Raw genomic sequence first — 72,089 nt, forward strand, 5'->3', positions numbered from 1 at the left:
TAAACTCTAGCAAAACTGAACCAAAATGAATGTACAATGGAAAAAGAGTTGTTTATTCATGTACATGAGGTGCCTTTATGGAGGCTTACAAAAGTAGGTGGTTTAGGGTAGTGGTTTAGAGTGGTGGATTTGGTAGGTAGCTTTTGGTTTAGTGGTTTCTAGGTGGATAAGGTAGGTGGCTAAAGTGCATTCACATAGTGTAAGGTGGGTGTAGGGAAACTCTCCCTTTATTGAGGGATACAACCATATGATAAATCAAATTAAACTAGGTAGTGTGACCCTTGTATAGTTTCCCAAATACATATAATGTGTTTGTGATTTTAACACTTTTGACTTGTTTCATTTCTTGCTAAGATTTCCTAGGCAACAAGGCAGCTCTTCAAAAAAATTTGATTGAATTGTTTATGATGAGGGTACTTCTATTGTCTTGTGAGATTAGCCTAGATGTTAGCTAATTGGCTAGTATAGATCTCTTGCTTAAGTTTCACGAGGAGGATGGTTGAGCTAAAATGTTTGTGAGTTCAATGATGATAGTAAATATGTAAGTATAGTATGATTTGTCAAGAAAAGAAAAACAACCAAAACAGTTTAAACACAAGACTTTTTTAACAAAATACATGGCTTGAAATTAAAAGAAAAAAAAACTCTCAAAACCAGATATCCATCACCTTTGAGGTCCTTGTAGGTTGTAGGAATTTCCTTGATGTGGGTACCATGCATTCAATGCCTTATATCTATTTGGGGTGGGACCTTTTGAATATAACTGCCTTTGATAAAAGGAGATAGAGGTGAAATAATATATGTATTACATATTGTAATCACTTACTAGTTAGACACATTGTTCCTTATTTCATGGCAGGTTAGCTGTTTTGCCCTAGAGACTTTATTTTGTCATGCATCCTAGATCAGTTTTGTTGAGATCTAGTGTTGGTTTTGCAAGAGTAAGTAGATATCTTGGAGGAGAGTAGCATAGCAATTTTTCTTTGAGGTTTTTTTGTTACCTAGCACCTCTTATGGTTTTTCCCCTAGAGACTTTATTTTTCGTGCATCCTAGATTAGTTTTGTTGAGATGTAGTGTTGGTTTTGCAAGAGTAACCATATATCTTGCAAGAGAGTAGCATAGCATTTTTTTATTTGAGGTTTTTTTGTTACCTAGCACCTCTTATGATTTTCTCTTTAGTTGGATTCTTACTAGGCATGTCTCAAGTCATGTACGTGCATGGAAAGGGTAGTTAATATCCTCATTTACTTGCCAAATTTCATTAATCTTAACCGTAGAAGGAAGCGACTATTATTTTTTAGAATATAATCATTTTTTAAATGTACCTTGCAAGCTGGATGATGATGTTGATGTGCTCATGGGGATGGTTGCGACTTGAAGGGGGAGAGTATGATTATTTTTTCACCTTTCAAAAATCACTGGATATGATGACTTGATGGATGCTGAAGTTGTTCCTGATGGAAGAAGAAGTTTTCTACTTGCTAGTTCATAAGACCTCACTAAATTATTGAAGAAGAAATGAGAGCTACTAATTTTTGAGCTATTTTTGTAAGTTTTTCATGTAAAGCAGATGTTTTTGGTTATGTATTCCACAATATTTCTCATAAAATTTAATAAAATTAAGTTGCAAATCTGTATTTGATGATGCAATGATAGTGTAGAAGTAGAGATGTTTGGGATATTTTAGATGAGAATTTTTGGAGATAAAAAAATAGTAAGTAGTAAAAGATGAATATGGGATGTGATTTTGAGTGGAAGTGGTAGAGATTTTGAGATGGAAGAAAATGCGTATAGAATTTAGTGTGTATGCATTGATTTTAGACCAAAGAACTATGGGTGGGGTAAAAAATAGGCTACAGATGTGGAAGGGCATAAGAGGAAATTGGTTCGAATATGAAAGCTAAAATTTTGAACAAGTGGGCAATCAAGAAGTTGTAGATGGGGCTGTCTTATGAAGAGTTGGTGTTCAAGAGAGAGAAAGAGAGCAAGAATGTGGGTTCCAACATGGAGGAGGATTGTTGATAATTTATTGCACCATTCTCAATCTTTTTCAGCATCTATTGGTTGCAAATTATGTTCTCTTCCATCTCCTTTTGCATCATTCCATTCATGAAGGCCATTTCATTGCATAGAAGGAAGAAAATTACAGTAAGATTAAGGGCATATTCAAAGATAGTAGTGTGAAGCGAAGGAGATTAGAAGATATCAAGATGATAGGCATAAAGGGAGAGGAGAAGCAACTATCAACATTATCAAAATACAACTAAGGGCTTGGCTTTCTTTAATTAAATGGGTACTTTCTTTTGTAGTTAAAATTAAAGTAGAATAAAAAGTTTGAATGAAAAATGGTGTTGAAAAGATTGTTCTTTTGATTTTTGGTATCAAACTAGTAGAATCAAGTTAAATTATTGCATTTATGGAATAAAAAGATGAGAAAATGGTAGAAAATAGTCTAAAAACTAAACCTTTAGGCCCTAAGTAGAGAATATTAATAAATTTGAGCATTATTGATAAGAAGTAAATTAAAAAGGAGTTGAAACACATATTTAAAAGATTAAAAAATGAAATATCACCTTTCCATGATGAATATAATGAGATATATGAGCATTTTAGTAACTAAAATGAGATTTTCAAATCATAATTAGGGATATTTGAGAATATTAATGAAAAATTAAGTAAAATATATTTAAAAACGTTGAACCATGGTTAGAGGGATCTATTTATGAAATTTCAACCATTCTAAAGCTTTGAATATAAAGATACATGATTGTTAATGGTAAAAATGACAGTTTTTAGGTATTTTTAGGGAGTGATTAGTGAATGTTAACAAACAATGATAACATTAGTTGATGATACTTTGCATGCAATATGTATTGGATATGAAAAATCTATGGTTAAGAGGACATTTTATTTTATGCTTTAGAGTAATTATTATGAATATTTTGATTTTTTGGATATAACTAAAAGAAAATTAATAAGTAAAGATAGAGAGGGACTTTGCTGAAAGTATAAAAAGCAACTACAGTTTATTGTTTGGCCAAATTTTTTGATAAAATTTCATAGTTAATGGATTTTTTTTAAGGGTGCTTTGTTTGTAAAAGGAAGTTCAAGGCTGACATAATATTTTGTATATATTAGGGGTTATGTCAGATCGGTATTAATGGGGTTAAAATTGTATTAAGGGGTTTAAGTCAAATACTTTATTTGATATAAATAGTGAGGGAATTAGGTTTCATATGTTAGTAGTTTTAGTTCAAAATGTGGATTAAATAGTGCAAGTTAATAGTATTGATTAGATTAAGGTTGGACTACAAGTGAGAAGTATGAATATACTTTATCTAGTTAATTTGGAGTTAATAACATCTTATTAGATCACCTTTAGTTCTTAATTAACACAATGGGTTTACACATAACCATTTTGCATGTTTATTTGGAAGGCTCTTAAGGGGCTATTAGGGGCCCCTCCCACTAGCGAAGAGACCCCAAATCACTTGGTAGTGACCCTCATGTGTGGTAAAGCCTGCATGGGTCACCACAAAGCAAGGGAGGCCTCGTATCGCTTGGTGGTGAACCTTGTTTATAGTATGGGTCAAAAAAAATTTAGATGGTTTGTTTGGCTTGGAGAAATTTTAGACCATTTCTACTTATTTTCTCTTTTATGAATAGAACATAGGATAAAGTATGAACTGGAATGGTATACATGATAGACATCATTATACGATACACATCAACCACGGACTGACCACTACTTGTATTTGTTTAGACAATTGGAATGTGACAAGCTACCCTTATCCCTCAATTACATAGTTTTCTCACCCTTCTAGTCATACATGGCCATGTGCAAGAATATCTATATCCTAGCATCCTTGTTTTGAAGCAAGGGGACTTTGTCTCTACCACAACACCATTTTTTCAAAGCAAGGGGGACTTTAAAGCATAAAAGTGGATACAAAATTATGTATTTGCAAGAATCTTCCGCATGCTACATTACAATTTAGCCTTGTAAGTGTCAAGAAAATTCTCTTGAGAATAAAGACAACAACTTTCATGCAACCTTAATAATACTAGAAAACCAAGTTGTATCCTCCCTTCTGTACCAATCTTTGAATAATAAATTGAGTGAGTGGGCACTGTGATTGTTGTATGTAATTTTTGAACAATACTCTTGTATGACTTTGGCAATAGTTTTGCAAATCTTTGCATTATCCGTAACAACTTGCATCATGTGACTATTTCTTCAATGGTTTTGCATAATTTTCTTGTAGTGTACTGCCTTGATTTGATCTTCCATGTTTTGTCTATGGCTTTTAAGAATGTCTCCCCTCTCTAGTGAAACTAACATAATGTTTAATAATAGTCATTGTTGATCATTGAACCAACTATCTAATACAATGGTACATCTAAACATGTCCAAGTAATTTCCTAAAAGAGCTCTCTTAACTTGTGCTTTCACCTATAATGGCACTTACCAAGAAGATCATGTTATATTGTGTCATAAGATGATAGAGAAAAGATAGTTTCAAACTTTTCATTTATGAATGTTTTTAGTTATCACTATCCATGATTGTCATTGTATGGCCAGAAAAAGGATTTCCTTAGCCTTGGCCATTTTTTCTTCTTGTAAAAGTGTCACACAAAAACTCTCATGGAGAGATTTGACAAACACTCACTTTGTTCTTAGACTAGTAGCTTCCCCCATTGTGCCATACTTGAAACTCTCCTAAGTTTGAAGAAAGGGGTGCTTGAGACTGAGAGGTGTTATCCTAGTTGACAATGCCACTTTGATAATTAAATATATCACCCTTAGTGTATGGCAATGTTGCATTGAATCGATTTGGCTGCTTGTTTGGCAACTAGATTTAGGCACACATGCTAGTTTGTATTTTATAATTACATTATTTCATCAACCATATATACATGCTTCTCATGTTTTGTGTTGAAGTAAAAATCTATAATCAATCAATGTTTTGCAGGTACAACATGATTTGAAGTCAAATCTTTGTCCAATTTTTTAGAAAGCGGAGTTGCAGCATTGGAATGTGTGCACAAGAGGAAGGAGAGAGCTCAAAGTACAAAAACAACATCTTGCTTACTAAGTTGCTTACAAGTACAATTTGGGTACACTCTCCCCCTCTTGATAGTGACCCATAGGTTGTTTATATAGCCTCTGCCAAGCTAGGGTTAGGGTTTCCCTTGCCCCTAAGGCTATTCACACCCATCTGCCCTCATGCACCCTTGCTTACAGTGGATTCCTATGACTATCTTGTGATGGTCCAGCCCTCAAAGACCTGTGCGGGACCTCCTTTGGACCGCATCTAGGCCTTGGAGCAGCTCTAGACCCTTCCCGCAACTCTGCCATCTTGACCCCTCAACACGTCACGAGGCACCCCAACACGTCACGGAACGCGACATAGAGCATAACATGACACGAGATTTGCACAAGGGCCCATCTTGAGGTCATCACGTCATATTCATAACTAGAAAGCATTTACAAGATAGCCGGATGCTCAACAAGGGACCATGTCACGGTGGGTGGGTGGAACTATCAATGTGTTGCAACACGACGCCAACATCGTGGGTGAGGGAGCTACAAGAAGATAGGCATGGGAACCCACTGTAAGCAAGGGTGCATGAGGGCAGATGGGTGTGAATAGCCTTAGGGACAGGGGAAACCCTAACCCTAGCTTGGCAGAGGCTATATAAACAGCCTACGGGTCACTATCAAGAGGGGGAGAGTGTACCCAAGTTGTACTTGTAAGCAACTTAGTGAGCAAGATGTTGTCTTTGTACTTTAAGCTGTCTCCTTCCTCTTGTGCACACATTCCAATGCTGCAACTCAAACACCTAATGCATACAACATGAATGGATTGTGAAATGCACAAGTAAGTAATCATACAATAATAATCTAATAGTTTTTAAACGTTACAAACATGCACTAATGCATCTATGTAGACATACTTACATTGCATAAGTAACTATAGTTACATTACACAAGTAACTATACTTACATTACATAAGTAACTATATATATATATATATGCATAATGAATCTTTTTATGAGCAAGGTTTGATTTTTCGCACAGAGATACTTAAAAACAAAGTACCAAATCATGTGATAGACAAGATTAGGTTTTCATTTATGAGTGAATACCTTTGATAAGCGAGAACTTAGATGAGCATCGGTATGCATGGGTGCAATGTGGGACTAATGTCTAAAAGCATATTGGGATTTTTCTAGGGGGCATAGACTAGAAAATTTCTAATTAGAGGAGGGTCCATGGACTTGCATGTAGTTGCCAGTGTTACGTTGAAGTTGGGAACATCTCAAGCTGGAGGAGACACAATAAAAGTTTGGCCAATTTGCTTGAATTCAAAGATAACTCTTGATAGAAGTTTTGCATCTCCACAGATATTACTAGATTTAAATTTTTTGTAAGAGAGGGCCAAGAGTCAATTGTAAGAGAAGCAATATCTTCTGATCCCAAGAAAGGCCCCAGAAACGCATAGTATGAACATGCTAGAGATTACATATTATGTTAAATCTGCTTTCCATCTCAAAATTACTTTAGCATGTCTATCACTTAAAATTTTCTTTGAATCTTAAAGTTCTTTTTAAAATATTTAAATTGATTCAAAAGTGCTTTTTGAAGTGGTGAAAGTGATTTTTTCACTTAAATTTTCTTTGAATCTTGAAGTGCTTTTGGAAATATTTAGAGTGATCCAGAAGCACTTTTTGAAATATCTAGAGCAAATTTTTCACTTACACTTACTTTGATCTTGAGGTACTTTTTGAAAAGTTCTAATTGATTGAAAAGTACTTTTTGAAATGCTTAAAGTGCTTTTGCAAGTTCACATTGTAATTAGTTTCTTTATGGTATTTGCTTTATAAAAGATACTAAAATTAATTTCTTTATGGTATTTGCTCACATGAATTGTATGAAAGGGTATAGATGATGCAACTTGACATGTCAAGTTTGTAGGGGCCATAGTAGACCAAGGGAGGAGTGGTATATTGCTAACCATTGCTCCTACCCATAGACCATAGCTTCCAAGGCTAATATTCATTTGGGTGGAATATATCCTAGGGTGTAGATTTGTCCTAGATATGATAGATGCCATAGGGATGTACATTCTTGCATGCATGCACTAGTATTACATGTTCTCTTTTGCCAGCTTGCATGTACCCATAGAGACCTGGATACCTTGTGGTTGTGCCTAGAAAATATTGGAAATTGTGAAAGTGTGGGTCTCTACAGTCACCAAGAAAAATATTATGCATAGCTATATGGATAAGAAAATTTCATCTAAAGATTCCATACAAGAAGTAGAAAGACTTCAAAGAGGAAGCAATTACGACCTCAAGACACACAACTTCAAGAAGACATGTTGTAGCATGCTACTCATGAAATTTCTAAAATGGATTTGTGCGGTGAGAAACATGCATTCTAGTGAAGAAATTTTAGTTGTAAAATTGCCTCAACCAACCCTAAAAGGATGTCTCAGCTGCTTTGCATTCAAATTAGAGGCTGGAAGTACTCTATAGAGTCCACTAGAGGGAAACATATAGAGGGATAATGAAGAAGAAGAATACCCAACTATTGCTAGAACACATGTTGTAGGTGAAGGATAAGAACTTGATTTCAAGCAAGCTTTAGAGAAGATGAAGGGTGCAAAGATGGACACTGTAAAGACTAAGAAGAAGGGTATCGATAAGAATCACATAGTAATAGAGGAAGGTTGAAATAAAGACATGGATACGACTGCATGTTGATGCAAATGAGGAAGAAATTAACTTAAAAGTGCTCTAGAAAAAATAAAAACTTTGGTGGTTCAATAAAGAGGATAAAGGTTGCAACAAGCAAAGGGTAGGTGGGTGTTTCTGCTGATGAGCAAGGGAAGGTGAAGCTTCCACAAAGCCAACCATGGAGATGCCGTACCGTAAAAAAAGCAGTATCCCAACACAATTATTGTCCACACCCTCTCGAATCTAAGTCAAGGGCTTCTAAGAAGCTTTAATGCTTTAATGCTTTTTTGGGCTTCGATATTGAGACCCTTTATTTATTGTTGAATGCTAAGAGATAATGACAATTTTTGTTTATTGTTCAATCTTGTATTGCATTAGTGTTTTTTTTCCACGACTCTATCTCTTCTCCACCATTTAAATGTTTTTCATGCCATTGTATTATTATATTAATTTGTAATAGTTTATATTGGTTTATTGATTCAAAGGGTACCCTAGGTGAGAGTCATAGAAGAGATACATATTGGCAATAAATTTTAGGAGGGTCACATCTAGTGATTTTTTTTTCAAGTACCTCTCCTAAAAAATTGATCATGATTTGGCGAGAAGGTCATCAACTTGAAAGGTACCTTATCACATGTTGCTATATACTTTTGCATGGATCTTTATGGATACCCATACTTTTTCTCTATAGAAAGGGCCATTTTAGGTGATCAAAACTCAAATTTTGTGCCAAATTTTTAATCTTAAGTGATCATTATGATTTTGGGGCTAAAAAAGCACTCTACTTTTTCGCTAGACTTGTCCACGACCCATAATTTTTAGTCTAAAAAGTGAAAATTTGCATAAAAGAAAGACAAACATTGAACAAAGGAAGACATAAACTTACAAGGATTCATCTACAAGTCATAGAAGTCCTGAAACATGCCAAAATGCCCAATTATAAACATTTTGGAAATTTCCAAATTTATCTTCTAGATATATTTACAAACTTGTCCACTTTTTGTATCTTGATTTCTATCACTCAATATAATCCCTTATTAACTTTTGGTATCCTTCTATATTACACTTAATATAAATCTTAAAAATAAAAAAGTTCATGCTAATAAAAATTTACATTTACTCATAATTACTTTTTGGTATCCTACTTTGTAAAAGAGTTTTAAAATGCTTAAAGATTAAAAAGTATGACAAGTGTTTTATGAAACATGAAATGCTCTTTTAAATAGAAAAATACTTTCATAAGTAGAGAAGTGCTTTTGAAAATAGACAATTGCTTTCTAAAATAGAAAATAAATTTCTAAAATAGAGAAGTACTTTTGGAAATAGATAAGGGCTTTCTAAAATAGAAAAGGGCTCTCTAAAATACAAAAAAGCTTTTTGAGATAAACAAGTGCTTTTTGAAATAGAGAAGTGTTTTTTAAAATAAAAAAAGTACTTTTTGATATGAAAAGATGCTTTTGAAAATAGAAATATGATTCGATTAGAAAAAATACTGTATTTATTTCCTATACAAGATCATTGCTTTGCACACGACAAAGTGTTTATTGATCAAGAAATGTACTACTTTTCTATGCATGCTTGATTGAGAAATGACAAGGAAAGTACATGAAAAAACTACTATCAAAAGAAGAAAATGTACAAAGGACATAGAGGGGATCTTTGTATTTGAGCTACTTAAGCAATAGACACCACCCAAAGGACATAGAGGGGATAAACATCTCTTTTGGGATTGTGTACAAGTGAGGCATGTTTGGAGGAAAGTGAAACAGTGGATTAGACATGCAAATTTAAGTGACAGGCTAAGCTTTTCAGTGGTCCTATTTGGTGATCAAGGCTTGCTGGATGATGATACTTGGAGACTGGTCAGTCTCATGTCTACCCATCACCTTGAAGTTTTGTCTGGTCATGGAGGAGTACATGTGTGTTCATATCTTGCACTATCAAGGGCATCGAGGATCCTATAGGTTCACTAAAAGATGAGTAATTTTTACTAGTTTTGAAGCAACTCAAGGATTCGCATTGGATCTTTAAACTGTTTTGTAAGAAACTTTGTGTTTTGGCTTAGGCCAAAGGCTTAGGCCAAGGGGCACAACTTTCATGTTGTAACTTTATACACCTTTACTCATTAATATCGGTGCATTATTAAAAAAAGAAGAAAATTTAATTTTTGAAAAAGAGAAAGTGTTTGAGCACAGGAAAGTGTTTCTTGAAGAAGAGAAAGTGATATCTCTAGAAGATGAAGTGCTTTTGTATACTATAAAAATGCTTTGAACAATAAAAGGATCCAGAAAGAGAAAGTGCCTTAGTGTCGTATTAGTAATGTACATGAAACAAACATGAAAACGGAAACAAGAAATTGCAGTATTAAGAAGGGTAAGTGTTTGTCTGACCATGATCCTAAAGTCAAGGGCAAAGGATTGCATTTTTTAAAGTCCTTCTTAATGCATGGAAACAAGAAATTGCAGTATTAAGAAGGGTAAGTGTTTGTCTGACCATGATCCTAAAGTCAAGGGCAAAGGATTGCATTTTTTAAAGTCCTTCTTAATGCATTAAAATCAAAATCCCATTGACACTACTAATGAGTAAAGCCCATGTAACTTCGTGCATGAACCGACACATTAATGCTCCTGAAAACTCGAGGTTTGATTGAAAATGAATCGCAAAGGTTTCCAAAAAGCTTTCAAATTTCATCAAAAAGGTTTCTTAATGTTGGAATTTATAAAACTTTTAATTATAACAACGGTAAACGCTCGCAATTTGATACAAAATTCCCTGAAAAAACCTTGAGTTAAAGGATTTTTGTGTTTACTATACCAAAAATGTTTTTCGTGAAGACTGTCGCACCTATCGATTCTTATATTTTGCTTAAGTGCTAGCATTGAATCTCTGGCTAACGTATGAGAGTTGTGTGAGCGTCAATGGGTCTCCTTCCTTAGCCGCTACAGAGTCATGGTCAGTCTATCTAATGATATCAAGAAGCTCATCATGACGTTTGGACGGTAATTAGCGCCATGAGTACTGGCATATTTCCAACTCGAAAGAGAAATCAAATCTGGAGTACTCATGATTCTCGACGACTGTAAAAACCTACAAATATTTCCCATTATATTTCATGCAGCACAGTAGCAGGCAGTCAATATATAAATCAAGGGAGAAAGGGGCGGAACAGTGACATGATAGCAACGATAAAAACGGACTGCGCCATAAAGCTAGCTACACAAATCGACGGAGATGAATGTTTCATCATAGGACGGCAATTCGACAACTTGGATAAACCGATCATAAGGAATGGATTCATGATGAATCCTGGTGATGCACCCGGTACTGGTGATGATCGGGGGGTTGATACAGTCTCAGATGATTGTTGTTGATTATTGGCCGTGATGACGAGGGAGATCCATTAAATATGACGAGGAGGGGACATATATATATCATGCGTCGCGATGAGGAGCTGCTGGAGCGAATAATATATGTTTTGAGTCCGTTGGTAATTTGTCTGTGCGTTGAATTAAGGCCAGAAGAAGGAGATGTCGATCTGGTAGGTGGTGTTGAGGGCGACGACGGAGTAGCGGCTGCTGAGGGTGTAGCCCTGCACGAACAGGAAGTCGCCGGTGCCGCCGGAGATGGGGATGTCGCCGCCGGAGAGACCGACGATGTTGAAGGTGCCGGTGAAGGGGGACGGGGCGGAGAGGTTGGCGGTGGCGGTGATGTGGAAGGTGGCGCCGTCGAAGGAGGTGGTGACGCCGAAGCCCTTGAAGGTGCCGAGGCTGGCGGAGGAGGGGTCGGGCGTCTCCGTGAGGGGGTCGTTGAACACGAAGACGCTGCCGAAGGGCCCCGCCTCCGCCGTCACCGTGCTGCTGCCCAGCCCCGCGACGCCCGGCACCGTCACGAAGTCCGTGAAGTTGATGGCCCCGTGCATGAACAGCGTGAGGTTGGCGGTGCGGCTCCACTGGATGCCGGCGCCGCTACCTGATATGGCGCCGCTCGAGAGGCCTAGTATTAGGCCGGTAACGGCCACCATCAGTGCCGCATATGTGTTAGTACCTGGGGCACTGCTGCTGCTGCTGCAGCACCCAGCTGCATGGGTCTTGCCTGCAGCCATGATTGTAGTGCTATAACTCGATAAAACCGGCCTAAAGCTAAAAATAAGAGGCAGGGAGGGATCTGTCTGTCTCTGTCTCTCTCTCTAGACGCTGTATCACAAGTGTACGAGGCCACCCCAGGCCCTTTTGTACGTATCACAAGAAGCTTTTCGACATTACGATGGATGGGAGAAAATGGGGATTCAGGACTTGTTCAACATTACTTAGCTTGGCGTAATTGGCGGCCACCAGCCCGAAATCGACATCACGAGCTGCTTCTAGTCGGGAAGTCAACATCGTAAGGCCCTTACAAACATGGTGAACAGGGAGCCGCGTGAATTATAGGAGGTGAACGTGTGCGGAGGCAGACGTGCATACGTTTACACCTTGTCAACCAATTGAAGTTAGTCATCCAATGCGTCTTCAACGAGTCGCGGGAAACGTCCTGTACCGGGTCTTTCGTTCTTGCCAGTTGCCGGCCATGTCAAACACTCTGACTGTTCAACGTACTCTCAACTTTAAAATTGACAAGTTACTCGATTGTAGCATCCAAATTGACAAAGTCACATGACGAGCACAAGTAATTCTGCCGAAGTGCTCTGCCAAATTTGCAAAAAGTGCCACAAATCTCCTCCTTCTCAGTTGTTGGCGGCAATATTGTGCTCGGTGGTTGGTCTCAAATCTTAACCTCGCTAGAGAGGACTTCTACACTAGAGAGGGCTTCTACACTCGAAACTCCCACTAATATGACAAGAGTACCCTAGTGGAAGTCTATAAAATACTACCTACAAGTCACATTGGGATGAACTTCAATAATTAGAGAAGGCAAAGTTTCAGCACATAATAAACAAAAGTATGAAACGACATGGAAGCTGCACATAAAAACCAAGGGGTTGATGTTACACTTTCACTCCACATGGAATCTTCATGAGGATTATCTAGTGGATGTATGCACATGCAAAGACAAAACTACTAGATGGACCTAAGATCATTAACTAGCAACACACTCTTAATCAGGTCAAGAGATGTCATGTACGACACCATAAATCATTATGCATTTCGATTGATTAATCTACACCTTGGAGGCTTGGAACATGCAAGATTAGAATCTTCCATAAGCAATACATGCATATTGCACTATTTGGACTAGGGGAATTTGGAAAAGCCTAATAAGTCTATTTACTCCAACAACCTACATCATGTGCACAATGCAAATACATAATGAGTTCCCCCTACAGGGCTGATACAAAGATCCTCCAAAAACTTGCAAAAGGTTGTCAATCGATAGTGATGTTATGAAGTATCTTATATTTATATACTTTGCTCTCTCGATGAACATGCTAGTCTAGTTTACAAAAAAAGATAGTATGTTTGAGTAACATGAAATATTGTATATTTATACTTGTAACAAGTTGTCTCTTCAAGAGAAGATAGGTATTAGTCAATTACTAAACATATCTTTGAATTGATGATACAACTGTTTTACTTCTTAGGAGTACACAACTCAAATGCCAAGTCCACGACTTGAAAACAACGTTAAGGTCTACAAATTTTAATAAGCTTATAAAGAGAAATGCACTGAAAAGAAGTGTAAATTGACATCTTAGCTCATTGGCTTATAATTGAAGTAAACATGCCTACCTCTTGATCAGAAAGAATGCGAAATCTATAACAAAATTATGATAAGGGATCAATGAATATTTTGGTAATTGCATCATCTACTTCTTTATAATTACAAAAGAACGACAAGGGATTAATGTATTATAGATGATACCACTACAATAGAATCGAAGCAGAGACAAGAAGCTAGACATGGCAAAATGGGTGTGTTTATTTTAAATTATGTAAACTTGTCTATAAAGACATGGAGTGTTTCACTTGACAAACATTAAGTTAAATGCATTTGTAAATTCAAAAAAAAATCTTTGGCAAATCCATGAAAATAAATGCATAGTTACATGCACTTATATTTTTAAAACAACACTCGCACAATTTTCAGCTTTTCCCTTATTGAACAAAAATATAAAATATAAACAAAATGAGAGAGAGAGAGAGAGAGAGAGAGAGAGAGAGAGAGAGAGAGAGAGAGAGAGAGAGAGAGAGAGAGAGAGAGAGAGAGAGAGAGAGAGAGAGAGAGAGAGAGAGAGAGAGAGAGAGAGAGAGAGAGAGAGAGAGAGAGAGAGAGAGAGAGAGAGAGAGAGAGAGAGAGAGAGAGATCTTTATGAGCATTTGAAGAGGAGGACTTGCTTTAAGCCTATAAGTGAGTTAGAGTTTCTTATTTTGCTATAAATTTTCTATTGTTTGTTGTATGTTTGCATGGAAATGACTTTATGACCATGAGGATTTGTCATGTTTTGTGTAAAGAAAATGTGATCTTTGTTGTTGCTATAAGCACTCTTTGCTCTACTACATGACACTATTGGTGAGCTTGTAAATATGGATGGAGTTGCAGATATTTCGATTTTTCTAAACATGATTTACAACATGTGTTAAAGTGGGATTTCTGACACAAATTAGGTTTTTATAAAACATTCAAGAAGCGCATTTTTCCATTTACATAAATGCACATTGGGCTTGGTGGGTGGATTTTTGACAATTCAATAAAATGTGGTTGCATATTTTATTGGGCTTATTAGATTTTTGGCTCTCTCTCTTTATTTCTATTACTTGATTGTAGCATCCAAATTAACAAACAATCAACGGTGCAAGATGATGAGCACAAGTAATTCTGCGGAAGTACTCTACCAATGTCCTTGTACTTGGTCTAGCCGCCAACAAGTGGTGGTTCTCGAGTCTAGGGTTTTTAGGGACCAAATAGTTGGTTTATGTCCTTTGACAAGGACCGTCAAGACGAAATACAAAAAGCAGAACGTGCTGAGAGGGCTAGACAGCAGCTGGAGATTGTAAGACGCTATTCTCCTCAAAGGAGCAGCCCATTACGCATAAGTGGCAGTGGTTCTAGTAACCTAGGTGTTACGAGTAGCTCTTCGAGTGCAAGTGGGAGACTTGGTACTTCCCTATTTCTAGTTAATCAACCCACAACAAGTGGGGGTGTAGTGTTGCCTACACAAACTCCTCTTGTCAACAAGGAAAAAAGTGCCACAAATCTCCTCTTTCTCAGTTGTTGGTAGCAATATTGTGCTTGGTGGTTGGTGCCAAAATTTACAACCTTAACCTTACTACAGAGGGGCACTAATAGGGTCCGATCCATCAACTTGACAAGAGTACCCTAGTGGAAGTCTATAAAATGCTACCTACAAGTCACATTGGGATGAAATTCAATTAAAGAAGGTAAAGTTTTACATAATAAAAAAAAGTATTAAACGACATGGAAATCAGTTATAAAAACCAAGGGGTTGATATTACACATTCACTCTGCATGGAATCTTCATGAGGATTATTTAGTGGATTTATGCACATGCAGAGACAAAACTGTTGAGAAGTAAGCATGGGAACTCTCCTCATACTGGAGAGGATAAGGATAGCTAGGTGTAAATGGATTGGAGGACAGGGGAGCAAGGGAAAACACTAACCCTAACTCCTCCAGAGGCTATATAAACAACCTAAAGTACACACTCACAGTTGAGGAGAGTGTACTAGTTGTACCTTGAATAACTGACTAATTAACAAGATCTTATTCTTGTACTTGAGCTCTCTCTCTCCCTCTTGTGCACACTCTCTCATGCTTCCAACTGTGATTTGCAACATGGTATCAAAGCCATCTCTAATCCTTCAGCTTCCCTGAGCTTCCCTACATCATTAAGTGCACTTTCCTCCCTATTTCTCTCTCCCTCCTCTCTCTCCCTCCCTCCTTCGCTCCCTCCCTCTATCTTTCTTTGTTTCTCCCTCTACCTCTACCTCTCCCTCTCTCTTTCTCTCCCTCCCTTCCTCCCTTCCTCCATCCCTCTCTCTTTCTTTTCTTTCTCCCTCCTCCTTTGCTTTATTTCTCTCCCCCCCTTTTTTTCCCTTCGCTTTCCCTTTCTCCCCTTCCCTCTCTCTATTTTTTATGAAGGTCCCTCTCTTTCCCTTTTTCTTTCTCTCCCTCTCTCTCAATTCATCTCTCCACAAACAAAAATAAAGAGAGAAAAGAAGAAAATAGAAAAACAAAGAAATGACAGGCAATGTACCTAACTCAAAGGCTCAATGATGAAACCCTTTGTGCCTTCTCTCCCTTTTCTCCTTTGCACCCCTTTCCTTCTTCTTCATGAGAACAATGGCAGTGGTGGTAGAGGTGGTGGTGAGCTCTACTGCTGTCTCTTTCTCTTCCTCTCCCTCCCTATTTTAAAGCTTTAAGCTCTCTCGCTCTCTCTTTTGTTCTCTTTTGCAACTGGTCTTCAAAAATGTCGTGCTTAGGTTTTCGGTGCTTTTTTTTTTGACATGTCGTCCCTATTTGTATTACAAACCATTGCTCTTTGCGTCATAATTATCATTGCAATGTGCATTGCTATTCATATTGTTACAACAAAATTGTGACGCACATAGTGATGCCTATTGTGACGCAAATATCGATGTCGCTAATTTACGTCCAGAATGAGCATCACTATAGTGAATGCAAACATAAACGAGTCATGTTAGATATCAACAATGAGAATAGAAGCTCGTTTACCTGAGCACTCCTCGAACCCTTGAAAGTCATGTATGATCCACACAAGAATGACTGGTATATCAACTATTCCCTACGTAACATGATGATTGATAAGCCGTACTTCTCCAAGAACTCCTCTAATAGGCCACATTATCAAGACGAGCCTGAAGTCCAGTTAAAGCTCAAAGCTCACCTCATTGAAACCTAGGAAAATAGTAAAGCTTAGATGAAGGGTTGTTCGAAGAACAGGACCTCCAAATCCTATCTTGAGATATTACATATCTATGATTTCCAACCCTTTTCATCTCTACAGCTTTAAAGTTGGTTATCATTTGTAGGGCTATCAGTTCTGCTATTTGGTTTGTACTTGGCCACCTGTAAAGGACTAGACACTGCCATTGCTCAAGGCAATAGGTAAGACCTTCCTATAATGGCCATGGCCTATGCAGATGTAAGGCCTCGAATTCGCAAGTTCAATGGAAAAGATTTCCATCCCTGGCAAGTCCTGCTAAAATATAAAATGATGGAACGAGGCTACTAGCCCTTCATAAAAGGGACCAAAGCTATTGACCCATCTAATCCCCTTCATGTGGAAGATGATGAAAGGGCTCAGGCCATCATCATGCTTCATTTGGATGAATGTTTAATTCATAATACTGACCAACTCTCCACTGCCAAGGAGAAATGGAATGAACTTGAAAGGCTCTACGGCGCTACATGGAAGAAATCCAAGATCTTTCTAAAGATTGAGTTTTTTAGCTTGGAGTATAAACAGGGAGAAGATCTAAGCAAGTTTATTTCACATATGAAGGAGCTTATGGCACAACTAGCCTCCGTTCAAGCACCAATTCATGATGAAGTTGCCATTGCCATCCTTTTGAAGTCTGTGAAGAAGGTTTTTCCAACCCTTGCTGACTATCCTAACTAATATCCCGAAAACTGAACCTTGGCAAGTACCATCCAGTCATGCCTGGATGAAGAGAAGAGAAACCATACTGAAGGGACTTTAGCATTTACTTCCGATGAGCAAGTGTTAGTCCATACAGCTTCTACTAAGTGCTCCTTCCGTCACAAAAAAGGGCATATTGTAAGCAATTGCTGGAAGAAATATCTTGACAAAATGAAGTGCAATAAATGCAAAAAGATTGGGCATATCACTAGCAAGTGTCCTAGTGTTCTAGAAGTACCTAAGGGATTGGAAGCCAACTTTGTCTCCCAATCCACAAATGATCGACTCTTTTGAGTCTTGTAACACTCTCTACCTATAACCTTATTTTGTAGCTTGATTTATAAAGACATCCCATTGTGGATTAAGGGGAGGCATCCTATCATGCTTTATCTAATGCCATCTAGCATTGAGGCGGGGTGTTGAGAGTAAGCATGGGAACTCTCCTTATACTAGAGAGGATAAGGGTAGCTATGTGTAAATGGACTAGAAGATAGGGGAGCTAGAGGAATTTGGAAAAGCCTAATAGGTCTATTTACTCCAACCTACATCATCTGCACAATGCAAATACATAATGAGTTCCCTCTAGCTTCATGTCTACATTGCAACTATTAGTTCAAAAAGCTTCTATTCTCCTTTTCTAAGGTCGCGAGGATGCTCCCTGACTAAGTGTAGGGATATGTTGAGTACTAAAATGACTGTATTTTTTGTTGTTTTTTGTTGATTTTTGGATGGTTTTTGATTGATATGAGGGTGCATTGATTGAATTTGGATGACTTCATAAGTATTTTGGGATATTTTGAGCATGTTTGGGAGAATCACGACGGGTTTTGGTTGAGATATGAAGTTCTAAGAGGTTTTGTGATGAATCTATTTGGTTATGTTATGGTCTATTTTGCCTTTGTTTTGATTTGTTTTCTTTCTATTGGTGGGATTGAGATTATGAAAAAGTCTTTTGGGGATTTTTTGAGAGTGTTTTGAATGGTTTTGGATGGGTTGAAATGGTTTTACTTGAAGTTATATGGTTTCTGTTGAGCTTTTGTAGAGTTTTTGCCTCTATTCTATTTCTGCTTTGTGAATGTTCTATGGGATGTATGTTTAGCTTGGGGATGTTTTTTAATATTGGAAGAGGGAGAATGCAAGCTCAAAATAGCTCGAAGAAGAGGAAGAAGTAGTTGAAGGAGACTTGAAGTGAAGACTATAGTGACACTGACAGTAGTGAGTTCTTAAGGGATATTGTAGTGGCTTTGGTGACTCTTCATATCAGACATACCACTTGGGAGAAGTATCCACAACCAAGAGAGAATTATTGATTGTAATTTCATTGTAGATTGAGTGATGATGTGTGTGAGAGAGACTAAGTGTGATCATTTTCTATGTCGAAAAGCATTGTATCTACATGAGAGAGACTATGAGAACTATGAAGATATTGAAGATGAATACTATGTGATAAAATTCCATTCAAAGTGGAGCATTATTTTGTGTCTTTTTAGTTCTTTGATGGATTCTAGGAAGAATATGAATAATGCGATAAATTTTGTTAAAGAAAAAGTCGTAGGAGATTCTTTCTATGATGTTGCGTGAAGATTTGTTGTGCTTAGTGTTCTTTTTCCTGTTGTGGTTAGATAAAGCATGAAAACAAGCTTGTTGATGAATAAAAGATAGATTTTCTTGCAATAAGATCCCTTTTTTCTTGGTGTTCTCTTGAGAGCTCCAATTAGAGTTTCTTATTTCCCTATAGCTTTTTTATTATTTGTTGTATGTTCTCATGGAAATGGCTTTATGACCGTGAGGTTTATCCTGTTTTGTATTTTTTTTAAAAGTGATCTTTTCCGTTGCTATAAACACGCTTTGCTCTACTAAATGACACTATTGGTGGGCTTGTAAATGTAGTTGGAGTTACAGATATTCCCATTTTTTAAAACATGATTTACAATACATGTTGAAGTGGGGTTTTTGACTCAAATTAAGTTGTTTTTCTGCATTCAAAAAGTAAAATTTGTCATTTTCACACTACAAGATATAGGCTGTATCTGATGGTCTAAAGTGATGAAAAGTATCAAATTTTTTATATTAAATGGATGCAAGTCTTCTTAGATGACTTCTATGTGTATGGTGATGATGATAATATGGCCGGTTGTTTAGAAGAAGTGTTCCCACGTTGTGAGAGTACATGAGTTTCTTTGTGGTACATGCTATCCAAAGTGACCTGCTGAGTTCAAATAAGGTGTATGATAGCTTGACCTAGAGCTTAGGATATCTAACATCAAGTAGAAACCCTGGTTTGAATTTAGGAGTAGTAATACCTCTCTCTGTTTAACAATTTCAAGAACTGTCCAGAGTGGACAACACCTTGTCCCAAGTACCTAGTTACATTGTTTTGACCATAACTTGAGAAATTATGATCGGAATGAGGTATTTGATAGCTTCACTCGAAGCCCAAAATTTCTACCTTCAATTAGGAACCCTAGTTTTCATTATTTTGTACCTACACCCCATTCTGAAAATTACTCTCTAGGTCTGTCCACAATAAACTACAGTTGAACTGTTGGAACAAAATAGGCTCTAACTTGAGAAATATGTATCCAAATGAATCTTTTGTTCGCTCCAATCCAAGCTTATGATGTTATTATCAAGCCAAATTGTCAATTTTTCATTAGAATGATGCTACTAATCTTTGTAGTAATTTTTCCAGATCTGTCCCTATTTAAACTGCACCCTATTTATGCCCTGTTGTAAATGTTTTGGTACTTCTTATCCAATTTGAGTTAATACCCATTACCATGTCACTTTAGTGAGTAGGAGGAAGTTGTAGAATGTTGAAGTAGGTGGAAACATCCCATTTGCACTAGTATCCAAAGTCATATACATAGCTAAACATTCCATAAGCATACATGTGACCAATATGTTGTAGCCAAGATGGTACATTGCCTTCTAACTGCATTGTCAAGTACCCATGTAACATTTGCTTCAAGAAACGTGTGCATTATTGATCCAAGACATCTGAGTCATAAACCAAGTCAATAGATCATATTTTCATGATCCCCAGTCATATTCCAAGTCATATATGATTCCCATAACCTGCATCTGCTTCGATGACAAGTTCCACACAAGATTCTTGCCAATCTAACATGAGATGCAATGGATAGGAATTGGAAAGTTTTACATTTACATGAAATGAATTGCTGAAAAGGGTGAATAATATGAAAGAGGAAAGGGATAGGGAAATGCTCACAGCACTAACTCACAGCTCATTACTCATTCCTTACCATTCTTTCCTCTCTTTTTTTTTCTCATGGGAACATAGCAATGCCAAAATCCAAGGTTAGGCAAGTGAGAATGAAGAATTACAATGGATTTAGGTGATTATAACTGAAAGGTAATACTCAATTGAAACAAGGGAAGCTTGAGGTATGAAAGATAGGCTTCAAGAAAAGGCTCATGCAATTGTTATCCCAAATCCTAATGAAGTTTCCTGACTATACAATCTAAGAGGCCAAATTGTTTTCATACAATCTAGTAGTGCACTTGCATGCTATTACGGCATGAGCTCACCCATTAGCTACAGCAGTTCTACATTTCGGGACCACAATACCAAGCAAAGGTCGAAACCATAGAGCATGTTACATCACCAAGAACCTAATGAACATATTTAATTGTCTTCCAATCACTGGTATGGAACTAGCACAAGCCAGAGTGGATAGAAAAATTCAATTCCTGATTAATATGGAACCAACACAAGACTGAGTGGGTAGGAAAATTTAATTCCTGGCTCTCTCCTTTTGTAGAGAAGGTTGAAGGAGGACATTATGATACATGTAATAAAATGGAATTGGATTCAAAACCTTCTGCAGCTAATTTGTTGTTGTCTATGCTATATGCGTGATCGAAATCAACCTGTTCAAAGAGTGAATGATACCAGTTTAGAATAATAAGGATGAGCGGAAGAATTTCAGATGATTGATCAAACTGTCCAGGACATTGACATGACAAGGAAAGAGATACAAGGCATGAAGAAATATATCGAGAGAAAAGTCTAGTTAATCCTTTCACAATTTAACAATGATTCAGAAGTAGAGGTTGAAGGAGGACATTATGATACATGTCCATGATTCTCTTAACACACTCTGTAATCAATCTTCTGCAACCTGCATCTCATAGCCATGGTACAGATAATCCATGGGATGGGTTCATGATTAGTACAAGGCCTTTCATTGGCAATTTCTACAAGGGAGCCTGCTTCAACCTCGTTGAATTTGGACTAGATCTGGCAGCAAATGCTATTAGATTGTTGTGTTTGGACCTGCAGTAATAATTACGTACATAGGCCTTTGACTAGTGGATCAGATTCTGCATCTGGACACTTAGTACAAGGGCCTTTCACTGGCAGCTTTTATGGACCTATAGTAGCAAGTAAGTACAAAGACTTTTCACTGACGGCATCTACACATGAGCCTGCTTCATCCTCACTGAACTTGAACCAAAACTTGAACCAGATCGACAGTAAATGCCATCAAATGCTGCATTTTAAGCATTGTCGGATCTGCAATAGTAGTTATGGTAGACAGGGATTTGCAGCAGTAGTTATGGTAGACAGGGAGCCTAAAGCTAAATTCCACAGCAAGCTTTTGAACTAATTGAAAATTCAAGAAATAGACATAAAATGCCAAGAAGCCATAGCCAAGGTGGCTTGGCAAGAAATGGTATTACCAAAATGTTGGTTGAGAATCAAATGATGAGAGGCTATAGCAAGGTACGCACCCCAAGCTATGGTGGCCAAGAGTATTCACCCTCTTAAATGGTGGGAGGTTGACACCTCAAACAAGTAATGTTTGTAAAATGGCAAAAAAGATGCCTCACATGTTACATCTCCACTTTTTATACTTAACCCTAGTCTACTCTAAACTTAAGAGCTTTATTACATATCGTTTTTGAAATATATGGATGAAGTCCTCATCCAACAAATAAGCTTTCTAAAGTTTCTCAATCCAATCACTATGCAACTCACAAATGGAGGATACTCTGCATGCCCACATTTGTGAGAGTGAATCAACCATGATGCTATCTTTGCCTCGAGTGTAAGAGATGTTAAAATCATAGTTTTGCAAGGTTTCCATTGATCTCCTTTGCTTAGGAGTCAATGTAGATTGAGTTAGGAAGCACATGACGACTTGATGGTCACTCTTCACTCTAAATGGCTACAATATAGGTAGTGGTGCCATTTCTTTATAGGGTGGAGGATGGCCAATATCTCATGGTCATAAACATTTAGTTGTATATCCTTTTCATCAAGCTTACTACTCTCAAAAGCAATCACACCATGCTCTCGCAGCAATACAACACCAAGATCTCAGCCCCACTAGCATCCCATTGAATGGTAAACTCCTTAGAGAAGTCTATATAGATAAGGATGGGGGCTAAAGTAATCATTTCCTTCAACTGTATAAAGCTGTGATTAGTAAGTAGAATCCCAAAACAATAATTCCTTCTTTAATCAATCAATCAAAGGTGCTACTATGGTGGCATAATGCTTAATGAAGCATCTATTAAATGAAGAGAGACCAAGAAAACCATGTAATGAAGTAGTGGTGGATAGTGTGGCTAGTCCTTTACACATTGAACCTTCCTAAGGTTAACATATATGCCATTTCTACTAACAATGTGTCCCAAGTACTACACTGATGTCTGCATAAAGACACACTTACTTTCCTTAGCAAAGAGTCTATGCTCTCTCAAGATATCAAACACCCTGGAGCCCCAAGAGGAACACCAAGAAAACTGGGAATCTAATGTAAGAAAATCTATATTGTATCATCAACAATTATCTTTTTCATATTTGATATGACCACAATAAGAAAAAGAACACCACAAACAAGAAATCTCCATGCAACTTCATAGAAACAATTCTCCTACGGATTTAATTTAAACCAAAATGAGTATGCTCTTCATATTCTTCATATAACTCATCAAGAAACCACAAAATTATGTAAGAGAATACACCACTTTGAATGGAAATCAACACATATTCTTCTTCTTCAAAGATTCCATAGCTTTCTCTCACAATCTCTCACTAATAGATACATTGTTTTGAATAAATTTTGCTATCTCTCACTCTCTCATACATCCTCTCTCTCAATAGTGCAATGGGATCATCAAGAATAATCATTCATAACTTTTCTTCAGTCATGGATACCCCTCCCAAGAGATATGTCTGATATAAAAGGTCACGAGAGCCACTATAGTGTCCCTTTGTAGCACATTGTCACTTCAATCTTTGCTTCAAGTCTTTAACAACTATCTCTTCCACTTCTTCGAGCTAATTTGAACGTATATTCATCTCTTCCCAAGATTGGAAAACTTTTGCAAGCTACACATTCATCCATTGTCACACTTACAAAGGCATACAAAATAGAAACAGAGGCTCTACTGAAGCTCAACAGAGGGTTTATAGAACCATACAGAAGGTCATCAGAAAGCCTTGAGCTCACTTAAATCACTCAAAACCATCAAGAATCAACCAATAAGCTTCCAAACACTCTCAAAATTTACCAATCATTATTCTAACCCCTCATACAGAAGGAAAATAGAACAAAATAGAATATCAACAAACCGAAACAAAACCATTTAGACACTATTAGGACATCAATAGAACATGTCAAAACATTGTATCTCCACTATAAACCATCATGGGCTTCTCAAACCTAATCAACCTCATCCAAAACACTCCCAAAAACTTTCAAAACAACTAATCATCATACAAATCCATAAAAAATCAACCATTTAGTCCACAAAAACAACAAAAATCAGCCAAAAATCAAGTCATCTCAACCCTCAACATATCCCAATACTTTTTCAGGGAGAGTCCTTGCGACCTAGGAAAAAGAGAATACAAATTCAAAATATAGCTCATCTTAATCTTCTTTAGCATCTTCAAGAAACACCATCCAAACATGACCCCAACTCATAACATGTATCTAATAAAGAATTGCAATGAAAGGAAAACACCTTTTAAATCCATTATCTCAACTATGAAACATAAAAACATAACAAATTATTAAAGGATATAAGAGGTTCTGCATCTTTGCATCTTGAGCTATCCATTCAGCATCATCATCACCATGAATCTTCAAAAAGACATGTTCTTGAATAGTGTTGAATCTCCAATCACCACGACCCTAACTCATAAAACAAAATAACCATCACACATATACTTACACAAAATAACCATCTGAATGGCACCTCCAAAAGAGAGATATCATTATGAATCATAAAAAATTATTCATGGGTATCAATGAATATGATCCATCTTAAAGGCTTGGTAATTATGGAAGTGATCCATAGATAAAGATTCATCTATAAAAGTTTTGGGAGGATTTTGGAAAAATTGCAAACAACACATCCTCTCCACCAAGACAAGATATCTGCCAGGTAAACAAAGAGCATGAAAGTACAAGATATTCAACTATTGAGGATCAATAGTCACATTCACATTCATGCATAGCTTTTGTATCAACTTCTGATCATTATGTGAGTGCCTATGCATATACACTAGATACCAAGCTAAGTGAGCAGTCAATCTCACTAAAGGATCTGAAGACTATGAATGTTGCTGAGCAAAATAAAGGTAGTTCTGAAAAGCTTGGCTAGCAGTCGTCCATTCTCCTAGAATCAATGGCCAATTTATCTAAGGTCTAGTAAGTGAATCTCCTGCACTCCATCCTTGTCTTCTAGGAATCTTCTAATCAAAGCCTACATACCCACTAACCAACTGAGGTGGATGAGGGATAGAAGTAGTAGGAGAGGGAAGAGGAACCAGTGAAAGAGAATGAAGGGATGGGTAAGCAAAATCATAAAAGGAAGAATGTGACAAAGAGGGATTGGCTGAGAACTCAGGATAATCTGTTAAAAAGGACGTTAATAAATAGGCTGGAAAAGTGGAAGGAGTATTTATAGATGGAGAAGGACAAGAAGAAGGAGGGGAAAATACTCGATCCTCAATAAAAGAACACTGAGTGAAAATAGGAATTTGGGGAGCACCTGGAGGTTGAGAAAGAAGAGGTAAAATAACTGGTGAGTTAGATTTATAAATAGGGAAAGATAAACATCGTATCTATGGGTGGCCATCTACTGATAATAATATAAGCTAAGAAGTAATGGATATCAACGATGGTAAGCATCGAAGAAATATGAATCAAAAGGAGGTTATTTTGAAAGGCGGGCTATGAGGTCCACCCTTAGCTAGTTAGTGTTTTGCATATGAACAGAGGCATTATTTTGTCCTTAATTTAGGATCACAGAGTCAATCATTGTACACCAAGAGGTTTTAAGGCAATCAACTACTTTAGAAGAATAGGTTTGGAACATCTAATCAATCTACAGCTCAAAAAATCTAACATACAATGTAGCTTGTAATACGGCATCCCCTACATACCAAGCTAAATCTTCATCATCTAGGATTAATAAATCACCTCTCAAATACATATAAGACATCAACATAGTGTTTGTAGTCACAGAGTCTTCAAAAACTATTCTAGCCACTTTAGTTAATAAATTAGCAGACCAAGCTCCACTCCAACCATCCTCTAGAAGAGGAAAATCCATCGTTGAAAGCTTGATATAGAAGGCTAGCTTGTGTTGTTGATAATGAATAAAGAAAAAGTGGTCTAGAGGAACAAACTCCTAAAACTTCTCAAATGAAGACCACAATAAATCCATTCTGGATTGAAGCCCTTCCACCTTGGCTTGGAATTGTTAACAATCAGAGACAGAGACAAGAGTGAAGAAGCAACAGTCAGAGCAGAGTGCTCTCTCACTTTCATTATCATTCCACACACTACTTAGTAAATGTACAACCTAAGGTCACAAAGGACCATTCACACCAAAGCAGTTAAGTCCTAAGCACCGACTTATTTAATGTTCGCATAGTGTGGTACAACTGGACAACTTAAGTATTGGGTATGATCATACCAAAGATAATAGATCGAGCTTGAAGTCTTAACACTCCCCCTCAAGCTCAAGACAACATCTACACACCAAGCAGCTGTCTAAAAACACTGAACTTATCTTTACCCAAGGACTTGGTAAAGATATCCGCAACCTGCTCATCAGTCTTTACGTGTATGAGATTAACTCGTCTTGCAAGAACCATCTCTCTAATGAAGTGGTAGTGTACCTCTATGTGTTTCATTCTGGCATGATATACTGAATTCATGGCCAGGAGTACACTACTCAGATTATCGCATAGTAACTTCACTGGAGCATCCACTTGTATGTCCAAATCAGCGATAAGCTTGAGCAGCCATGAAATCTCACATGCTGCCAATGCAACACCCCTGTAGTCTGCCTCAGTACTAGACAATGCAACCGTTGGTTGCTTCTTGCCGCTCCAGCTGATCATGCCACTTCCAAAGCCAAAAGCATGACCACTCGTAGATCTGCAATCATATGAGCATCCTGCCCAATCCGCATTTGTCTATCCAACCAGTTTCAAGGGCTTATCTCACACATAGAACAACCCATAATCTACAGTGGACTTAACATATCTCATAATCTGCCTAACAGCATCCAAATGTGGCTTCCTGGGCTTCTACATAAACTGACTTATGAGCCCAACTACATAACTCAAGTTCGGCCTAGTGATGGTCAAGTAGATCAGACTTCCAACCATCTGCCTGTACATAGTCACATCCTGAATTTCAACTCCAGTGCTAATGTCCAGCTTGACATTCTGATCAAGAGGTGTATCCAATGGTTTACAATCAGCCATGCCATATTTCTTCAGCATTTCCATGGCATAATGTTTCTACATTAGCCATAAACCATTTTCAGCCTTGATCACCTCAATACCCAAAAAGTACTTCAATTCATCTAGATCTTTTATGTCAAATTCAGATTTCAGCATCTACATAACATGTTGTATCCCGAAATCATCATCACCTGTGAGATTATCAGGTCATCAACATAGATAACCAGTACTACCAAGCCTTTGTCTGTCTTTTTCGTAAAAAGACTCTGATCAGTCCTACAAACAGCAAATCCCAAGCTATGTAAGTAATTATTGATCCTTGCATGCCAGGCTCTTGGAGCCTGCTTCAGCCCATACAATGCTTTTTTTAGCTTACATACATAATGCTGAAAATCAGGGTGAACATACCCTTCGGGCTAAACCATATAAAAATCCTCTGCTAAGTCACCATTAAGAAATGCATTCTTAACATCCATCTGCTGCAATTTCCAGCCTCTAGCAGCAGGCAAAGCAATCATGGTGTGTATGGTTTCCATCTTGGCAACAGGGCTGAATGTTTCCTCATAATCAAGTCCATACTGTTGGGCATACCCCTTTGCGACCAGCTTGGCTTTGTATCTCTCCACACTGCCATTTGACTTGCATTTGATTTTGTAGACCCATTTGCAACCAATGGTTTTTTTCCCTTCAGGCAATGGCACAAGATCCCATGTCTTATTTTCAGCCAAGGCATTCATTTCTTCGTCTATAGCTGCACACCAGTTCTCATCTTTCACTGCTTCAACATATGTACCTGGTTCTTTGATCTCCCACTTTTGTCATGTAAGCATAATGCTTTGTAGAGTAGCCACTGTATGTCAACTTGTCAACAGGGTATCTGGCCCTTTGCGAGCTTCTAGGTTATGGTGCACTACTAGATTCCCCTCTCTCATGAGGCGGAATGTACCTACTCTACCTTGTGCCAGGCGTATAAACAGTCGCAATACCAAGTTCACTGTCTAAAGTATCAGCAGACTCATAGCCAGAAGTCATTCTACCAAGTGTCATCATACCAGATGCATCCTCAGTAGCTTTCCCTTTTCCTTTGCTGTCCAAGACATCATATCTCCCCCTCACTGACATACTGGTGTCAGTGGATGGTGAGCTTCTCAATCTCCCTGTCCATGAGGATATTGTCTGACCACTATGTCCTGTCATAGTAGTGCTCTGCTACAAATCAACTGTAGATACATGAGTGGAAGGCATATCCGATGGCACTATAGCTGGTGATACATGCCAAGAACCCATCTCATAAAAAATAACATCCTTGCTCACCAAAGTCTCCTTGGTAGAGGGATCATAGCATTTGTATGCCTTCTTCTCTTGCGAATATCCAATGAAAACACACTTATGCACTTTTGGATCCAGCTTCTTCCTTTTCTCATTTGGAATGTGCACATAAGTAAGATAGCCAAAGACTTTCATGTGAGTTACATCTGGCTTATAGCCATACAGCTTCTCAAACGGTGTCATCTCATGAATACCTGCAGTGGGAGTTCAATTCAAGATATACATGGCTGTCATAACAGCCTCAGCCCAATAATAGAGCGGCATCTTCTTCTCATTCATCATGGCATGAGCAGCTTCCATCAAGCCCCTGTTCTTTCTTTCAGCTATCCCATTTTGCTGAGGAGTGTAGCTGCAGGTAAGCTGCTTGTATATGCCATTTTGAGCCAGAAAATTGTCAAACTCATTTGACACATACTCCCCACTGCTATCTGATCTCAAGCAAGAGATATAGCAGTCAAATTCCTTTTCAACCTGCTTTTTAAACTGCTAAAAAACAGTAAACACCTCATCCTTTGTCTTCAGAATGTAAACCCAAGTATAGCGACTGTAATAATCAATGAATGTCACATTATACTTCGAGCCTCCCATAGATGCATTATGGACTGCCCCCCAAACATCAGAGTGCACTAACTGCAATGGATGTGTACTCTGTCTTACATGCTTGATAAATGGCAACTTGGATTGCTTACCAAACTGGCAAGCATCGCATACATGACCAATATCTGAGTATTGAAACTTGGGTAAACCTATAACGAGCTGTTTTTTCTACATAATTTGCAACCTTTGCAAATTTACATGCCCCACTCTCTTGTGCCAAATTTCCAAATCTCTGATAGTGCCAGAACCATGGGCAAACATAGCTGAATTCAGCTCTGGCAAGGTAGCATCAAGAGTAAACATTCTTCCATTCCTGTGACCGCAAGCTATCAACTTGCATCCATTTCCAAACTCTTCAATAAAGTAGCCATGCTTATTGAATCTAACCTGCAAGTTCTGCTCCGTCATCTGACCGACAAACAGTAAGTTCTTCGTAATCGATGGAACATGTAGTACATCATGCAAATTTTTCTTTCTGCCATCATGAACCATAAGAGGCACTTTGCCTTTATGCTCAATGCTATGTTGCGTGTCATCACCTGTACAGAGATAACCATGTTTTTTAGCCACCATATCAGTAAACCAATCACTGTGAGGGGTCATGTGGTTCGATACCCCTAAATTAATGTACCAAACTACATCATCAGTGCATTTTTCAGCAGCCCTGTCTTTTACATACTGCATGGCAAACAATCTCTCTCCTAAAGTATCATCTGCTTGACTAGACGTAGCAAAGTGTCCATGCTGTTTGCCTTTCTGATTGCCCTTCATCTTCCAGAAGTCCTTGGAAATATGCCCATACTTCCCACAATAGTGACAATCCTTATCCCTGTTGGGATTGTCAGATGGTCGCTGCTGCTGCCAAGAGCCTCTGCCTCTAGGGCTAGATCTCCCCCTACCTCTAAAGTTTCCACCACCTCTTGTGTTTGATACCTACTGGTTGTTATTGCCATAGGATGCATTCTGCTAGCCTCCTCTGCCAGATCCATAGCCTCTACCTCGGCTACCACGGCCGCGTTGATTCGAATAAAAAACTGCATCCTTATTTTTAGAACTGCTTGACCTTGTAGCCAAGCCAAGTTTAACCTCCTCATGTATATGCAATGCAACTAGCTCATTAAAATCAGGCATTTCAGCCCTCACAAACACAGACGTGTCAAAAGACTTATACTCAGGCCCCAAGCCATTCAAAGTCACAGCAACCATGTCTTTGTCTTCAACCTGTGAGCCAACAGATGCCAGCTAATCCGCAATGGTCTTAACCTCCGTGACATAATCCTGTATAGATCTGCTCTTTCTCTCCTGTGGGAGCTTTTGCTCAACCGCCAAGTCCCACGGACTACTTATTGTTTCAATCGTTCCAAGCCGAGCACTAATGGCTACCTCTCACATAGCCGATGCGCCATCCATATCTAGGGGTGTAGTGAGCTTACCTCCATGCCGTTTGAGTTACCTCCTCTCCCGTGCACTCTGGTAGCTCCACTGTCACAACTCTATAGAAACAGAATTTGTATCTTTTTTCATTAATTTGTATATATAATGATTTATTAAACTTATTTCCTTTGCACTAATTAGATATAAAGAAAAGTGCATTGGAGCTAGCCACTGATGAGTGGTCACAGGTTATGGTGGACCCACGCGGTGGGTTAGAGAAACGATAGTTCACACTTCCATCTATATGGCCCGATTGGGCGCCTGTGACTAGAACTCATGCATATCAGGGTTAGACTCGCACACAGAAAGGATTGATGCCTTGAAGTGTGGGCTAGATCCACCAGAACAGACAGTTACAATCAACAAGATAGCATGATCATGAAATGCTTGCATAATGTGCATGTGTGGGCTGAAAGATTGAAATGCACATTTCTTTGCATAGGAAAGTCACATGAAGATTCTGATACCGTTTTTGCGATGTACACAGAAAAAGCTTTCATATGACACCCATATTGGGGAGATCCCTAAATTTTAGGAGATCCCTAAATTTTAGGAGGTTCCTAAATTTTAGGAGCCTCGAATTAGCCTAAAAATGCTAGTTCTAAAAAATAGGGATGTCATTTTAAAAATAGTAAGTTCTGTACTCTCACTATGCTTATTAAATTTGGTTGTTTCTATTCTTGACAGTATTCAACCCAAAAAGGAAGGCCATAGAGAAGAGACAAGTGTCAAGACACTTGTCACACAAGTTTCCAAGTGTCCCACCACTTGTCACATCTCATGACATGTGGCTGGACACTTGTCTTGCGCTACTCCACTTTCCCCTTTTATACTAGCTCTTCCCTCTCCTATAAATAAGAGCTCGTTTTTCTTCATTTAGCATAATTTTTCTTTACTGTAAACTCATGTACAGCACCCACAGATAGCCAGAAACTGGCCCCATCCATCCCCATCATCATCCTCCACTTCTCCATTATCAAATTCCTCAATATTCCCTCTTCTATCACTGCTGTTTTACAGGACAACAAGCTTGTAAATTCATTACAGCACCTCCTTCTCAAGCTCTTTCTTCCATTTTAGCAACAAGAAGCAAGCCCTATCCATGTACTACTTTTCAACGATGGAGAAAGGCTGATTTTCCCCTCTTTCTTCTCTCATACTGTAAAGAAATCAGTTCTTATCATTGCATAATAGATAATGCATGTGTGTTTGTACATCTTTGCATGATCTTGTGAGAGTGAGAATTACTTCTCCTCACTCTCAGGTTGATTGTAACTGAGCTCTTCCCTAAGGGACTTGGGTTGAGCAGAAATACATTCCTGAGAGGGGGGGTGGGGGGGGGGGAGGGGGTTGCCCATCTTCAACCCTCAATCTTGTCTCCATTACTTTTACATTTTCATGGCTGTAATTTTGTGAGTAATTTTCATTTTCAGCTTTAAGTGTTCATTCTCTTTTATATTAAATCTCGAAAACAAGCGAATATCATAATTGTTAAGCATTTACAGTGGTATCAGAGCTTTGGCTCGGTCCTCACCCCTACACTGGTAGTGCTTACAATTATAAGTTTGTTTGTTTTCAGCCCTTGCATTGAGTGCTTGAGCATTTTTTTTTTCTTAAGAGTCTCAATGGATCAGTCGAGTGCTATCCTTCAAGCCATTCAAAGTCTTAGAGAGGAGAATCAGCAAATTCGTGACCAACTTCTCAAACTAGAAAAAGTTGAGAATCCGAAAGAATTCAAGGAAAGAAGCCCATCTGCTTCAAGGAGACAAAGCCATACCAATGAAAGGAGCCGATCAAGAAGTCCAACTACTTCTAAGAGACAATCCCATTCTACTTCAAGACAAAGAAAGAGATCGCGTCGAAGCTCATCCTCTTCTTCAAAGTCATCTAGCGCCTACTCTGATGGACCCTCTTCTAGTGACGAAGAGTCACACCCTTCTCGTGGAAGACCTCATCATGGTCAAAGGCATCGACATTCTTCACCCTCGTCTCCATCTTCATCCCCATCAAGCACTTCATCATCTTCAACCTCAAGATCCGGGCATGGATGAAGGCATAAGAAGAAGAAGAAGACTAAGTCACTATCTCAACTTGAAAAGAAGATCAAGTTCAGTATGTATGATGGTTCCCGAAATCCTGATCTTCTTCTGAAGTTTATTCGTCAATTTCAAATTTTGTATGGTCGTGACAAGTATAAAGAAAAAGAAAAGATTAAGTTTGCAGCTTTACATTTAACCGACTTAGCCCATACTTGGTGGACGGGGTTGGAATATGATCATGCTGCCCCAAAATCATGGCGGTCCTTTGTTCGCATGATACAAAGCCAATTTCTTCTTGTTCATTTCAAAAGAGATGTAAAAATGGAATGGGATCGGCTTTGGCAAAGGAAAAATGAGTCACTTGGTGACTATACCAAGAGATTTTGGGAGCTACTTTTGAAGGTCCAACATTTCAAGAAGATCAGCAGTTCGAAAAAGCTTAGGAAGTTTCAAGGAGGTTTGCATTTTAAACTTCGTACTGCTCTTAATCATTATCATTGTTCTAGTGTCAGGGAACTCATTGACCATGCTGAGACATGGGAAATGGAGCACAATGGCAACAAATCATTCCAAAAGAATGATAAGAAGAGAGTAGCTGATGATGAGGAGTATTCAGCCCCAAATGAAGGACAAAAATAACGGCAAAAGCAGCCATCAAATCAAAAGAAGATGAAGCCCTATGCACCTCCTAATGCTCCTCAATTTCACTCCAATCTATACCCATAAGCAAAGCAACTTTCCGAAGAAGAAAAGCAATGCTTCATGAAAGAAGGGAAGTGCTTTAAATGTGGACAAACAAGCCACATAGCGAAGCAATGTCCAAACAAGGAACAAAGCAAGGTTTCTAACAACAAGCCTAAGTCGCCAGTGAAAATCAATGCTATCAGTGATGTAGTTGCAAACACAACTCACACTCCAGAGACGCGCAAATTATTAAAAGCTTGGGGACAGTTGCAAGGTAAGCAAGCACTATTCTTGATAGATCTTGGGGCGAATGAAAATATCATTTCCTTGCAATTAGCTAAAGAGCTTGGATTAAAGAATGAAGAGATGGACACTCCGGCAAAAGTTTGCCAAGCTTTAAATGCTGATGAAGATGACACAGTGAAGACTGTGATACTCTACATTGGCAAGCTCAAGTTTCAAATTCAAGGCTACACTGACGAAGATACCTTCTGTATCGGAGACCTTGATGGTTGCGATGTGATTCTTGGCATGCCCTGGAATCATAGAGTAGATTCAACCATGTTCTCTTAGAAAAAGAAGGTAGAACTCACCAACAAAGGCAAGAAGTACGAGATCCAAGCTGGAGTTTCTGGAGAAACCATACCTATGGTAAGCCATATACAAGTCTCTAGAGCAATTAAGGATTGTGTTCAATGTTGTCTGCTTTATGTCACTGATGTAAAAGATAATATGAATGCTGAAAACCAAGAGCGACTTGAGCTCTTGGAAAAGTATAATGATTGTTTTTCGGAATATCTTCCTTATCAGCTTCCCCCAGAAAGGCCAGAAGACCATCATATTGATATTATCCCGGGCAGTTCTCCTCCTAATATAGCACCATACCGTGTGAGCTGTCCTCAACAAGAAGAAATCAGAAAGCAAGTCAAAGACCTACTCAACCGTGGGCTAATTAGGCCAAGTAGCTCACCATTTTGTTCACTGGTTCTTCTTGTTCAAAAGAAAGATGGCACATTCAGGATGTGCATTGATTATCAAGCCCTCAACAAACTCACTGTGAACAATCGGTTTCCTATTCCTAGAATTGACGACATTTTGGATCGTCTAGGAGGCTCAAAGGTTTTTAGCCGCATTGATCTTAAGAGTGGTTATCATCAAATTAGGGTAATACCACAAGATGTACACAAAACTGCTTTCCACACTTCATACGGTCTTTATGAATTCTTGGTGGTTCCTTTCGCATTAACCAATGCACCAGCCACCTTTAATCGAATGATGGAGCGCATCTTTAGAGAGCATCGACAATATGTCGGTACTTTCTTTGATGATATTCTTGTCTTTAGCAAGAATGAAGAGGAGCATCATCAACACTTGGAAATTGTTCTACAATTACTTCAACAAAATCAACTCTTGGTAAATGGTAAAAAGAGTGAATTTTTCATGCATAAAATAAATTACCTTGGGCATGTCATCTCTTCTGAAGGGATTCAGATGGATCTTGAAAAGATCAGGATAATCCAAGAATGGCCTCATCTTCATGATGTACATGAGGTGCAATCGTTTCTTGGCTTATGCTCTTATTACCGCCGCTTCATCAAGCATTTTTCACATATGGATTCTCCACTTCATGACCTTACAAAGAAGAAGATCTCTTTCCAATGGGAGGAAAAAGAGAAGGCAGCCTTCACAAGGCTAAAAACAGCTCTTACTTCTGGACCTGTTCTTATCATTCAAGATCTGGTAAAACCATTTGTGATGGAAGCAGATGCTTGCGGTGATTGTATTGGTGCAGTGCTAAATCAAGAAGGCCATGCCGTAGCCTTTGAAAGCTGCCGTCTAAATGATGTGGAGAAAAGGTATGACATTTATGAAAAGGAGCTCTTAGCGGTGGTTCATGCTTTAAAGATATGGAAACATTATCTTTTAGACAATGAATTCCTTATTAAAACTGATCATCAAAGCTTGAAGTATTTCAAGACTCAAAAGCATTTACAGGAGAAACATGCAAGATGGGAAAAATTCTTGTCTATGTTTCATTTTCAAATTATGTACACTCCAGGGAAACAAAATGTAGTTGCTGATGCACTTTCTAGAGTGCCTCGCATTGCAACTATTACAGTGGCTCATCATGAAGATTTTCAAACAATGAAGAATACTTATGATGAAGATACTGATTTTGCAGCAATTTGGTCAAATTTACAGCAAGGAGGTTCTCATCCAGATTATTCCATCAAAGACGATTACCTTCTCATGAACAATCGCCTTTGTGTCACTCTTCCTGTTCGACAAAAGGTGCTTAAAGAAAGTCATGAACCCCCTTATGTAGGGCATAGAGGGAGGGCAGCCACTCTAAGTGCAATTGAGCGCTACTTTTATTGGCCAACATTACGAAGAGATACACATAACTTATTTGAGGCTTGTCTGGTATGCCAAAAATCCAAATATGATAGGCAGAAGATTCCAGGATTGTTGCAACCTCTTCCAGTGCCCAAAGTTCCATGGGAATCTATCACAATGGATTTCATCTCAGGTATTCCAAGAACACCTCAAGGTCATGATATGATTTGGGTCATAATTGATAGATTTAGCAAACAATCACATTTTATTCCATGTCATAAAACATTGAAATCCGCACAAGCTGCAAGACTTTTCATTCAACATATCTTCAGATTACATGGTATGCCTTTTGAGATCATTTTAGATAGAGACTCCAAATTCACAAGTAACTTTTGGCATGCTTTATTTGAGAATTTGGAAACCACTTTTAAGTTCTCCTCAGCTTTTCATCCTCAAACTGATGGCCAAACAGAGGGAAAGCTCCAAATGAAATAGTACAGGGTAAAGTGATTCCTCCTCCAGTTATTCGCACTAAAGATAAGATCTTTGCTGCTGATGAGTTTGCTTCAGATTTAAAAACCGCAATGGATCAAGTTCCAGCCACTATCAAAGTTGCCCAAGAGCGACAAAAGAAGCAAGCAGATAAACGAAGAAGACCCTTGGCTTTTGAAAAATGTCAATATGTCTTGCTAAAGTTTGATAAAAGCAGGCTCAAACAAGGTTTTGGTCAAAATTCATCTTTTCCAAAGCTCTCCAGTAGATACTTTAGACCCTTCAAAGTGATTGAGAAAATAAATGAAGTTTCTTATCGACTTGAGCTTCCTGCTCATTGGAAAATACACAATGCTTTTCATGTAAGTTTGCTAAAACCTTACATAGGACCAGAACCAAAGGAACCCATTACTGAAGATCCCCCAGAAGTTGAAGAAACAGAGCAACTCTTGGAACCTGAAAAGATTTTGTTTCTCAAGGATCGAACCACGAGAAGTGGCCTTGTGACACGAAAATTCTTACTAAAATTCAAGAATCTACCCACAACAGATGCACAGTGGGTAGATGAAAAATTCATGAAGGATTACCCAAACATTCTTCAGCCATATCAAGAAGCTTTTCAGCTGAGGACAACTGAATAAAAGCTAGAGGGCTGTCACAACTCTATAGAAACAGAATTTGTATCCTTTTTCATTAATTTGTCTTTATAATGATTTATTAAACTTATTTCCTTTGCACTAATTAGATATAAAGAAAAGTGCATTGGAGCTGGCCACTGATGAGTGGTCACTGGTTATGGTGGACCCACGCGGTGGGTTAGAGAAAAGATAGTTCACACTTCCATCTATATGGCCCGATTGGGCGCCTGTGACTAGAACTCACACATATCAGGGTTAGACTCGCACACAGAAAGGATTGATGCCTTGAAGTGTGGGCTAGATCCACCAGAACAGACAGTTACAATCAACAAGATGGCATGATCATGAAATGCTTGTATAATGTGTATGTGTGGGCTTAAAGCTTGAAATGCACATTTCTTTGCATAGGAAAGTCACATGAAGATTCTGATACCGTTTTTACGATGTACACGGAAAAAGCTTTCATATGACACCCATATTGGGGGGGGGGGGGTCCCTAAATTTTAGGAGATCCCTAAATTTTAGGAGGTCCCTAAATTTTAGGAGCCTCGAATTAGCCTAAAAATGCTAGTCCTAAAAAATAGGGATGTCATTTTAAAAATAGTAAGTTTTGTACTCTGACTGTGCTTACTAAATTTGGTTGTTTCTATTCTTGATAGTATTCAACCCAAAAAGGAAGGCCATAGAGAAGAGACAAGTGTCAAGACACTTGTCACACAAGTTTCCAAGTGTCCCACCACTTGTCACATCTCATGACATGTGGCTGGACACTTGTCTTGCGCTACTCCACTTTCCCCTTTTGTACTAGCTCTTCCCTTTCCTTTTTCTTCATTCAGCACCATTTTTCTTTGCTGTAAACTCATGTACAGCACCCATAGATAGCCAAAAACTGGCCCCATCCAACCCCATCATCATCCCCCACTTCTCCATTATCAAATTCCTCAATATTCCCTCTTCTATCAGTGCTGTTTTACAAGACAACAAGCTTGTAAATTCATTACAACACCTCCTTCTCAAGCTCTTTCTTCCATTTTAGCAACAAGAAGCAAGCACTATCCATGTACTACTTTTCAACGATGGAGAAAGGCTGATTTTCCCCTCTTTATTCTCTCATACTATAAAGAAATCAGTTCTTATCATTGCATAATAGATAATGCATGTGTGTTTGTACATCTTTTACATGATCTTGTGAGAGTGAGAATTACTTCTCCTCACTCTCAGGTTGATTGTAACTAAGCTCTTCCCTAAGGGACTTGGGTTGAGCAGAAATACATTCCTTCGGGGGGGAGGGGTGGGGGGGGTTGCCCATCTTCAACCCTCAATCTTGTCTCCATTACTTTTACATTTTCATGGCTGTAATTTTGTGAGTAATTTTCATTTTTAGCTTTAAGTGTTCATTCTCTTTTATATTAAATCTCGAAAACAAGCGAATATCATAATTGTTAAGCATACTACGTTGTTCGGGGTGTTTACATCCACGATCCAAGTGCAAGCTTCAAGCAAGCTCCATCCTCAAGCTCCACGCTCCAAGCTCCATCAAAGCGAGCAAGAGAAGAGAAGAGAAGAGAAGAGAAGAGAAGAGAAGAAGAGAGGAGAAGATGAAGAGCTTCTCCATCCCACGGTCCCTCACCCTCACATACTCACTCCCTCACACTCTCACACTCCCTCTCTCAAGCACAAGCTCATGCAAGCAAGAACAAGAAGAAGAAGAAGAAGAAGAAGAGAGCCACTTTTTGCCACACACAAGAATGAGCTTCTCATTTACTTTTCAACTTTATATACAAAACCCTAAATCCCTTTTTGGGCGGTCATCCCCTTTTTCCCTTTTTTACATGGCCGGCCGTAGCCTAGGCCCTTTTTCCCATTATCCTTCTATCTTCCTAGCTTCCTTTCCACCGCCCGTCTACATTTACAAATTGCACGGGTGAGAGCCCAGCGCCCCTTGAATTAAACCATGATGCGCTTGCGCTCTTTTACAAAAGTTTTGACTTGCCCTTTTCCTTATGCGCCTTTGTCTTCCATTTCTCTTTGCCTTGGCCTTTGTCTTTGTCTTCTATTTTAGCTTTCCGAAATTTCCACCGCCTGGCACTCTTTTACAAGATTTCAAGGTGTGCCTTTGTATTTAAAATTGCACCTTTCTCCTTTTGCATTTGCCTTGGACTTTTTAAGATTGCCCTTGCGCTTTTGGCCTTTTATCCTCTTCTTTCTTCAATCGGGCTACCTTTTTTCCGCCTTTGCCCTGCGTCTTTTTTATTTCATTTTGCTTTCTTCGTGTTGGGGTTAACATTACCACCTTCCTAGACGAGTGCCAGTCCCATGGCACTCACCGTCGTAGGTAGTAGGCGTCAGCATGCACCGAAGATGTGGGAGGCAAGGACGTCTATGGTTGCCATGGCTGAGTGTTGGTAGTGGTGGGGAGGAAGGTCATTGGGGGCACGTTGGTGGGTGAAGTGGTAGGTGGTAGGGCAATGGGAGTTGGTGGTAGGGTTGTTCTTTGGGGGGGTTGCACTGATGGAGTACAATGGCAGGCTTATAGGGTGATACAGATAGGAATTCAAAGTTGAGTGTTGATGAAGAGCGAATGACACCCTTGTTGGGGTCTTCAATACCTGTAATTGAAAACCTCTCATAGGTTATTTCTCCCTAAGGGTAGTGCTAGTCTTCTTTATTGTGCACAAGACATAGTTCAATTAGTTTGGGAGACAAGTCGAACTCTAAGCAAGCTGAGAGTATTGTCCTGCACTTGACGACCCAAACTGTGTATATACTTCGGTGCAGATATTATGTGAGTGCTCGTACATACTTAGATATTATATAGGTAGAAGACTGCGGGCTGGTTTCTCATAACGACGTGTGGATGAAGCAAAGTCATCCATGGTGGGAGGAAGTACACGTGAAGGTGTATGCAACATCCTGTGCATTGTAATTGCACGACGTAATAGAATAGGACACAGAGATACTGTACTATCGGTAGCTGGTATGCATTGGGCTTGTGCGATGAGGACAATGTATTGTTCATGGCCATTCGTGCAGTGCTTGCCACAATTGATTGCAATGGTATTAAGGCTGAGTGCAAGAGGGAATTGTGAGAATGGGTCAGGGTGACAGGTCTAACCATAGGTGAGACGAGCTTACTTAGGTCTGTCCTACCCTTGATGTGCCCTGAATTATTGTGGGGGATGCCAAGGGGCTAGGGGACTAGGGACGGAGCTAGCCGACCAAGGTCACTGGACGCACCTAATTTGAGAACCCTTAGGTGCGGTGATGTGATCGTGGGTGCTTCTTATCGGTTTTTTTTCTTTCTTTTTTTTCTTTTTTTTTCTTTTTTTTTCTTTATTTTGTCTAAGTACAACCATTGCAATATGTTGAGGCTATGAGCCTTCTTGCGGTGACCTGGGCGTTGAACATGTTTACGCGAAGACCTGTGTCATCCTGCATCCACTTGTCACTTCATGAGAGTATATGCTTGCTTGCGTTAAGTACATCAAACAAATGCAATCATGTTAAGACATAACTTTTCAAAATGCTATGATGTTAATTGCAATGCCTATTCCATTGCTCATTAAAGATGTGGCATACATTAACGATAGGTAAAGGAAGTGTGTACAAGTGGGGAGCTTGCTCTTTTACTCATCAAAAGACAAAAAATTTATGGCATGATGACTTGTCAAGTTGCTTGTACATCATAGGGGCTTAGTCGATTTGCACAAGGCAGGGTGAGTCCGGGTGGTCAGGTGACTGAGGCTCTCCTGGTGCGGGGCTCCCGTGAGGTTGGGCAGGGAACATGTTGGCCGGGACATGAATGGTGTAATCTTTGGCCGCCACCGTTTCCAAAATGCCTTTGAACAATTCATTGAATTCTTCCCTGTCCCGAGCTACCCTGTCTACCCTTGAGGACCTAATGCCCGAGCGTCCATTGGGGGTTTGTGCAACTGGTGTTGCCATATCTTGTGTGCTTCTTTGAGCTTTGACTCCCCTGGCTCGGGGATTCTTCAGCCTTCATTCGGGGCGGTGTCGCTTGGGATCTCGTTTCTTTGCATGCCTTTTGAAAGTGGGCACGTAGTGCACCGGTTGAGGGGTGTGTGCTGTATGTTCCTGTCATCCACGAAGAGCATCTCTGTAAGCCAGCTGCCCTAGGTTCTCCATGTTTTTCTCGTAGGGGGACGTGCAAGATGAAAACCAAGGATTAGGCCTTGACATAGGATAAGACCATTCACATGAAAGGGATTATAATGTGGGTTATCAAGTGCATATGCCGAGAAGGGGAGGGGTGAGATGTGCAGTGCTTGTTGTAGAGGGATGGCCCTCGTGATGACGTTCATTTAGCCTCCAGCCATTAGCAGATCTTGGCTCACACTGAGTTATGTGGATTGGTGGTCATGGATTGGGGCAGGGTTCATCCTCAGAAGGATAGACCAGAAAGGGAAAGGTGTATAGGGAGGGATTGCACCTCGCCTACACCATCGAAGATGTTGGTCAGGGCTTCCCATGGTGGCAATGAGAGGTGCATGCCATCCGCCCGAAGGTGGAAATGGTCACACAACTTCTAAATATGTGGTGAGAGGAGGACCAGGCGAGTTTAGCCTGTTGATCCCAACTCTTCTCCCTACGCTTGACTATTATTGCTTGTGTGTGTTGATAGTGTCTATACCGGTCACAAAAGCCATTGTTTATTTACATACATATCCATGAATCCATGTCACTTCATGAGGATAAAAACCAAATATAGAACTCTGGATTATACTGGAGCATGGCACACGCATCCAGTACTCGTGGCACCTTACTCAATATCGATACATATTTTGCAACATCGAGTAGCATGGAACCTTGTCCGAGTCTATTGGCAACATGTAACTCCTCCTCAGTGAGAACCTTATCACATAGAGGGTTCTCTTGGCTAGGTTCAGCTAAGTCCGTACCTCGAATGGCAGTTAGTACTTGAAGGGAAGTTGGTGCCACATAGGTTGGGTCTCTTTGAGACCGCCATTTGGCCAATCGCTCCTCTGAGGCTGTCATGATCTGGGCTACATCGTGGTTTTCACACCAACGCTGTTCAAATTGACTTCGGCCCTCTGATATTCACTTTAGTTGCTCTATCTCTAAGAGATTTGGTTGGCAGAGTGTATCATTGAATGTGACCGTTAAGCGCAGTTCGTCGACTTCCTCGCCAAAGATGACTCGCATGTGTTCATACAGAAGCCTGTTATAGTGCTCGTCAAGATGTTCTTTCTCTTCTCAAGATAAGGGGAATGGCAAGTACTCTTTGAGCTGCTCTTTAGGGAATGCGCCCATGTCTGCCAAGACGTAGACATGTGAGAACACCTTGAGCTTAGCATCCAACTCAGTTAAGCATTCTGTGATACTTCTATGTTCGACGAGGGCTTGCTCGGTTGCTATCTCTTGCAAGGTTCTAGGGGTTTGCCTGGGCTTTAGCGCAACTAGGGGCTCAGGCCTTGACGCGCAAGTTTGGCCAATGCTAGGATTTCTTATGCTCTTAGGATTTTCATGTGTCTCTTGAGGCTTTGTTATTGCGTCATGCTTCTCCTTGGTCATGACTGGTATAGGCTTGTCACCCTATTGTGACAGCGTTATGTCCACTCTTGATTGGTCAATGCAAGTTCCATTGTCGGTGGATTGAGCGTTGCAAGCAGCCATCGATGGCAACGACTGCTTTGATTTTTTAGAGCACACGGATGTGTCTGAGGTTTCACCACTATTAGGGGAGGCATCAATGGGTTCATTGGTGGATGGACTCGATGCTTTATTCATCAGCTCTCCAGCGCTCTTCGTCTCAGTGTTTTTGGGGTTCACAACCACCTACAATTGTTGTTGTTTTCGTTGTTTTCTCCTCTTTTTCTTGGTTAGTGAAGGTGCATCTCTCAACAACTCAGGACCCTGGGCTAGGTCAAATGTTGTTGTGCTTGGTTGGGCCTTAGCATTTCCTTTCTCTAGTGTGCCCTCATGGGACATAGCCATGGCTTGCTGATTAGCCTCGCCAGGTTGTGAGGGTACAACTGTCTCCCTTGTGGAAGAGTTTAGCTTTTCAGCCAATTCCCATGTGTTTAACTCCTCCAGCCTAGGCTTTGGGCGCTTTGGAAGTGCTAGAGTTGTTAATGAAGATGGTTGCAACACCTCCTTCACAGGTAAACTACTAAGGACACGTTCAGCAAGGGGCAATGTCCAGGCCAAGGGCTGTGACTGTTGTGATCCCTGATTTGAAGTACTAGTAGCTAGTTTAGTGGACTTGCTACTATTGGTGGATTGCGGTGTCAAGTCCTTAGGGAAATTGGAAGTGGTCGTGTCTTTTGTTGCCCTTACAGCATTCACTTGCTTAGATCGAGTATCAATTGAGCTAGCCACGATGGATTGCACAGGTATATCCTTAGGTTGAGAGCTAAGGGTGGTGTTGTGTCCTGCCTCTTGGACATTTGGAAGCTTTGATGGAGATAGAGGTTGGGAGTGAATAGCCGCCATTGACGACCGCTATTGTGCTTCCTGTGTCCGTTTGGAAAAAGAGGATCTAGGAGATCTAGGACTCTTAGGTGGACTTGACACTGGCTGAATGATTTGCTCAAGGCTATTAGGAAATTGTGTCATTTGCTTTGTTGAGCGATCAGCCTTGCCATGAGCAATGTTGTGCCTATGATGCCTGTTATTCTCTTGGAAAATCAAAGGCTCTTTGGGCCCTAATGGCTTTTGTGCATGCTCGATAGTTACCTTTGTTATCTGCTTGCTAAGTACACTAGGCTGAGAATCTAATTTTTGACAGGTCATGTTTGGTTTCTCGATTTCAATCATGAGGGGCTCAATCACTCCCATATTTTTTGTTAGAGACTTGGATTTTCATTCAGGTTTCCTCCTACGCCTCTTTGCTTTTGACATAATTTGGGATTCTGACCGAGGTGGTTTAGCAAGGGGTCTTGGTACCCAAATCCATCGGTTGCGTGCATAATACCCTTGAGCCATTAGGGGAGTTTTGAGATCTCGAAAATGCCTTTTAGGATGTGGAGAGAGAGTGCTCTAGACCAATAAGAGCGAAGCCTCCGTAACGGAACTTCTATTTTAAAAAAATTAAAAAATAATTTTACAAAAATATATAAATATAATAATATTACGAATTTGTATTTTTATTATGTATTTTTAGTCTCTTATATTCGTGATTATGACATCTTTTGCATTAATGGCATAGAGTCTCGGCTACTTTTATTTAATGATGTTTCTAGATTAATGATAAAGACTGATGTAATCGAAATTCAAATTGGTGAAAAGCATGGCGCTCAGTTTTTTCCCTCCTTTCTTTTATTCCTCTATTGTTTTTCCCTCCGTTATGGTAGCCTAGTCCTCTCTCTCTCTCTCTGAATAAGGAGGGGTGGATTGAGCTAGTGAAGAAGAACATTAAGAAGGAGGTCCAAGAAGAAAATAAAAAGGAGGAGGTAGTCCGGGTTCAGGAGACCTTAGAGGAGGAGAGGCTCAGGAACGCGCGCAGATTGAACGTGCGTATTACCGGGCTCCCCGAGGGGCCTCTTCGGAGGAGGATGCACGCGGGCTATGCACCCGACTAGGGTACACGAGCATGCCCTTTACTCAGGCATGGCATGCAAGACGAGATACTACTAGGGTCAGAGCTCTAATATTACATATGAGCACACCGGAGGACAGAGCCGCTTTCTTTCGGAAGCGGATTTCGCTCCGAGGGATGACTGAGGCTTCCATCTTCATGGATGAGGACCTGACTCAGATGCAGATTGCACACAGACGAGCATGCATGCCACAGATACTAGAAGGCCGTAAGGCCTTCTATCGAGATGGCCGGATTTTTATAGATGGACACCCCACCAAATAGGGGGGCGCGGCCTATGAGACGGGGCAGAGGACTGTACAGAAAACCCCGATACGTGTGGTAGTTTGGAACTGCAACGGCTCCCTATGGTAATGACCGGACAGACTTGAGGAGATTTTATCCGACCATGATGTTATATGCCTCACAGAGACACATGAGAGCCCAGAGAGAGGGCTTCCACGCATTACAGGATTTGAGTGGGTATCTGCATACTGGGCTACTACTAGGCAGAGCACATCTAGGGGCTCAGGAGGGGTGGCAGTTCTATTCCGTCAGGGGATACAGAGATATATCCAGTTAGTGAGACGAGATGAGGAGGCCAGTTACATATGGATCAGAGTGCAGATATCAGATGAGAGATGGATCTATATGGCAGTATGCTACTTTTCACCACGAGGGTCCAGATATGCTACTACGCAGGGTGATATTCAGGCCAGAGATTCCCCCTCCCCTTATTCACAGCTCTCAGAGGACATTATTCTGTATTCTAGTTTGGGTGAGGTCTTCCTTATGGGGGACTTCAACGGGCGCACACAGAGCCGACAGTGTGAGAGTTTTGATATGGAGCAGCCAGAGATCATGAGAGCATTAGACCCTGAGGAGTTGGGGATCAGTAGGGAGTCAGCAGATACTGGGCCAGACGCCACAGGGTATGGAGGGCATTTACTTGAGCTTGGTAGTAGACATCATCTCGTTATTTATAACGGGATGGTACGATGGCCATATTCAAGAGGTCTTACATGCTTTCCACATGGGGGGGTGAGAGTACTGTAGATTATCTGCTCGGACCGATCGATGGGATGCATACTATCGAGTCCTTCGGCCTTGGGAGACTTCCACTCGGTGCCGATCACACCTTTCTCAGTTTCTCACTCCTCACCTCATTACCATCACCACCTGCAGATATCATACCCCACATGCATACTACCATACACTTCACTCATAAGCTCTCACATATTTACTCACAGCATCTGGAGGAGCACATCACGTCACTTGATCCATACGCACTCCTTGATACACTGACCACTGATATCACACACATTCTGCATGATTCTGCTACACTCAGTTTTCCACATCACACATATACGCACCCCCCTTGGACCGGTACCATGCCACAGAACAGGTGGTATGATGATGAGATTAGAGATCTACGTCGACAGCTATGCGATATGGAGGCCAGAGGAGAGATCACACACAGACAAGCGCAGAGACACATGCACCGCTTGACCCGCCGTAAAAAGCAGGAATGGGAGGAGGAGAGATATTGGGATATATACCACCTTCTTATGAGCAGAGATTGTGCAGAGGCATGGAGGCAGATCAGAGAACCACGCTCACCCACACCGATACATGACCCTACAGTATGGCATGGATATGCACAGAGTTTATATCATGTACCCGCACAGCCGCTGATACCCACACCATGTACACCGAGACCGGGTATTTTAAATATCTATCTTTTCTTCTTTGGGTAACAATTTGTATAGTCCTTGCTAAAGATGATATATTGCTTGATGTGGTTGTATCTTTAAGCTTGAATTTATGCCAATTTTGTCGATAGAACCATTGAAAGACCTCTAATAAACTGTTGGCTTTGTGTCTTCCACCTCCATGTCTTGTGTGTCTGAAATATTTTGTTCTTGCTTGATAATGTGATTTTTCCATACCTTGGGTTGACCAGATAGATAGAGATCCATATTGTTTAATAAAGTATGGAGCATGGTTATATAGAATATGCTGCATAGTCAACAAATAAAGAAAGTTATTAAAAAACATTATATGAGTTCGACAATGAAGAAACAAACATATACAGACTTCTTACCATATAGTATTCTACACTTCCCTAGAAGTGCTTGTGGGTGTTCCCCGTAAGGATTAAGAGTTGCATCAGCCGGTTTGAGCTCTGGTTGACCTAGTAGAGTCTATGCTTCCTAAGTCAAGATATTGAAATCTGCTCCTTCATCAACGAGAGCATCAACACTATGCTCTCTTTTTGCAGCGAGTTTGACCCGAAGATAAGCAGGTGGCACTATGTCTTCGTCTTTCGGGTCTTGGTTTACAGCTTTGAGCCTTTTGATACATGCCTTTGAGTCCTTAACTGCACAGTCAGACGTGGAGTCTCTACTGAGGTCTTGGGTCATCTGTGCAGCACTACTGCTCAAGGAGCATCTATTGTCAGAACTATCATGTCTAGTCACTCTCGCCATTGTAGCTTGATGTTGTTGATTTTCGCTTTGACTAGATGCAGTCCGAATGCAACACGTATGTGTTTTTGCAGTGTGGCCTTCTTGCCCTAACTGCACAGTCTGACATGGAGTCTCTACTGAGGTCTTGGGTCGTCTATGCAACACTTCTCAAGGAGCATCTATTGTCAGGACTGTCATGTCTAGTCACTCTCGCCATTGTAGCTTAATGTTGTTGCCCAACTGTCAAGAACAAGTACCCTATTCCTAGAATAGATGAGCTTCTTGATCGTCTTCAAGGTGTGAAGATCTTCTCCAAGATTGAACTCAGGTCTGGTTACTATCAGATAAGGATCAAGGAAGAAGATATCCCAAAGACGGCCTTCAACACAAGATATGGACACTTTGAGTTTCTAGTTATGTCATTCGGGCTTACGAATGTGCCTGCCACCTTCAACATGTTAATGCAGGATATCTTTAGGCCATATTTTGATGACTTCGTGCTCGTCTTCTTCGACGACACTTTAGTCTATTCCAAACAGACGGACGATCATGAACTCCAACTTTGGATTGTGCTTGAGACAATGAGAGCGCATAAGCTCTATGCCAAGATGAAGAAGTGTGCATTATTCAAGCGTCAGATTGAATATCTGGGATTCATTGTATCAGCGGAAGGAATCTCAGTGGATCCGAGATGTTCTAGAATGGCCAATACCAACAACTGTCAAAGAAATACACAGTTTTCTTGGATTGACTGGATGGTATAGGGTCTTCATAAAAGAAGGTCATCCTGTAGCATACTCTTCAAGGAAACTGAAGAGCCATGAGAAGAATTATGCTACCCATGATCTAGAACTGTTAGCTGTCATCGATGCTCTAAAGCTTTGGAGACACTACCTATTGGATAACAAGTTTACTCTAGCAACTGATCATAAAAGTCTCAAGTGGATCTTTACCCAGAACGATCTTAACATGAGGCAATGTCGGTGGATTGAAGTGCTGGAGAAGTATGATTTTGAAATCAAATATCGACTGGGAAAGGAGAATGAAGTTGCCGATGCACTCAGTCGCAAGGCATTCCTTAATTCTCTAATCTTACAAAACCCATCAACGGCTAGATCTCTAGCCACAAAGGTGTCCATGCCAAAAAACCCAATACTTGAGCTAGCTAGAGAGGAAGCATGCCATGATCCAGCCTATCAAAAGATGCTAAGAGAGATCCCTATCAAGGACCAGGACCAAAAGCTACAGGCTAAGTATCATGAATTCTCTATCAATAGTGGACTTGTCTACTATAGGACGAGATTATGTATATCGGCAAGCCAGTCACTTAAGCAGAAGATACTATGGGAAGCTCATGATTCCCCTTTTTCAGGACATCCTAGCCATGCCAAGACTCTCAATGCAGTTAGGAAGAGCTACTATTGGGAGAGGCTTAAAGGTGATGTTCTCAAATATGTCACTGAGTGTTTGTCTTGTCAACGTATCAAAGCCGAACATGTCAAAATGCCAGGAAAGTTGCAATCACTTAACATTCCCCAAATGAAATGGGAATTCATTAGTATGGACTTTGTTGTTGGCCTACCCCAAGTTCAGGGAGGATACAACTCCATCATGGTTGTGGTTGACATGCTTACTAAGGTTGCACACCTTATTCTAGTAAAGACAAACTATAAAGCCTCAGACATTGCAAGGTTTTTTATCAAGGAGATATTCAAGCTACATGGGCTACCCAAAAGAATCATTAATGAGCGTGATTCTCTCTTCACATCACATTTCTAGAGAGCTATCTTTGAAGTCATTGGGACTCAACTCTATTTTAGTACAGCTTACCATCCCCAAACTGATGGCCAAACAGAGCGAGTCAATCAAGTTATCGAGGATATGCTTAGGGCACACTGCTGCCATGAACCAAGATGGTGGATTCAATACTTGCCCTTGGTTGAATTTGCCTACAATGCTTCTTACCAACAAAGCATTCAGATGACCCCTTTTCAAGCATTGTATGGTCATGAGTATCGAAGTACCCTAAACTTCTCAGATCCAACCTTGAGGGTTGAAGCTTCAAGGCAGATATTGGAAGAGATGGATGACCAAGTACAGTTAATAAGATATTAGAGCCATAGATTCTTGATCTAGTTGGCCAACATTCCATTCAATTATCCTTTTTCAATCTGTCACATAGATTTAAGAGCCACAGGTACACATGTACAGACATGACATGGAGCAGTAGTGGAGTTATCAAGGATTTTTGGACCATAAGGGCTGCAGGTCTGGTGCATTAATGGAGTCTTGGACCAAGTTTGGAGTTTGGAAGACCAGATTTATGGGTCATTTTTGGCCAATTTTGTAGGTATTTCTCTTAAAACAGTGGTAACAAGAGTTAGTGGAGGGTATAATTACTGTTACTTTTTAGGGAGAGTCTTTCTCTCTCTTTGTTTTCAATCTCCTCTCAAGCTTCCATGAAGGAGATCAACCCATTCTTCTTATGTGTGCCACCATCTATAGCAAACATGCTTTGAATCCACACCGCCATCAGATGCTTTGTCTCTCCGTGTGCCACCATGGGCAATAGACAGGCCTCCATTTGACAAGAAGAATCATCCTTCATTTTCATCATCATCAACAAAAGAAAAAGAAGGCGAACACAAGGAGCTGTTGTCGGAAGGCCCCTCTCCCTCTTTGTGCTTCAAAGAGAATAAGTTTCTTGATATGCCTCTTTGTGCTTCGAAGAGAAGAAAAGCCCCTCTCACTCTTTGTGCTTCGAAGAGAAGAAGTTTCTTGATGTGCTTTGTTCAAGATTACATACCTGCTTCTTGAAAGAAGAACTCTCACCACAGCTTTTGACTAAAAAACCTCTATTCCCAAGTTTGGAAAACCTATAAGATTTTCTGGCATGAAATTGTAGCTGTTCTCAAGTTTGAGCTTAGGTAATGGCTTCCCGGACATTAACATATGAGATTCAAAAGATATTTACTGAGATTGTCATGTGGTTGTCTGCGACCACTGAACATGCCTTGAAACATGTTGGTGAAGGTAGGGGATGTGGTCAAAAAAAGATCATGCTCATTGGTATGTACTACATCAATCCACTGTAAGGCAGGAAATGGTGCATGAGAGTGTTGCCAAGGAAGGTCGAATGAAGAAGGAGTTACCTGCACTATGTAGAGATTCATCTTCCTCATTTATCCTCATTAGATAGTAGTTTTTTTCAGCTCAGCTATAACGGCCTTGTCTGTTACTTGCAGCACTGATTTGAATCATAGGGGACGTGTGTAGATTGAAGTTGGATGTAAGCATTCTTCAAGACAGAGCTTGTTTTCAAAAGAGTCACTAGCCATTTCAGAGTTCATGGTCTACTGGAATTTCTCACTAACCATGCACAATTCTGCTATTACAAACTCATCATCACTGAGTTTAATTTCTCGTCTAGGATTTCTAAGGGCAAGGTGAAGGCAAAGATTGGACAATTTGGTTGGCAACGTGAAAGAAATGAGGCCATCTCACCATGCCTTGTGTACACAAATATTGCATCAGCTTCAAGATTATTTACCATACAAGAGCCATACAAGTAGTTGAAATGCAAATTTCTTCATAAATGCAAATTGAAAGGGACTCAAAAATTTCTCTTAGATGAATAACTTGATGTCACAATCTATAAACTCATCTTCATCTCCATCGAGCCACAATCCACATAGAGCTGGAAGCCATTACAGAAATAGGCAGACACTCTTTGCATGCAAAGAGTTTTTTAAAATCTCTGTCCCATTTGAACATTCAGCTCCTTTGGAACAATCTTTGTGATTGCTTTTATTGATGAAAATTCCACTGTGGATTTCATGAGACTAGGCTCGTAGACAAGGTGGATTTCTTGTGCGAGAAGTTGACAAGGATGCCTGTCCTTTTCGGGTGTCACGTTAATTTAATGTGTAAGTGGGTGATTCCATAGCGGGTGATTATGCAAAATATATATTTAAATTAATGGACATTTTTGAGTTTAGAGTACGCACTCGTATTAAATTAACGTTGGGACAGAGTTTCGATCTATTTATTTATTTTGTAGCTAAAATTGCTAGGTATTCACTTTTATCGATTTAATTTGATTGTTTTCTAACAATTGTGAATGCTTCAGTTGATGTGTAGAGTAGGCGGCAATGGCATTGGGAAGCACTGGGTGATAGCATGTATTCAAGTTACTTAGAAGAAATTATCATTTTTTATGGGCGTGCGTCTTATCATGAAAGGTGTGGTGCTAATATTTATTTAGGCATGCTTATTTATTGAAGCACTTGACATATATCTATTATTTTGTATATGCATGGGTGCACGGTTTAAATATTCATTATTGGACATTGTATTTGGGCACTACCCGACTCTTGGGCTACCCAACCGCTTTATTCTTTATTTGGACAAAAGCAAACACAAAAGCTAAAGCATACTAACTGTAAAATCGGGCTATTTTTAAGCTTTGAGATAAATAAATTTATAAATACATGCTTTGTGGAGCGCTCACACAAGGCATGGGGGGAGATTGTACCCAATTGGTCTTTTTGCATCATGTCGTGCAAGTCTATTCTCTTGAATTTTGAGCTTAAAGTAGAGTTCTTTGTTCTTGGGGACCTTCCAGTGCTCGCTACATACACATACAACATCCGATTTGCGCACCATTTGCAACTAGCATGACTAAGATTAAATTCTTGTAGTTGAGCCATTGACACTTTCAAAGTGATCCACAAGCCCTTCAGGCTATCACATAGTGCCTTGAAAGTGACGTGATGCCAAACAGAAAGAAAGTGACCAGCATTATTCAGAATTGACTATTGTTGCTTCAAATGCATCAGAGATTGTTAATAGTTTCTGAATTCACTTTGTTAGATTGAATGGGATACTATTTACTCAAACTAGCTTGGAGACTTTTGCACATGTTCACAAATTGCATTTTGTTTGAGCTCAAGTAGTTGCTTATATCCAAACCTAAGGGAGGAGATCTAAAAGTGAGCTACAATGTTCTGGCTATAGGAGGCATGTGGGGGATATGACCAAAAATTGTTCTTCAGCTTGTTGCTATTCTTATCTTTACTATTCATAAAAAAATTAGGGCTTTGATTCTCATCAGCCTACCTATGTAGAGATACTCCAACTCTCTATCATTTTGGAACATGCAATTATTGCCACATTTGAATGTGCTAGATGTATTGTGCAACACTGCATAGAATAGATATCTGTGTTGAGTGTGAAATATGTTGGTTTTTGGGTTGATTTTTTGTTGTTTTTTATGATAAATGGTTGTTTTTTATGATGACTAATTTTTTGAATTTGAAGATATTTTGAAGTGTTTGGATAAGTTTGAAGGGCTTTTGATGGTATTTTATGAGGATGTTTGGTTCTGTAAGGTCTGATTTTCTTCTATTTTCTTCTGTTTTGGTAGTAGAGATGGTTGAATGAATGTTTTGAGAGATTATTGAAGTTTTGTGAAGAGGTTTATGAAAGATTGAATTGGTTTTTTTTTTGTTGTTATGATTTTTATGGGTTCTATTGATCTTCTGTGAAGTTCTGTAAGCTTCTATAGCTCTGTTGTTCTGTACTTCTGTTGCTCTGTGGTTCTGTTCTGTTGTTTCTATTGAGTGTTATGATGGATGTGTGGATATTTTTGGAAGTGTTTTTGTCTTAGAAAAGGATGAATGGAAGCTCTATCCAAGCTAATTGAAGTGAAGAAGTAACTGCTGAAGATTTACAGAAGGTTATAGAAGACAGTGACAGAAGACAGATATCACAGGACACTATGAAGTCTCTGGTGCCCCTCCATATCACACATACCTTTTGGGAGGTGTATCCACGACCTAAGAAGGATTATTGAGAGTAATTATTGAGTATTGTAGTGAGGATATGATGTATTATTGATGGAGAGAGAGAGAGAGAGTCAGAGATAGTCAATTCTATGAAAACAATGTACCTGTATGTGAGAGATTGAGAGGGAGAACTATGAAGACATTGAAGATGAATAATCTGTGATTGATTTCCATTCAAAGATGGTGTATTCCTTTGTGTTCTTTATTCTTTTGATGGAGATTATGAAGATTATGAAGAATATGGTTGATTCTATCAAATCCGTGGGAGATCTACATGATGCTGCATGAAGATTTGCTGTGGCCTGGTGTTCTTTTCTTCATTGTGATCATATAAAACCTAATAAAAAAGATTTTTGATGATGAAAAGATAGATTTTCTTGCAGTAGAAACCCTATTTCCTTGGTGTATCTCTTGGGGCTCCATGTTTTTGGTGCGCAGTCGGGGAAAACTGCCATCAACAAGCACAAATAGAGGCTGAAAATGGAAGAAGTGGCGCTGTGGAAAAAGAAGTAAATCAATGGATAGTAGAGTTCCTGCCATTGTTGAAGAATTGCAAGTCTTCATTGCCATGGCAACATTCTACAAAAGATTCATTCCCCAATGGAGAAAGCACAATGCCATTCTGATGAAGTCCCTCTGTGATGACGGTCTGTTTTCACTACCCTCTGAAGCTGTAGAAAGTTGCGTCATAGTTGCAAAGTTCCTCCCACAAAACTGAAGAGTAGAATAGAGAGAATGAGTATCAATGGATGATTTGGCCTTCATTGAAGAATTTCCAGACATCATTAAGTGGGAAATAGTCAAGAAGCTTCAAGAGTCGTGGTCTGTGGAGGTTCACAAAAATAAGAAGGAACAGAGCTGGAACTTGTTCGTAGACGCTCAACAGCAAGATACGTGGGATGCTTGGTGCTCTAACAATCTTTTGTTTGTCCAATTGGCAACCCACTGGAAGTTTGTAGACATAGTGTTCTTTACAACATACACTGTTGAAACCATCAGAAGCTGGCATTACTATGATGATGGCACCACCACAATGCTTAGACGTATGCATTTTGACACCTTCAGAACCGAATACCTTCCTCTGTGCAGTGGCATGAAAGTAGAATTCAGAGACGTTGAAAAGGAAGAAGTAGAAGAAATGTTGGCAAGAGAGTCTTCCAAAGACTGAAGCCTTCTATTATCCCTCTGTGGAGCACTAATAACATAGTGGGAGCCAACCCCCTCATGAATGATGCCATCAGGAGAGAAGCACTAGAACGACTTCAGAGGTACTGAGAAGAGAGAAAGCAAGAATCAAAGCCAAGAACGAGCTAGCAGGAGAAGCCGCCTTTGACACCCTTGCAAAAATCTTTACAGAAGTCCTAATGGCACATCAAGCCTTCCTCCTCCGAGGTCCACTTCCATGCCAGATTCATTCTAGAAATATTGATGACAGGCCAGCGAATGTAGTCCTGTTGCCAATTTTAAGGGAGAGAACAATGAAGACCCCGATCTTCATGTAGCAGAGTTTATGGTAGCATGTGTGGCTAACAATGCCAGAACCCCTGAGCATTGATTAGCAATATTCCCCACCACTTTCAAGGGCGCGGCGTTTTAGTGGTATGAGAGACAAGCAGCAGGAAATTTTGGCACATGGGACGACCTGAAGTTGGCCTTCCTCACTAAATTCAGGCGTGAAGGTTTTGAAGAGCGGACGCGAGAAGAATTCATGAAGTTAAGTCAGTCCTCTGGAGAAAGAGTAGAAGCTTATGTCTCGCGAATGGAATCCATCTTGAAGAGATGGACCAACCATAATCTAGATGATGGCATTCAGAAGGGAGTGTTTCTCAGAGGATTACAACAAGAAGTCTGTAATTTTGTGGAGTTGTAAAGACCAGCCACACTGCAAGCTACAATAGAAGGTGCAAGACTGTACGATGAAGTGGAAGCTAGATTGGCGATGAATCCAGGAAGAGGAGTCCCATCTTCTCTGATGCTAGGAATGATGTACCCACCAAATACAATCCCAGGGACTGTCCCCTACCCCTACCAACAGATGCCCCCAGTATCACAATACAGTGCACCAAATCCACAGTGGCCACAATCAATGCCTCAAATGATGGTTCAACCACAACAACAATGGTCCCAAACAATTCTCCCAATGCCAAATCAGCAGCAACAGTGGAACCCTACCAACTGGAGCCAACAGCCAACAGTTCAAATAGGAGCTCTGAATCAGAATCAGAACAGAGACCCCTTTGCACCAGCCCAACATGTTTATGCAATGATTACAGAGACTCCTCAAAACCCTACTACCAGTGCCTTAGAAGGAGAAAGCTTGAAGGATTATTTATCCAACTCAGTTGCAAATATCAAAAAGGAGTTGATGGATGTGATTACAGAGCAGTTGCAGACACTGAAAGTGAATAAACTCAATCCATCTTCATTTGTGTGTAACTCCTTGGTTCTTGTGTACACTCTTACACTTGGGAGACACTTCTCTCCGCCTTCATAACTTGTACTACATGTACCAAATATCCTCGTCACAATGCTCTGATCACCCCATTAAGTGATGCACTAGGAATAATGGTCTCTGAATGGTCTCATGGCCATGCTAGATTATCATCAACACTTAAAGAAAAGTGAGTCATTAATTTATTGAAATAAATTTAATAAATAGAGAATGTGTAATAAGCAATCAATTTAGTGAGAGCCACCATTAAGGTTGTTAATAGAGAAATGGAGAGGCCAAGATGAGCTTGAAGGAGTGCAGTAATCTCTTGAAGCCAAAGTCTAGAAGGAAAACCCGCTCTTGACTTGCCTACAACACACTCTCTAGGCTCCTTAATCCTGTGCTAATTGTTGTGGTAAATCTGTGCTTTGTATGCATCTTCCTAGCTCCAAAGTGACAATGTGCTTGTCATCTTGTTCAAATTATGGAGTACTTGATGTCGTTACTATATGCACTCTACCGCTTGACTTGATACTCTGAAGGCTGAACCATTAGAAGAAGCAATTTTCCCATATGCTTAAATAGAGCTTGCATAGTTTAATGAAGCAAGCCTTTATGATGAGAATATCCTCAAAGACTATATTGATTATTTGTCCTATGAGCATGGAGTGTAATGGAGAATCTTAGAGCACTCAGAAAGGGCTAAATCATTGTTTGATTGCCATCTTCATCAAGCATCATAAGGTACTTGATCCTTGAACTCTTATTCTCTCAAATTCATATTCTTGTTGGGCCATAATCAATTGCTTGAGAGAATGCTAGAGCTCAAGTGGACATTAGGGGATAGATTGGATGCTTTTCTAGTATCCAATTCTTCACAGTCACTTTGTCTCACTTAAATTGCATTAGAATGGGTAAATTCATGCTAAAAATCATTGAGGATTATTGCTTCTACTTACCTTAACCAATTGAGTTTTTATTTCTTGACCAAGCCACTTGAATCATAAAATAATCCATTTTATAAGGGTAAGTCAAAAGTGAGTCACTGCTTGGTAAGCCCCTGCCCTTGATGCCAATTTTTCATTCCATCCATTTCATGAAAAGGTTCAATTTCTACTTCCAAATGCATATCATAATGGGTGTTTAATTAATAAATGATTGCCACGTATATTTCGGGCGAGGAAAAGCCTGATGCCAATCTAGGTGGCAAGACAAAAGAGGGGCGACCCCCCTTGCCATCAAAGACCCTGAAGGGGTGCACAAACCGACCCATGGGAAACTTTTCCCACCTCCCGGTAATTTGGAGCTCGAAGTTACTTGCAGGTGTAGGTACCCACTTGAAGAGTTGAGATATTGACTTGGAACTAATGTATGGATGTATTATTGGCTGCAAATGTATGGAAAAATACTACTCAGGATGTATTTGCAGACATAAGAATACATATGTAGTCAATGGCAGTGAATACAATGCTTGGAATGTATGGGAGATGTCTATGCATGGGAGAACTATGCTAAGAGATGTTTATGACATGCTCAATTCTGGAATAAGGTTGTAAACAATGAATTTGGATGGTTGGAAAATGTATTATGCCATGTGGGATGACCTTTCAATCATGCATTGCCAAGTTGATTCCTTGCAATCCCTTTCTTGACTCTTGCAGGGTGCTATAATTGATTTTCTTGCATTTATAGAAGTGTACCTACTCCCAGTAACTAAGATGCAGGTCTTGCAACATGCCCACAGGTCCTATTAAGGGCCTTGATTGGTTTTGGAGCTCTAGTTGGATCCTACAAGATACTTACAGGTCAAAAGTATAAAACCTTGAGTGCATGCTTATGCTCAGTTCAAAGAGGGAATCATTGGCTTTGGCTTGAACAAAAAAATAGGTCAATTGGAGCTTCCTAGCTCAAGTTATGGGCAGAATAGTGACAGGTGGTCTAACGGGACTGCACCTAACCATGGCAAGGAATAGGGGAAAAACTAAGGCCGATGAAGATGTTCAGCAACAAATCAAGGATGCATGAGAACCAAGGACTGAGAATAGACCTAAAATGGATTCCGAACATGACATTGGAAGCCTCAGTGCTCTTAATGACACTCTATGGAGGCATGAGACAAGGCATAATTAAAGACATGAGGCTATTTTGGAAAGACAAGAGGCTATACTTGTAGGCACAGTAACAAACATAGAAAATCATGCTGAGATGATGAAGGAAATGCGTCAAATGAGAGCCACCATGGACACACTTAATGGAAATTTCTCTAAGTGTTTGGAAATTAAATTGAAGGGAAAAGAGCAAGAAGATCGGTCACATGTACATGCTGAAAGAATCACCTTCCCATCAGTCAATGCGAATTCTCAAGGCATTTTAGGAAGAATGGGCATTCCCAATAGTAGCTTTGAGCTTGGCAAGCCTTATCATAGGCAAGAGGACCCATTAGGAAATGCATCACGGGGAAATTTTTAGCTTCCATTAGCTCCCAAGCCTTCAATAAGGTTTCAATAGTCTGTTGGCAGGAATCACTCTCATATAGTACCACTTTTGGCACTCAAAATGATCAATTTCAGTTGGGACCATTTGGACAAGCTACTCATGAACGAGAACTAAGAGATAAGATTATCTTCTTCAAATTTAATTGCCAATCCTCTTCCCCAGCTGAATTGGAAGAATGGCTTTCAAAGCTTGAAGATTACTTTGATATTTTGCCAAGAAATGATGGACAAAAAATCATCTTTGCCACGATCCACTTGGAAGGATTTGCTCATACATGGTGGCAGTATATTAAGAGGGAAAATAAGCAAGTTGATACTTGGGATGCATTTAAAGCACTTATGGCTCAAGTTTTTGTGTCTCTTGTAGAGAAAGAGATGCTTGCTCGGCAGTGGTACAACTTAGAGCAGTGTGGCTTGACAATTCGGGACTACACAAATCAATTTCTTAATCTCACGATGTATATTGAGTCCATAAGTGATGACGCAAAGTTGCATAAGTATATATATATGGCTTGGATCCTCAGTTATCAGCTAATGTTTTAGCACAGTCACCTTCCAATTTGTTCAAGGCTATTGAATTGGATGAAAGCTACTCCCATAAGTATCGTAGGGATACTTCAGTTCAGCCACAGTATGGACAGCAAAAAGACTTGGCATAGCCATCTTTTGGGCAGACTAAAGGGCTAACACATTCCAATTTTGGACAACAAAGAGCTATTGTAAGGCAGGGCCAATTTGGGGCTAGTTATGGTGATGCAAATATGCCATTTAGCACCTCTAGATTTCCCATGTACCCAACTTTAAATGCCTCAAGGAAATCCAATAATTTCAAGGTAGCAAATAATGGCAAGGTTGAGAATAAACAAGGGGATAGCATGAACAAGAATACCTCGGCCTTTGGAGGTCAATGATCCATTCCCATGGATTTGTACAAAGAAAGGAAAGAAAAAGGACTTTGTTTCAAGTGTGGGGAAAAGTACATAGTTGAACATGCTTTCGAATGTGCTTATAAAAATGCAAAGGCAAGAGTCCAAAGTATGTTGGTCTTTGAAGACTTGGAGGATGACCATGAGGATGCAAGTGCCTTTGTAATCACTCTTGAAAATGATGAGGCTGATGAAGAAACTGGGCAGGAAGAGTTCTTTGAACCTGCAAATACCTTTCCTTTTGACCCCGATGGTCATGTACAAGTAGATACATGTGACAAGAATGACTCACATGTTGCTGCCACTATTTGTAGTATCTCCTATGAATGAAGAGGATATCATCCAATACATTCCAGGGGTAGTCATAGGTCAAAGGGAAAATAAGTTATGTCAAGGATTTCCCCTTAAAGAGGCCTCTTGGTGACAAGCTTCAATCATGGAAGAGTTCCCTCATCTTATGGATACTAACTTGGTTGAAATGTAGTCAACTATCCCAGTTTAGACAACTTGCAAACATCTCTTTGTTTTCAACTAGATTTGATTCTGAATTATGGACATCATTTAATGCCACACATGGACTGAAAGTACTCAAAGTAAGCTCCGTTTCTATGCGACAAACATCCCAATCGGAGTTATCTATCAAAAGTTATTGTAGATTTACTACAGTAGGGTCTTGCAGTAGACAATATGTTGTCCACTGTTTGCAACACCCAATTCCTCACTGAATATGGGTCAAAATTGGATTTTTAAAATTCCCCAAACATACCCACACACCATATTGTATCCATGACCCAATATATATACATAATCCCCATATGATTTATTGAGAAACCCCTTGTAATCGTGCAGCCTAGTAGTACTCTGGATTGCCCTGCCCTGCCCTATTTTGTAATAAGTGCCCACTTTGTTTTTGAGGGAAAAAAAGAGATGGGGAATACATGGGAAAATATAGGAATAAAATAATGGAGGAAAAATACCTACTACAATGGCGGTATATAAGATTTAAGGGACCTGACATTTTTTCTATTAGATTTTTATAACAAGTCTCCTTCATCTTCTCTCCCTCTCTCTAACTTCCATGGCTTCCTTCCTTCCTTTTCTGTCTTTCTCTCTCTTCATCTTGTATTTCTCTCTCCTCATCACTCTCTTTCTTGTTAGAATATCAAGATCCTATTACTCTTCAGTCAATCTATCTTTATGTGTGTGAGCGACATTAGCTAGATACAGCTATACACTTGTGTGACATTCAATAAGTTGGTGTAGTAAGTGAGTTAACCACAGTTAGTCTTGATTAGTCATACCTATGTGTGTAAGTATCTGTGATGCTTATTTGCTAACTGAAAAATGCTTAGATCATACCACTTGAGTGGTAAATGATTTTTGGGATATTGTGAGTGTTGAAAGTACAAAGTTTGGATAGATTTGTTGCTGGTTATACTAGGGTATTGGCTGGTTATTGTCTGTAGGAAGGATACCTATCATATTCACTTGACATACATGCAATATATTCTGACCGGTTGGACATGTTTCAACTCCTGCATAGAGTGGAAACTGAATGAGATCTTTTGGGGCTATTTGGAGGTTTGAATAATCTTGTTTTAATGGAGAAAATGTTGCTGGTTATAGCAGTGGGCTATGTTGAGTGTTGAAATGACTTGTTTTTTGGCTGATTTTTGTTGTTTTTGAGAGCTGAATGGTTGATTTTATGGGATGATTGGTTGATTTGGAAGTGGTTTGAGAGTGTTTTGGATGATAATGATTGTGTTTTGGAAGATCATGATGTTTGTTGGTGGTTCTGTGATGTTCTGATAGGTTCTGAATGGTTTTGTATACCTTCTGTTTTGTTCTGTTTTGGTCTGTTTTGTTCTGATTGTCTTCTGTAAGGAGGGAAGGAGTATTGATTGATGAAGAATGAGATATTGTGAAAGTTTATTGAATGGTTTGTGAGAGTTTGAAATGGTTTGAGAGCGAGTTATGAGGTTTTGATGACCTTCTGTAACCTTCTGTAGGTCTTCTGTAGAGCTTCTGCTTCTGTTCTGTTTCTGTTCTGTTCTGTACTGTAGCTGTTCTGGTACTGTTCTGTAGACTGTTCTGTATGCTTCTGTAAGTGTTCTGTGGAATGTATGTGTGACTTTGGGAAAGTTTTCTAGCCTTGGAAAGAGGTGAATACAAGTGCAAAAGAGCTGGAGGAAGTGGAAGAAGTAGCTGCTGAAGACTCAAGAGAAGACTAGAGTGAAGTGACAGTAGTGAGCTATGAAAGGACACTGTAGTGGCTCTGGTGACCCTTCATATCAGACATACCTCTTGGGAGGGGTATCCACGACCTAAGAGTGATTATTGAGAGTGATTTTTGAGAGATTGTAGTGAGGATATGATGTATTATTGATGGAGTGAGATAGAGAGAGTCAGAGATAGCCAATTCTACTAAAACAGAGTGATTGTATATGAGAGATTGAGAGAAAAGACTATGAAGATATTGAAGATGAATACTATGTGATGTATTTCCATTCAAAGATGGTGTATTCCTTTGCTTTCTTTGTTCTATTGATGGATTTTATGAAGATGTTGAAGAATATGGTTGATTCTATTAAAATCCGTGGGAGATTTACATGATGCTGCATGAAGATTTGTTGTGCCTGGTGTTCTTTTCTTCATTGTGATCATATGAAACATGATAAACAAGCTTGTTGATGTTACAAGATAGATTTTCTTGCAAGAGAATTCCCTTTTCCTTGGTGTTTCTCTTGGGGCTTCAGGCTAATTGTATTTGGTATTGCTACTTGCATACATCACAAACATTGATACTTGTATGGACACAGTTTGTTGATGGGATGTTTTGCCACTACCATAGGATGTTTTGAACTGATTTGAGCTTGGTTTATGCTCAATTGACTGTGTTTTTTCATTGTTGGAATATGTTTACCGCAGCACAAAGGAGCGGGAAATGGAAAAAGAGAAAAGAAGGAAAAGGCGCCTTAAATGGAAACTAGACCCAGAAAAAGATTAAATGCACAGGCACGATCCTCAAGAAGTCTTGGAGTCGCCCAAGGAGAGTAAAAGAATAAAAAGCTCACCATTAAGTGCGAAAAAACTTCCAAAACCTTGTAAAAGAGTGCTAGGCTCACTCTTGTGCAAATTGTATGCATTAGTTGGGGATAGGATAGACTAGAACGATGGGAAATGAGGAAATGGGCCTAGGCTAATGGCCGACCATGTAAAAAAGGGGGATGACCGCCCATGGAAATTAGGGCATGTATATAAAGTTGAAAAGTGAATGGGAAGCTCATTCTTGTGTGTGGCAAAAGCTTCTTCTTCTTCTCTTGTTTCTTGCCTTCTTGGTTGTGCTTGAGAGAGGGATTGAGAGAGTGTGAGGGAGTGAGGAAGTGATTGTGTGAGAGTGAGGGATCTTGGAGAAGAAGCTCTCCATCTTCTTCTCCTCTCTTCTCTTCTCTTGTATTGCACGTGGCTATGGAGGATGAAGCCCATGGGAGAGGGATTGAGGTTGCTTGAGCTTGTCTCAAGGATCGTGGAGCTACCGGTGTGCAAGAAAGAGGAGGGTACTCGATCGAGCATCAAGGTAAGCTCACTACACCCGTAAGGTAGGCATTGCACGTCGGCTATGTGAGAGGTAGCCATGGCCGCTCGGTTCGAAACACTTGAGCAATAAGTGGTCCGTAGGTCTCGGGGTAGAGCTTGAAGCTCCCCTCCATTTTGGTTCCGTTGTCGGGACCGACGGAATCGAGCCTTGAGTGTCGTGCGCATCAGATCGAGCATGGAAGTAGGGTTTGTAGCCTGAACCAGTGCTCGAGATAACTAGGAGATTTAGGAGGTTTTAATCCGTGGAACAGGTAAGTATTTGGATTGTTGGAAGCATTAGATTAGGACTGCTGTTCTGCATTTCTGTTTTTCATATTATCTGCACTAGATTAAGGTTAGATTAGGGTAAGAAAAGAGAAAACAGAGGTTCTGGGTGTTGCTGGAAACAGGAAAACAGGGGAGCAGATTCAAGTTTTTGGGTGAAACAGGGACAGGGAACTGGCTGTAAGGTTTTGCAGTGCTGGAAAAGGATCTTAAGAGGCTTGGGAGACTAGGATAGACCTCATTTCTTTAGTTGGCCTTGTGTGTGTGAGAGAGAGAGAGAGAGAGAGCTTCTGGTTCACAGGACGAGGAAACGCGACCCCGATTCTAGGCACATTCGATTCGTGCTGCTTCAGGTGAGTCCGGTGTGTTCCATTAGTGCTCTAATTAGTTATGGGGAGTATGTGGTGATTGAGTGCAGCAGGCATTAGGAAGGATTCAAATGCGCTGGAATCGCGTCCGCCGTCGACACAGTCGGACCAACCCGCAGTGGTTCGATCCCCAGAATCAAACCACCCGAGTTTTGGGGTCGACCGTTCGACTCCCAGAATCGGACCGTCCGACTGAGAGAGAGTCTGACCAGCCTACTCTGATTGCTAGAATCGGATCAACCCGATCGGACGTGCCACATGGCACTCAGACTGCCCATTAGAATCGGGCCATCGTAGCCGGACCATTGGAGCTGGACTCGGACCAGTCCATAGTCAGACCACTCCGAAAATAGGACCACCCTCTTGGTCCAATTCCCAGAATCAGACCAACCCCGTCCGACTATTAGAGTCGCGGACCAAACCGGTCTGATTTCCAGAATCGGACCGTCCGACTCCTAGAGTCGGACCAGCCCTGTCCGATTCCCAGAATCGGATCATCTTGCCAGAACAAAAAGGTAAGGATCTTTTGCTAACCTTGCCACAGACCTGACCCCAGGACGCAACCCTAAATATCCCCAGAACCCAGTTTGGCCATTAGAACCTCAGAAATTAATCAAACTTAGGATGTGGAAAGACCATAGAATAGCTGGGAACCGAGTTGGGAACTCAAATCAGGCTGGGAACGGGGGTAGAAACAAGGTGGAGTTTGCATTAAACGCTTTATGCATTGGCACTTCACTCTTGTGCTCCACTAAATTTGCACAGCAAGAAAAGAGAAAAGCTTGTTTTCGCACCAAGCACCACAAAAGCACTAAGCACAACGTGTGAGTAAGGATCGCCGCTGCTTTCGAATAACAAGGAACACATCTGGATATCTGATAACATTAAGGAATCCAATAGTAGGAGAAGACCCCAAGACTTAGACAGGCGCCTGAGCGCCCTATTAGTAGTACCTGGAGAGAACATGAAGACACAAGAAGCAACAAGATAGAGGAGTGGAAGCTACTGGAGCTGATTGGATTCATTGACAATCTCGTGGAGCTGGAAGCAGAAACAATGTCGGGATCAAGAGGCGACCAAGGGGAAGACCAATTAGACTTAGGAGAATTTCCAACTTCGGTTCAGGAACTGGTCCACGACTACGATCTACTCACCAGGACCGTGATCCAAGGTAGACCTGTAGAGGAAGTGGTGGCTAACCTGGAAGAAGAGAGAAGAGCTATCAAGAGAGCGCTGGAAGGTATAATTACCTACAACCATGAGCAAAGGGCTAGAAGGCTATAGCAAGACGTGGACATGTACGAGGCTAGACGAGTACTAGACCTAGCTGGGGCAGCCAAGTCCAGACCGGACGTGGAGAGGGAATGGGCAGTAGAGGCGGGCATGACGTTGAGTGAACTGGTGGCAAAGCGACTCATGGACAATACATCCGTGGAACAGAGTGCTACTGCCCTAGCCACCGCACTACTGTCAGGATTGGGAGTCACGCAAGGGGCTTAAGGGTAGGCTAGAATCCCCATAGTAGCAAAACATCTAGCTCGATACGAACCTAGTAGTGACCCGTACAGCTTCATGGAGTAGTTCGAGCAAGTGTGTGAGGCGAACGGTCTTACTGACCTTGCGCAACGAGCTCAATCCTTCGGCCTGTGCTTAGGGGACAATGAGAGGACCTGGTACTCTAGTCTGGATGACGCAGAATGTACAAACTTTGCTCACCTTAAGGGCCTCTTCATCAAGAGGTTTTCGGAGGCAGGGTATTCGGATAACCTCATTGTTAGGTTGATGAATATCACTCAAAGGGAGAAGGAGGATGTTAGGGATTACATTACTCAGGTGCGTAGCCTCTACAAGAGAATCCCTACCAATGAGCGACCTACCGAGAGGGCAATGTCCACAGTGTTCATAAATGGGATTTGGAGCGAGGAGCTCTACAAGGCTTTGGCTAGTAACTCCACCTTACAACGAGATGTGCTAGCTCGAGTCTTCGAGGAGGAAATATGCGTAGATGATCAATTCAGGGAACGTAGCATGAGGACTAGTAGCCGAGATAGTGCAAGCCAGAGGGACCCTGAGAGATCAACCACCTTAGGGGAAAAAGTAACTGCTAGCTCGCAAGACAAGGAAAAGAGTGCAGACCATGACCAAGGGATGGCAGAGATGAGAATGGAGATTGCACGGTTGCAAGAGCTCATTAGAAAGTCTATGAGATCGCATGTACAATGTGTGTACTGCGGCGGCAATCACCTCCCAGTGGAGTGCCAGGATCCTAGATCTCGGCCATGCTCAAATTGCGGTAGATTCGGACATGATGCAGTGCATTACAGAATGCCAAGGAGACTCCCATATACGCAGCAGTACAACCCTCCATACTTAGGTAATAGGCCACCTAATTTCTTTGGTAGGGGAACCCAGTTAGCTCTTCCAGCACCAACTGACTCAAGACCTGTCGTGCCTAGGCAAGAGATGAACCCAACTGGTATACCCAGGCCACCAGGGCCTTTTGTGACTCACCCACCTAGCGATGCGCCTGTTCACTTTGTGGAAGAGCCTAATGAGGAAGAGACCTATGTCAATCCGTGCATATCCTCCGACGAGGTGGGCAACCCAGTCCTGATGGACTATCGGCCAGTGCCGGTGATGGCTTTAGGAAGAGGATGAGGCAGAGGCTTTGGAGGGCCTAGCCAGGATCCAGTCACATGCTGGACTTGCAACCACCCAGGCCACATTTCATCACGCTACCCAGAGCGAGAACAAGCTAACAAAGACAAAGCGGATCTCCGATGCACAGAGTGTGGAATCACACATCTATTTCCTGACTGTCCTAGAGGCGGAAGCCATCAACGAGCACTGCCAACATGCCATCGGTGCCTTTGGGCTCTTTGGAGTGGAAACTTTTGGTAGTGAGGATACGCCCATCCCGCTACATGCTATGACACGAGCTCAAATGAAACAAGCAGGCATCTCCTTGCCAGGGCCAGGTAACCTTCATGCAACCTCAATAGGGAAGAAAAGCTGGAGGAGACGGAAAAAGAGAACTGATGTGAAGATAACCCTTAAAACTGAGAAAACGACTATGCTGGTAATGGGAAAGAAGGTCACAAATGCAGAAGCAGAGACCTCGTCTCCTAAGACAGCGGAGCTAGGGAGTGCCAAAGTGGGGGAATATCCCCACCCCAAACGGCAACTCGAGGCTATAGCCAAGGACAAGGAGTGGGTCAAGGACACCCAAAAGCACCTCGAGGATACTGAACCCATATTGGAAGATCCTATGGACGACTTCTCCAGTGTTAGCACACCAGTCTCACCCTCAAAACCACAGGCTGGGAGCATACCTGCACCACTAAGAGCGACTCAGCAGCAAGGCCGAGGGGAAGCTTACCAGGGCACACAGAATGCATGGCCTAGAACTGCTAGCTTCAGAGGAAGACAAGGGTCCAGTAGCCTCCTCACAACCTTGCTGTCCACTCCAGTAATTCTAAGCTTGGAGGATCTACTTAAGCAAAATCCCTCCTTGTGGCAGGAGTTAAAAGACTCGATCGAGGGACACGCAGAACTTGCAAGTGCTGATCTGCAAGATCATGATGCAGTTACACGGATCCCAAGTCTAACTCTACACTCAGATCCTAAGTCTTTGCACATCAATGCTTTTTGGAAAGGCACTGAAATGCATGCAGTTTTGCCCATCCTAGCCTTAGGAGACATGACTCGAAAAGGAATTGTAGACACAAGCGCCGGTGTTAGTGTGCTAAATCATGTGGTCCTAGAGGCATGGGGAAACCCTCCTATAGAGATTGCTAGATCCAATGTCACGCTAGCAAAAGGAATGAGGGTAAGACCATTTGGGGTCTTAAAGGATTGGCCGGTAAAGGTTGCCAGTGTGCAATTCTCGGTAAACTTCATTGTCATGAAGGGAGTGGATTACGACATACTATTAGACCGACCTTGGATGAGGAATGCACGAGTCATAGAGGATTGGGGCAATGGATTGATTTTCCTAGGGAACAGAACTAGTGTAGTGAGGGTAGAGATGGACACTTGGACGATGACGCCTGTTGACCTGGCTGCCATCTCAGCCATGCTAAAAGGCGATACTCAAACGACCAAGCCTAATGGATCGCTCACTAGATATATTCCTTGCCCTGAGGATGAGAGGGATTGGATGCATGTGTTGGCAACCATTGACCTACCATTCTCGGATGAGGAAGGACCACATCAGCAGGCTGCTAAAACCGCTACCATGCCAACTGAGGAGCCAGTTGTGCCACTCTGCATGATGGCAGGAAGCTCACTCAACCCAGACAAACCGGCCTCGTCCCGCATCCCCAACAACAAATTAGAGCTTCAGGAAATCGTAGAGTATCTAATCGATAAATTGAACGGCAATTTGGCTGCTAACTTAAAACCTCTACGTGACCTTTTAGCTAAACCGGAATGGAAATGGACCAAGGTCCATGACCTGAACTTGTTATATCATTGGGCTTTAGTTACTCACGACAAGGACATTGAAGAGGGAAGCTTGGGGATGATGAGCAGTCAGAAGGACAGGATCCGGATGATGAGGAGTACGAGGACTGTCACTCTACAGGAGAAGAGAGTGAAGAAGAGGTAGACACAATAGAATACGACACGGAGGGAAAAGCGATAGAGAAAATCAGGGCAGACTTAAGGCCTAGGAAAGAAGGGATCAATCGGAACGAAAAAGGAATCATGCTAATGGAGTGTGACAGATCCTAGCTAGAACGAATAGGAGTCGCAGATTACGAGCAAGCCAGAGTAGCACAACCATGGGTAATCCCAGTGCTCAAGACAGATTCACCTACGGAACTATGATCCCCTGGGGAAACACCTTCCTCAAGTGAGGGATGCGAGTTTAACTCAGAGTCGAAAGTTAGCACTGAGAGTGATCTCAAGATACCGCAACCCTCTAAGGTTAAACACACCAAGGGAGACTTGCCAGTCCACCTGAGGCGCAGGAGGCTAAAAGAGGAGGCCAGGAAGCAAGCAAGGGACTCAGAAGCGGAAAGGCAGAGGAAACCACAGGATCTACCCAAACGGCTTACAAAATTTAAAAAAGGTGACAGAGTGGTGGTTCTGTTAGGTGCAAAAAGAAAAGGTCAGACTAGTGAACTGATCGAGGGACCTGCCAAAGTCAAAGAGGTTAATTTGGCTGGGAAAGGGGAAAAGCCAAGACTTGTGTTCATTGCAGATGACTTGGGGGAGGAGGAAGAGACCAAAATCGTTGCGCTCCTGCAAGAGTACACTGACGTATTTGCCTGGACATTTGAAGAACTTAAGGGAGTGGACCCTAGGGTCGTGACTCATAACATCCCAATGGTTCCAAGTGCAGTGCCAACGAGACAACGGCCTTACCCCATGAATCCCAAGCACGCCCATGCAGTGAAGGAGGAGATTGATAAACTCATGAGGACAGGTTTCATATATGAGATCCAGCACATGGACTGGCTGTCACCTATCGTGATTGTCATGAAGAAAAATGGAAAAATCCGAGTGTGCGTAAACTACAAAAAGGTGAATGCCGCTATGAAAAGGGACAACTATCCTTTACCTTACATCGAGCACATGCTGGAGAGGGTAGCAGGGAAGGAAGACTATAGTTTTCTGGATGGCTTCTCGGGTTACAATCAAGTGCAAGTGCACCCCGATGATAGGCACAAGACTGCCTTTTCCATGGAATGGAGCATGTTCGCCTACATTGTCATGCCTTTTGGGCTAACGAACGCACCTGCAACTTTCCAACGCCTAATGTGCACTATCTTTAAGGACATGCTTAGGCGCGAACTTGAAGTGTTCGTAGACGACCTATGTTTACACTCTAGTTGGACCAAACACTTGAAGAAATTGAGAGCTATCTTTGAAAGGTGTAGGCTGTACCACCTCTCGCTAAACCCCTTAAAGTGCTAGTTCTGGGTAAAACACGGATGCATCTTAGGGCACGTAGTGTTAAGGAATGGCATTGCTACGGAATTTTCCAAAGTTAGAGTCATTGCTGACCTACCACCACCTGACAACTATAAGGGAGTTCAGTGCTTCTTGGGATACACTGGATATTATCGACGATTTGTGCTAAATTATGCATTAATAGCTAGACCTTTGTACAAGCTATTGATAGTGTTTGAGTGGACGGAGGAATGCCAGCGGCACATGAGGAGTTGAAAAAGGCTCTTACGACTGCACCAATCTTGCGAGCCCCAGACTGGAACGTAACGTTCCATGTGCACATAGATGCCTCTAAGTTCACTATTGGAGCTGTGCTATGCCAGCCTGGTGAGCATAACTTGGATTATCTGGTGAGTTTTGCCAATAGGCAGCTCACAGAGACCGAGACGAACTATTCCACGACGGAAAGGGAGGGGTTAGCCATGGTATTTGCGTAAAGAAATTTAGGCATTACCTATTGGCCACTCCCTTTGTCTTCTTTGTTGACCATCAGGCCCTACTGTATCTTGTGAACAAGCCTTGCACTACGGGGCACATAGCTAGATGGTTACTCCTTTTACTGGAGTTTGACTTCTCTGTGGTTGTACGCAAAGGAAAGCAGCACTACATGGCTGACCACATGTCCTGCATACCCACAAGAGAAGCCGCCGGGCAAGGCGTGCCTGACGATTTGCCGAATGCCCATCTTTTTAACTTGTATAGTGAACGAGAATTATTTAAAGCAGATTTGACGCCGTATTGGGCCGATGACATAGTGCAAGTGCTAGAAAATGGACTACCAGAGCGACCCATTGAGAAGGCCAAGCTGAAGAGACTTATCTTGAAAATTCAGCCATACAAACTGATAGCTGGCCAACTCTACAGGCTGGGACAAGATGGTTTATTGCACAGATGTGTATGTGAACACGAGATGCACGACGCATTGAGTGAAGCACATGGCGGAATCGCTGGAGGACACTTTAGCGGAGACACAACAGTTTGAAAGGTGCTATAATCCCAGCTATGGTGGCCCACCCTATTCCGCGATGCAACTAAATTTGTAAAGCACTGCGATGAGTGTCAAAGGACCAAAGTGCCTGTGCGAAAGGACAAGATGGAGTTGACCCTTGTCATAGCTCGACAACCCTTCGAAAAATGGGGCATCGATTTTATTGGACCTGTCAGTCCTGCAACACAATATTCCCAAGCTCGATACATCATAGTGGCGACCGACTATCTAATGAAATGGGCAAAGGCACAAGCCACGAGGAAGAACAATGCTAGGACCACCGCAAAGTTCTTGTGGGAGCAGGTCATTTCACGGTTTGGCTGTCCAATCGAACTTGTAAGCGACCAAGGCACGCACTTCATTAATGAAGTGATTGCCCACTTGCTCTCTACCTTCCTAATAATTCATCGGAAGTCCTCTCCCTATTACCCTCAGGCTAATGGCCAAGCTGAATCCACAAATAAAATCCTAGTCAATGTGCTTACGAAAGTCATGTCTACTTCGAGAAGTGACTGGGACAACAAGCTAATGGAGACCTTGTGGGCCTATTTCATAGCTTATAAAACCGCTATAGGACAGACGCCCTTTAGGCTGACGTATGGAACTGAAGCCATTTTGCCCTTAGAATTCTTCATCCCTAGTTTGAGGCTAGCAGTCTAGGAGTGTTGGGAGGGAAGAGAGGCTTGGACCAACCGCTTGGTGGAACTCGAGCGCTTAATGGAGACCCGACTCCTCGCCAGTCACTCTCTGATTTGTGAAAAGGCTCGACGAAAGATGTGGTTTGACAAGCATGTCAAGCAACGAGACTTCGAACAAGGGGACCTTGTTCTGCTGTACTCGGTAAAAGGACATAAACAGAAGATGAAGTTTCGGGGGCTAGGGCCTTTCAGAGTACGCATGATCGATAGGACCGGGAATGTCGAGTTGGAGACACTTGACGGTGAAGGAATAGGCTTTTTTAACGGCAGTCGCATTAAGAAGTACTATCCTCCTTCACATCCATTACATGAACCACCCATGCTAGAACCCCCACTGAACGTCCGCATGGCTACTATAACTGACCTTACAGATCAGGACGAAGAAGCAGTGGCATCAGTATACCTACGGATCACAGTTGTAGTAGGAGTGGTGTATTCTTTCGAAGCCTTGATTGATGAAGGTGCCGACTACAACATCTTAACGCATGACCATTGGACACGCATTGGTCAATCGCAACTACAGCCCACTAATGCTAAACTCACCCCGTTTGGGGGTAGCGCTTACCCACTCCTAGGGAAGTGCAAGGTGGTCGTTTCCATCGAGTTTGAAAGTTTACCAGCCTTCTTCCATGTGTTACCTGACAATAAAGAAGCCGGTAATGTGTCACTCTTGGGTCACACTTTCAAGAAGCAAACCAACTGTAATGTGGATTACAACCTTAACCACATACATCTTGCTATCGGCAATGTGCGCATAGTGACGACCTTCAGCAAGGGCTGTCTTAATTCCCCCACCTTTACAAAGCCACCGGTAGAGACCCCTACGACTACGTTTCAGACTGAGTCTGAACAGATGGAAACTACGGCCTCATGCCGGGCTCCCGACCCCAAGCCCAAACCCACCAAGAGCACTCACAAGGCCAAAGAACCCAAGTATCTATGGGTGCCACAACGACAAAAACCACAACTGGGTAGACCACCCAAGTATGATCCTAAACGTCAAAATTATCAACCGTTCCGATCCAAGAGGCAGTTTGGGCGCTATCGCCGTAGACACACAACCATGCCGCGCTGGATTCCCAAAGAACTCTTGCGGGCACAAGGGTACTATGAGGGCAATCCCTGGATTTGGGTGCCTAAAAAGGGCCAGCTACAAAGCCCATCTACAAGCAATCTCACCCTAATGAGAGAGGCTTGCATAAGGGGCGCCCAACACATAGTCAGCAGGCCCTGGCCAGCTGTGGCTAGCAATCCTCAGCTCATCTATAAACCAAAGCAAATGCCACAGGCCTTAAACCTACCTAACCTAGAGAGCTTACAAGCCACTATGACTGCTCACTCAGAACTTAGCACAACCCCCGTGTCTCCGCAGCCTCCTGCAGCATCTCAAAGTGCTTCAAAGTGCAAAACCCAACCCGTGACACTGACGAGGGAGTCACACCTATCCAGTCCAGTTGCACCACCCCCGCCAGCGGGTCTTAAACCTTCATACATGATACAACCTTTCCTCTCTTTGGCTAAGGACCTTGCCGCAACTTCTGGGGATGACTTAATAACCTGTATTAAAATGTTAGACGAAACTTTCACTACATTTGCTAGAAGCTACGAGAGGCTAGACCTAGGCCTTCTTAACGAAATGCTTGCTTCGAATGTTCGTGCATTACCATGCACTTGGGAGGAATATGATATTATGACCACTAAAGCTCCCAAAATTGCTGCCGAACTAATAGCAAACGATGAAATCTCGAAGGATCAAGCTACCCTCAGAAGACTTATCACTTCATATTGTAAGCCTGCTCGTTCTGCTCCTGAACAAGAGTTGCACGAGCTCACGAAGAT

General features: G+C 40.9%; 1 protein-coding gene and 1 pseudogene across 1 annotated transcript; one reads left to right on the forward strand and one right to left on the reverse strand.

Annotated features, from left to right (window-relative positions):
• Positions 1 to 11,253: 11,253 nt before the first annotated feature.
• Positions 11,254 to 11,847, reverse strand: LOC148018636 (dirigent protein 1-like). Its single transcript, XM_087661587.1, has one exon. It carries the CDS (start codon positions 11,845 to 11,847, stop codon positions 11,254 to 11,256), a length of 594 nt encoding a protein of 197 aa, XP_087517713.1.
• A 165-nt stretch (positions 11,848 to 12,012) lies between these two features.
• Positions 12,013 to 46,906, forward strand: LOC148018637 (uncharacterized; annotated as a pseudogene).
• The last annotated feature ends 25,183 nt before the right edge of the window (positions 46,907 to 72,089 follow it).

This window comes from Lygodium microphyllum, chromosome 21, assembly GCF_053477565.2.
Source record: "Lygodium microphyllum isolate KBCC chromosome 21, Lygodium_microphyllum_v1.1.10, whole genome shotgun sequence".
Lineage (NCBI taxonomy): Eukaryota > Viridiplantae > Streptophyta > Polypodiopsida > Schizaeales > Lygodiaceae > Lygodium > Lygodium microphyllum.

Excerpts from the sequence above, each read along its gene's own strand:
- LOC148018636 (XM_087661587.1), bottom strand. The coding sequence starts at position 11,847 with ATGGCTGCAGGCAAGACCCATGCAGCTGGGTGCTGCAGCAGCAGCAGC.